Source organism: Heterodontus francisci, chromosome 15 (genome assembly GCF_036365525.1).
Source record: "Heterodontus francisci isolate sHetFra1 chromosome 15, sHetFra1.hap1, whole genome shotgun sequence".
In the NCBI taxonomy this organism is placed as follows: Eukaryota; Metazoa; Chordata; class Chondrichthyes; order Heterodontiformes; family Heterodontidae; genus Heterodontus; species Heterodontus francisci.
In genome coordinates, this window is record NC_090385.1 from 52,252,210 (window position 1) to 52,323,438 (window position 71,229).

Here is a 71,229-nt window from a genome sequence, read left to right on the forward strand (position 1 = left end):
GCCTCTCTTCCACCCCCCAATAACAATAAAATTAATTATTTGCCCTTTCCTCCCCCCCCAAAGCATTTACCTTGTCCATCTGACCTTCCCCACCCACCCCCAAATTGCATAAATTTTAACCTCTAACCCTTCCCACCATCCCCAACACCCATGACATTACTTTGACCCTGTGGGGACAGATCAAAAGTAAGCTAACAAACTAACTGTGCAGTTGTGGAGCCAATTTATAAAAAATAACAAGCAGAAGCTAACAGGACAGCTACAGATAGCTTAATAGTAGCCTATTGTTTAATAATCAGCCTAACAGTTCAAGGAGGGGGGATGTGAAACTACTGAAATAAAATGCAAATATAAAATGCTGGGACGAATGAACATTGGTTGCACTGATAACAGAGTCTGCAAACCACTCAGAAACAAGGGGGGGGGGGGTTACTAGTTTTGTCTGAATAACTATAAGAAAGGCTTTCTGTAGTGAGCACATGTTCTTCTTTTGTTTTGTTCTTTTGCATGTTCTTTTGTTCCTTTTGTATCCTTTCAATGTAACAACCATATACTGCAATAAAGTTTCTAAAAGTTACTGTTGGACTTCGTCTCTCTTTGTAACTGATGGGATCCAACAACCCCATTCCCCCCCCCACCTCCTCCATCCCCCGCCAATACTGATAAACGTACCTATTTCCCACTCCCCACCAGTGCAGTGCCTCATTTCCTTGGACAGGAATCCAAAGGCACAGGAGTGCCAGCCATCGACCCGAAGATTCCAGTGGGACATCAGACAGCGACGTGAGTATCATTTCTGCATTTATTTTAATTTATTTAAATATTCAAATGGTAGGCCCCATCGCTGACTGGCAGGGTGGGGTGGGGAGTGTGCCACGAGGCCTCGCTGCCACCATGATATCGGGCCAGGGCAGCCCTCTTCCAGAGGTATCTTCAGGCCCCCCCACCGCCCCCACAGACCCTGACGCCTGGGGGAGAACAAAATCTAGCCCATGGTGTTGAACAGGAATGAATTGCTTACTTTTGCCCAGTAAGTCCTTGACATGTGTAGGTACAAAAGTACAGAAACTATATAGAACTTTTTTTTTGCTATATATAAATGATTTGGGTCTTGGAATACAGTGTAGTATTTCAAAATTTGCTGATGCTACCAAATTTGGAAGAGTGACAAACAGTGAGGCTGATACAAACTGCAACAAGACATAGATAGACTAGCAGAATGGGCAGATAAATGGCAGATGGAATTTAATACAGACAAGTGTGAGGTGGTGCATTTTGGCAGAAGGGATAGCGCAAGGCAATATAGATTTAATGGTGCAGTTTTAAAGAGTGTGCAGGAACAAAGGGACCTGGGATGCATGTACATCAACCTTTGAAGGTGACAGGGCATATTGAGAGAGTGGTTAGCAAAGCATATGGAATCTTGGGTTTCATAAATAGAAGCATAGAGTACAAAAGCAGGAAAGTTATGGTGAAACCTCTATAAGGCTCCAACTAGAACATTGCATCCATTTCTTGTCACCACATTATGGGAAGGTTGTGAGAGTCCTCGAGAGGGTGCAGAGGTAATTTACCAGAATGGGTCCAGGGATGGTGGATTTTAGTTACAAGATTAGTTTGGAAAAGCTGGGGTTTATCTCCCTGGAGCAAAGGAGATTGAGTGGAGATTTGATAGAGGTGTACAAGATTATGACAGACTTAGATAAGTTAGACAAGGAAAAACTGTTCCTAGTAACTGATAGTACAAGGACTAGGGGACACAGATTGAAGGTTTTGGGCAAGAGATGCAGGGGGACTATGAGGAAGAACTTTTTACATGCAGCAAGTGGTAATGAGCTGGAACTCGCTGTCCACGCGAGTGGTGGAAGCAGAGATGATCAATAATTTCAAAAGGAAATTTGATGAACACTTGAAGAAAATAAACTTGCAGTGCTACAGGGATCGAGCAGGGGAGCAGGACAGGATTGCTCCATGGAGAGCTGACATGGACTCAGTGGGTTGAATGGCCTCTTTCAATGCCATAAATGACAATAAGCGGGACTTTCCCCACTACTTAGTGTATATTACACCTGTGCATGGGTGGGCACTGAGACAAGCATAAGCCTCACAATATTATATTTGTAATCATAATAATTGCAGGTCATTATGTATGCTCTCCAATTTAATTGTAGCCCTAATTAGACTTGCACATCTTTGTGCCTCAGGGCCAGCATTCCCAGACTAACAGCTGCAGGATGTTGACTAGCCCAGAGTTCAGTGTTTGCTCCTCATTGCTCGCTGTCTAGAAAAAGGTAAAGGAATGATATTAGAAGAATTGAAAGCCTTTAGGCAGCTAGACTAAAATAGAACTGCTTAATAAAACTACTGGTCCTATAGCTTTTATTTTTCTTTTGCTGCCTGTTGGGAAGTGCCTGGCCTGCCACTTGGCAACTAACCACAGTAGCATAGCTGAATTCAGGAGCTCATTGTGTGTGTGCACTTACAGACACAGATCTGTGTCCTATTACTTCATGCCACAGCATGTTCTAGCATTCCACAGAGTGGCCCTGAAGCAAGACATTGGTTGGGATTTTGACCCTTAACAAACAAACGATTAGCATTTATATCCCTTTGGTGATGTGATGAAATTGTTACATTTTACGTATTTTGTACTGTATGCTGAAAAGCATGTAAAGATCAAATCTTCTTGTATCCTCTTCTAGGTATCCCATGGGGTCAGATATGAGTTCAAGGGTTCAAAGCAGATTTTCAGCAGATATGGTGTGTTGTGACTTCAGATCAATTCCGTTTACTCTGAGTAAATGGGTAAGCTGAAAGGCCACTGACTATCAGTTACTCCAAACATCCGTCTATTGTATAATCATGTCTGTGACCACCAGAAGCAGCTGAGGCAAATTGTCTTTGTGTCATGACTGTAAAAAGTCAGTCACCATCACAGGCCACAATCTGAACAGCATTAACTCCAGCGGATCAGATTCAAGCACAAATTCCTGCCTTCAGAGGCTTTGACTGAGCTAGAGTCCGTGGATAATCAATAAACTAAATTCAAACACCTTTTTAAGCGAGCCTCCATGTATCACACCTTACCAAACTCAATTATGGCAGTAATGTGTTTGGCCAGTAATCAATGCAAAGATTTGCAACAGAGGCTTTACCTAAAGTAGATCAGGCTGGAATAAAAACAGATAATGCTGCTACTAAAAATAGGAATTGCTGGAAATTCACAGCAATTCAGTCAGCCTCTGAAAACAGGTAAGAGAAATCATGGTATTTCAGGTGTGTTGCCTTCATCAGTGTTCTGATAGCAATAATAGCAACTTGCATTTATATAGTGCCTTTAACTTAGTGAAACTTCTCAAGGCCTTCACAGGAGCATTATCAAACAAAATTTGACACCAAGCCACATAAGGAGCTCTAGGGTAGATGAAAGAGGCAAATTTTAAGGAGCGTCTTAAAGGAGGAGAGAGAGGAAGAGTAGTGGAGAGGTTGAGGGAGGGATTTCCAGAGCCTTGGGCCCAGGTAACTGAAGGCACAGCCACCAATGGTAGAGCAATTAAAATCAGGAATGTGCAAGGGGCCAGAATTGAAGGAGCACAGAGGTCTTGGATGGTTGGAGAGTTGGAGGAGGTTACAGAGATATAGAATCTATGGAGGGATTTTAAAGCAAGGATGAGAATTTCAAAATTGAGGCATTGGTGAACCACAAGCCAATGTAGGTCTGTGAGCAGAACGGTGATGGGTTGGGATGCAGGGTTTTGGATGAGTTCAAGTTTATTCAGGGCAGAAGATAAGAGGCCAGCTAGGAGAGCAATTGAATAGTCATATATGGAGGCATCAAAGGCATGGATGAGGGTTTCAGCAGCAGATGAACTGAGGCAGGGTGGAGACAGGCAATGTAACAGAGGCAGAAGTGAGCAGTCTCGGTGGTGCAGCGGTTCTGTGGTCAGAAGCTCATCTCAAGGTCAAATAGGATGGCAAGGTTGTGAACAGTCTGGCTTAGCCTCAGACCGTGAGCAGAGAAAGAGATGGGGCCAGTGGCTAAAGAATGGAGTTTGTGATGGGAAATGAAAACAATGGCTTTAGTCTTCCCAATATTTAGTTGACAGAAATTTCTGCTCATCCTGTACTGAATGTTGGACAAGTAACATGACAAATAAGGGTACAAACCCAAAATGTCAGAATCGGTGCTTACTCTTTTTAGAAACTGACTGACCTGTGTTTCCAACATTTTCAGTTCTTATTTCAGATTTCCACCATTTAGTTTAGTTTAGTTTAAATTTGTAATTTTTCCTTTTTTTGCTGATTATTTTAAATTGCTAAGTTCCAGGAAAATACTGCTTCTCTCCCTCATCCTGCCTAAATTTAAAAAAGAAAATTCTGCAAATGCACAGTATGTCAGCAGATGAATAAAAAAGACAGTCTAAAGATAATGGAAATTGTTATTTCATTTGGGGATTTGGGTTTGACTGTGGGGCAGTCAAATGATTTAAGTCTGAATTTACTGTCAGTGTTAAGGTTTTTAAACTAAATGAGCACAGTACAATGTAAAATAGAATTTGGCACAAGTTGGTAAAGGAGTCAAAGGAGGTTGGTGCAGGAAATGAATGTAGGGGGAACTTATCTGAGGGTGAGGGTTAAGGAACATTGTCCAACAATGCCAAAGGAACATGACAATATACTTAACCTGAGCACAATGTTGGCAAGATGTACAAAAAGAAGATCTTTTCATATAAAAGTCTTACTTTTTACCCAGATTACCATAAGGAAAATGGAAAATTAGCCTGTAGTGACTCGCAAAATCCACTTGATAGCCAAAGAAAACACTGAACAACATTCAAGAGAACCACTGACACCAATAGTAGCAAAGTGAACTTCAAGCAGGATAACAACTCAACAGAAACTAGAATGTCTGTAAAGAACTACATGCTGGAGCCATCATGTGTGCTGAGTTGATTGAACTCAGCTCAGTAAGGACAGAATCAGGTTCAGCTGCAATGCTCGCCATAGTCAAACAACCTGCTGACACTCACTGCCTAAGCTCACACATGAGGAATGGGTGTTACCAGATAACAAAGGTTATAGTTATGAAGAGAATGTAAGAAGTTGGGGCTTTTTGACAAGAGTTAAGAAGGTTAAGGTTCACCTGATAGAGACCATCAGAATTATGAAGGGTTATGATAAGGTACATGGATTGTTTTCAGTGGTCCACAACTTTTTTTAAAATTCTTTTCATGGGATATGAGCATCGCTGGCAAGGCCAACATACAGAGTCAGAATCACAGAATAATGCAGTGCAGAAGAGGCCCTTCGGCCCATCGAGTCTGCACCAATGCATTAAAGACACCTGACCTGTCTACCTAATCCCATTTGCCAGCACTTGGCCCATAGCCTTGAATGTTATGACGTGCCAAGTGCTCATCCAGGTACTTTTTAAAGGATGTGAGGCAACCCACCTCTACCACCCTCCCAGGCAGTGCATTCCAGACTGTCACCACCCTCTGGGTAAAAAAGTTCTTCCTCAAATCCCCCTTAAACCTCCTGCCCCTCACCTTAAACTTGTGACCCCTCGTAACTGACCCTTCAACTAAGGGGAACAGCTGCTCCCTATCCACCCTGTCCATGCCCCTCTTAATCTTGTACACCTCGATCGGGTCACCCCTCAGTCTTCTCTGATCCAGCGAAAACAACCCAAGCCTATCCAACCTCTCTTCATAGCTTAAATGTTCCATCCCAGGCAACATCCTGGTGAATCGCCTCTACACCCCCTCCAATGCAATCACATCCTTCCTATAATGTGGCGACCAGAACTACACACAGTACTCCAGCTGTGGCCTTACCAAAGTTCTATACAACTCCAACATGACCTCCCTGCTTTTGTAATCTATGCCTTGATTGATAAAGGCAAGTATCCCATATGCCTTTTTCACCACCCTATTAACCTGCCCTTCTGCCTTCAGAGAGCTATGGACAAACACGCCAAGGTCCCTTTGTTCCTCGGAACTTCCCAGTGTCAGGCCATTTATTGAATACTTCCGTGTCACATTACTCCTTCCAAAGTGTATCACCTCACACTTTTCAGCGTTAAATTCCATCTGCCACTTTTCTGCCCATTTGACCATCCCGTCTATATCTTCCTGTAACCCAAGACACTCAACCTCACTGTTATGCACTCGGCCAATCTTTGTGTCTTCCGCAAACTTACTGATCCTAAACCCCCCCCACATAGTCATCTATGTCGTTTATATAAATGACAAACAATAGGAGACCCAGCACAGATCCCTGTGGTACGCCACTGGACACTGGCTTCCAGTCACTAAAACAGCCGTCTGTCATACATTGCCCATTCCTAATTGCCCTTGAGAAGGTAATGGTGAGCCACATTCTTGAACCGCTGCAGTCCATCTGGTGTAGTTACACATACAGTGATGTTAGGAAAGGAATTCCAGGTTTTTCACGCAGTGACAGCAAAGGAACAACGGAACAACCAGTTCCAAGTAAGGATGGTGTGCAGCTTGGAGGGGAACTTGCATATGGTGGTATTCCCATGCATCTGCTGCTCTTGTTCTTATTGGTGGTTGAGGTCACAGGTTTGGAAGGTGCTGTTGAAGGAGGCTTGGCAAGGAGTGGTGTCTGGCGGGCCTACGAGGAAGCTGATCCGGAGCGGCAGCAGGTTCCCTGCGTCTCTCGGCGCGTGCTGAGACTCGAAAGAGGAAAAAAAGACGTAGTGACATCACGGGAAATCTGCAAGATGATTGGTTGGGTAAGTAGCAGCTGTTCGTCAATTTAAATAGCTTAAAAAAAGGGGAAAGTTTTTTTTTTGTTTGAAATAAGACCTCAAGTGATAAAGTGAGGTACTACTAGTGTGTTTTTTTTTAATTAATGTAATTTAGATTGTAGTGGGTAGTGTTTGGAGTAGAACAAGGCCCCTAGTGTAATTAGTATTTTTTAAAGGGAGTAACTAATTAATCTAAAGGAAAATCATGACAGGAGAGCTCGCACCTATGATGTGCTCCTCCTGCGCTATGTGGGAAATCAGGGACGCTTCCAGTGTCCCTGATGACCATGTATGCAGGAAGTGTATCCAGCTGCAGCTACTGGCTACCCACATTACGGAGCTGAAGCTGTGGGTGGACTCACTGTGGAGCATCCGCCATTCTGAGAATGTCGTGGATAGCACATTTAGCGAGGTGGTCACACCGCAGCTAATGGCTGCAAAGGCAGAAAAGGGATGGGTGACCACCAGGCGAAGTAGTAGCCGAAGGCAGGTAGCGCAGGAGTCCCCTGTGGCCATCCCCCTCTCAAATAGATATACTACTTTGGATACTGTTGGGAGGGATGGCCTCTCAGGGGAAAGCAGCAACAGCCAAATTCGTGGCACAACGGATGGCTCTGCTGCACAGCAGGGGACGAAAAGGAGTGGAAGGACTATAGTGATAGGGGATTCTATCGTAAGGGGTACAGATAGGCGTTTCTGTGGCCACAAACGTGACTCCAGGATGGTATGTTGCCTCCCTGGTGCTAGGGTCAAGGATGTCACGGAGTGGCTGCAGGACATTCTGAAGGGAGAGGGTGAACATTGGCACACATTGGTACCAACGACATAGGTAAAAAGAGGGATGAGGTCCTGAAACAAGAAGTTAGGGAGCTAAGTAGCAGATTAAAAAGCAGGACCTCAAAGGTTGTAATCTCTGGATTATTCCCATTGCCACATGCTAGTAAGTATAGGAATAGGATAGAGCAGATGAATGCGTGGCTGAAGAGATGGTGCAGGAGGGAGGGCTTTAGTTTCCTGGATCTCTGGGTCTGATTCTGGTGAAGGTGGGACCTGTACAAGTCGGACGGGTTACACCTGAACCGGAACAGGACCAACATCCTTGATGGGAGGTTTGCTAGTGCTGTTGGGGGGGCTTTAAACTAATTTGGCTAGGCAATGGGATACAGAGTGGAGGTACAGTAGTGATGCTCAGTCAAATAAAGAACAAAGAACAAAGAAAATTACAGCACAGGAACAGGCCCTTCGGCCCTCCAAGCCTACGCCGATCCAAATCCTCTATCTAAACCTGTCGCCTTTTTTTTTAGATTAGAGATACAGCACTGAAACAGGCCCTTCAGCCCACCGAGTCTGTGCCGAACATCAACCACCCATTTATACTAATCCTACACTAATCGCATATTCCTACCAAACATCCCCACCTGTCCCTACATTTCCCTACCACCTACCTATACTAGTGACAATTTATAATGGCCAATTTACCTATCAACCTGCAAGTCTTTTGGCTTGTGGGAGGAAACCGGAGCACCCGGAGAAAACCCACGCAGACACAGGGAGAACTTGCAAACTCCACACAGGCAGTACCCGGAATCGAACCCGGGTCCCTGGAGCTGAGAGGCTGCGGTGCTAACCACTGCGCCACTATGCCGCCTATTTTCTAAGGGTCTGTATCTCTTTACTTCCTGCCCATTCATGTATCTGTCTAGATACATCTTAAAAGACGCTATCGTGCCCGCGTCTACCACCTCCGCTGGCAAAGCGTTCCATGCACCCACCACCCTCTGCGTAAAGAAATTTCCACGCATGTCCCCCCTAAACTTTTCCCCTTTCACTTTGAACTCGTGTCCCCTTGTAATTGAATCCCCCACTCTGGGAAAATATAGAAGAGATGCTGAATCAGTCTGGAAGGCTGAGCAAATATAGACCTGTTGATGCACAAGTGAAAAATGAAAGGCTGGATTGCATCTATTTTAATGCAAAGAGTCTTACTAGTAAAACAGATGAATTAAGGCTGTTGATTAGCACATGGGATTATGATATTGTTGCTATCAGAGACATGGTTGAGGGAGGGGCAGGACTGGCATCTTAATATTCCAGGGTATAGAATCTTCAGGAATGACAGGGGAGGGGATAAAAGAGGAGGTGGCATTGCAATGAGTCAATTACTGCAGTAAGGAGAGATGATATCTTAGAAGGTTCTTCAAATGAGGCCATATGGGTAGAACTTAAAAACAAAAAGGGGGCAATCACTTGGCTGAGAGTGTACTATAGGCCTCCAAACGGTCAGGGAGAAATAGGGGAGCAGATATGTAGGCAAATCTCAGAGAGGTGTAACAATAATAGGGTAATAATAGTGGGGGATTTCAACTTACCTAATATCAACTGGGACTGTCTTAGTGTAAAAGGCTTAAAGGGGGCGAAATTCTTAAAATGCATACAGGAGAGCTTTTTGAGCCAGTAGAAAGTCCTACAAGAGAAGGGGCAGTACTGGACCTAATCCTAGGGAATGAAGCCGGACAAGTGGTAGAAGTGTCAGTGGGGGAGTATTTCGGGGATAGTGACCATAACTCTAAGATTTAAGATAGTTATGGAAAAGAACAAAGACGGGCCAGAAATAAAGGTACTGAATTGGGGGAAGGCCGATTTCAAAATGATAAAACAGGATCTGGCCAAAGTGGACTGGGAGCAGCTACTTGCAGGAAAGTCTACATCAGACCAGTGGGACTCATTCAAAGAGGAAATAGTGAGGGTTCAGAGACAACATATACCCGTTAAAAATTCTGAGGGACAGGATTAATTTCCACTTGGAGAGGCAGGGATTAATCAGGGATAGTCAGCATGGCTTTGTCAGGGGGAGATTGTGTCTAACTAACTTAATTGAATTTTTCAAGGCAGTGACTAGATGTGTAGATGAGGGTAAAGTAGTTGATGTAGTCTACATGGACTTCAGTAAGGCTTTTGATAAGGTCCCACATGGAAGATTGGTTAAGAAGGTAAGAGCCCATGGGATCCAGGGCAATTTGGCAAATTGGATCCAAAATTGGCTTAGTGGCAGGAGGCAGAGGGTGATGGTCAAGGGTTGTTTTTGCAAGTGGAAGCCTGTGACCAGTGGTGTACCACAGGGTCCCTTGCTGTTTGTAGTGTACATTAATGATTTAGATGTGAATATAGGAGGCGTGATAAGTAAGTTCGCAGATGACACGAAAATTGGTGGTGTCGTAAATAGTGAGGAGGAAAGCCTTAGATTACAGGACGATATAGATGGGCTGGTAAGATGGGCAGAGCAGTGGCAAATGGAATTTAATCCTGAGGTGTGAAGTGATGCATTTGGGAGGACTAACATGGCAAGGGAATATACAATGGATGGTAGGACCCTAGGAAGTACAGAAGGTCAGAGGGACCTTGGTATACTAGTCCATAGATCACAGAAGGCAGCAACACAGGTAGATGAGGTGGTTAGGAAGGCATATGAGATACTTGCCTTTATCAGCCGAGGCATAGAATATAAGAGCAGGGAGGTTATGATGGAGCTGTATAAAACGCTAGTTAGGCCACAACTGGAGTATGGTGTACAATTTTGGGCACCACACTATAGGAAGGATGTGATTGCACTGGAGAGGGTGCAGAGGAGATTCACCAGGATGTTGCCTGGGCTGAAGCATTTCAGCTATGAAGAGAGACTGGATAGACTAGGGTTGTTTTTCCTTAGAGCAGAGAAGGCTGAGAGGGGACATGATTGAGGTATACAAAATTATGAGGGACATTGATAGGTTAGATAGGAAGAAACTTTTCCCTTAGCGGAGGGGTCAATAACCAGGGGGCATAGATTTAAGGTAAGGGGCAGGAGGTTTGGAGAGGATTTGAGGAAAAATGTTTTCACCCAGAGGGTGGTTGGAATCTGGACCGTACTGCCTGAAGAGGTGGTAGAGGCAGGAACCCTCACAACATTTAAGAAGTATTTAAATGAGCATATAGCCATCGCATACAAGGCTACGGGCCAAGTGCTGGAAAATGAGATTAGAATAGTTAGGTGCTTAATGGCCGGCACAGACACGATGGGCCGAAGGGCCTGTTTCTGTGCTGTATAACTCTATGACTAAGTTGCTGCAATGCAGCTTGTATATGGTGGAGGGAGTGAATTTTTAGGGTCGTGGATGGGGTGCCGACCAAGTGGGCTGCTTTATCGTAGATTGTATTGAGCTTCTCGAGTGTTGTAAGAGCTGCACCCATCCAGACAAGTGGACATTATTCCATCACACTCCTTACTTGTGCCTTCCAGATAGTGGATAGGCTTTGGGTAATCAGGAGGTGGGTTACCTGCTGCAAAATTCCCAGCTTCTGACTGGCTCTTGTAGCCACAGTATTTATAGGGCTGGCGCAGTTAAGTTTCTGGTCAATGGTAAACCCAGGATGTTAATGGTGGGGGCATCAGCAATGGTATTGCCGTTGAGTGTTAAGAGGTGATGGTTATATTCCCTCTCGTTGGAAATAGTCATTGCCTGCCACGTGTGTGGCACAAATGTTACATAGTAAAATAGTAACAAGAGGACACAAATGTAAAATCATCATTAAAAGGGAGGTTAGAAAACAAGTCTTTACACAGGGTGATCAGAGTGTGCAATTCTCTACCATAAACTGTTGTTAAACAAGCAGCAATAATTCTTTAAATATAATTAAATAGTTCCTTGAAAAAGATTAATATTAAAGTATATGGGGACCAAGCAGAAGAGTGGAATCAGACTAGTTAGTTCATATGGGGAAAAACACCCATGCAAACTTGATGGACCAAATAGCCTCTTTCTGCCTGTAACATACTATAATTTTAATACTGTTGTATGTTGTCAGATATTTTCCAACTGACTATGTCCAATTAATGGGCATAAAGTGAACACAACTGCATACAAAATGGGCAGAGATCCCAATTATTTTAACAGATTTCTGCATATTTAGCTTACCATCCAATTTTCAAGTCAGGTTTGGTGCTCGAAGCAACAGCCAGTTAGCAATTAATGACCAGGGCTGCAAGGCTGTGCCATTTATGACAGCACATTTAAAGAGCTCTGTAGAAAGATCTGCAATGGCACTTTGAGGATTTTTCTGAACCTTTTTGATTCTTTTTTATTTTCTTTCTTATTTCTGCTTCATTGTTCCAGAGACTTTGTGCTGAGCATTCTAGCACAATCATAGAATGGATACAGCATAGAAGGAGGCCCTTCAGCTTGTCATGTCCGTGCCAGCTCTCTGCAAGAGCAACTCACCTAGTCCCACTCCCACACCTTTTCCCCATAGGCCTGCAATTTTTTTCCCTTCAGATAGTTATCCAGTTCTCTTTTGAAGGCCTCGATTCAATTTGCCTCCACCACACTCTCAGGCAGTGCATTCCTGATCCTAATCATTCACTGCATAACAAAGATTTTCCTCAAGTCGCTGTTGCCAATCACCTTAAATCAGTGTCCTCTGGTTCCTGATCCTTCCCAATGGGAACAGTTTCTCCCCATCTATTCCGTTTTGAACATGATTTTGAACACCTCTATCAAATCTCCTCTGAATCTTTCCTTCTCCAAGAAGACCAGACACAGTTTCTCCAATCTATTCACGTAGCTGAAGTTTCTCAACCCTAGAACCATTCTCATGAATCTTTTCTGCACCCTCTCTAGTGCCTTAACATCCTTCCGAAAGTGTGCTGCCCAGAACTGGATACAATATCATGTTGAGGCTGAACCAGTGTTTTAACTTCCTTGTTTTCGTACTTTATGCCCCAATTTATAAAGCCCAAGATCCCACATGCTTTATTAACCACTTTCTCAAACTGTCCTGCAACCTTCAATGATTTGCGCACATTCACTCAGAGGTCTCGCTGCTCCTTTGGAATTGTACCCTTTAATTTATATTGCCTCTCCTCTCCATTCTTCCTACCAAAATGAATCACATTATACTTTTCTGCAATAAATTTCATCTGCCACTGGTCCACCCATTCCACCAGCCTGTCTATGTTCTCTTGAAGTGTATCACTATCCTCCTCACAGTTCAGAATACTTCCAAGTTTTGTGTTATCTGCAAATTTTGCAATTGTGCCCTGTACACCCCAGTATAGGTCAATAATATTTACCAAGAAAAGCAGGGGTCCCAACACCGATCCCTGGGGAACACCACTGTATACCATTCTCATTTGTCAATCATATTATTTTGGAATGGCGACAATATTGGGGCAATGCCTTTCCAGTAGAAATCCCTCTTACATGTATTTGGAGGAAGGAGAAGCATCAATGAAGCAATGCCAGTTACCACCTCCCATCCAAATTAACCAGTAGACGTGTAGAAAACATTGAACACATGGAAAAATAGGAGCAGTAGGCCATTCAGCCTTTTGAGCCTGCTCCACCATTCAATACGGTCATGGCCATCATCCAAACTCAGTACCCTGTTCCCACTTTCTTCCTGTATCCCTTGATACCATTAGCCCTAAGAACTACATCTAACTCTTTCTTGAATATATTTAATGATTTAGTCTCAACTGCTTTCTGCGGTAGAGAATGCCACAGGTTCACCTCTCATTGGGTGAAGAAATCTCTCCTCATCTCAGTCCTAAATAGCTTACCCCTTATCCTTAGACTGTGACCCCTGGTCCTGGACTCCCCCGTCATTGGGAACATCCTTCCTGCATCTAGTCTGTCCAGTCCTGTTAGACTATTGTAGGTTTCTATGAGATCCCTTCTCATTCTTCTAAACTCTAGCGAATACAAGCCTAACCGACCCAATCTCTCTTCATACGTCAGTCCTGCCATCTCAGGAATCAGTTTGGTGAACCTTCGCTGCTCTCCCTCCATAGCGAGAACATACTTCCTCAGATAAGGAGACCAAAACTGCACACAATACTCCAGATGTGGTCTCACCAAGGCCTTGTATAATTGCTCCTGTACTCAAATCCTCTCGCTATGAAGGCCAACATACCATTTGCCTTCTTAACTGCCTGCTGCACCTGCATGCTTACTTTCAGCGACTGGTGCACAAGGACACTGAGGTCTCGCTCCACCTCCCCCTTTCCCAATCCATTGCCGTTCAGATAATAATCTGTCTTTCTGTTTTTGCCACCAAAGTGGATAACCTCACACTTATCCACACTATACTGCATCTGCCATGTATTTGCCCACTCACTCAAACTGTCCAAATCACACTGGAGCTTCTCTGCATCCTGCTCACAGCTCCCACTCCCACCCAGCTTTGTGTCGCCTGCAAACTTGGATATATTACATTTAATTCCCTCATCTATATCATTTTTTTTTAGTTTATAGAGATACAGCACTGAAACAGGCCCTTCGGCCCACCGAGTCTGTGCCGACCATCAACCACCCATTTATACTAATCCTACACTAATTCCATAGTCCTACCACATCCCCACCTGTCCCTATATTTCCCTACCACCTACCTATACTAGGGGCAATTTATAATGGCCAATTTACCTATCAACCTGCAAGTCTTTGGCATGTGGGAGGAAACCAGAACACCCAGAGGAAACCCAAGCAGACACAGGGAGAACTTGCCAACTCCACACAGGCAATACCCAGAATTGAACCCGGGTCGCTGGAGCTGAGAGGCTGCGGTGCTAACCACTGCGCCACTGTATATTAATATATATTGGGAATAGCTGGGGTCCTAACACTGACCCCTGTGGTACCTTGAAATGACCATACTAAACTGTTTGCACAGGTCAAGTCAGCTCGATACACTGCACTCTGCTTCAAGTACATCTGCAAGTATCAGCCTCCAGCGAGATCCCGTTACCTGGTCCAATATGAGTTACTAACAGTCAGGCAGATGTTAAAAAAAATTCATTCTATTACCTCTCAATTGGAAAATCTACCTCACTTTCTTATGCTTGACGCTGTTAAGTCTACATTTAAAAACAAAGTTTAACGTTTGATTATCCTCTCCTGCCACCTAGTGTAATAGACTGGTAACTGAAGCATCTGTGCGTTAACAGCATACAATATGTAGTAAGGCAATTATCTTGAGGAGTAGGAAGTTGTATGCAGTGTCATGCTAATAGACTGTTGTGAGAGGTGACTATATATGGTTGTTGAAAGTACAAGACGACTTGTGGAAATTGTAATAAGGAACAAATGTGTTAACTGTGTCTCAGTAGTAACACTCTCACCTCTGAGTCAGAAGATTGTGTGCTCAAATCCCACTTCAAAGATTTGAGCACAAAATCTAGGCTGGCACGCTAATGCAGCGCTGAAAGAATGCTACACTGTATGAGGTTGCTGTTTCTCAAATGAGCTGGTAACACCTGCCCCTCTCAAATGATCCTGTGGCACTATTTTGAAGTAAAGCAGAGGGCTTCTCCCTGGTGTCCTGTTCAATATTTATCCCTCAATCAAAGTTACTAAAAAAAAAATTGTTCACCATTGTCACATTGTTGATTGAGGGGCCTTGCTGTGTGCAAATTGGCTGCCACATTTCCGACATGACTGCACATCAGAAGTACTTCATTGGCTGTAAGGTGTTTTGGGACATCCTGAGGTCATGAAAGAAGCTATATAAATGCAAGTCTTTCTCTTTCTTTCAAATAGTCAGTCATAATTTTGCACAAAGTCTAATTCCTACTTCAATAGCCCAGGGTTAAAATGAGAAGTTAGTTCTAGTTTTGGACTGTTAAAGCATATTGGGGGAATGAGTTCTAGCCGTCTACAGTGATTGGCAGAAAGTTTCAATCAATAAAACTAATGGGGCCTTGTGCTGTTGAAATAGATAAAGAATACTAAAATTCATGAGGTAAAAATTCAGGTCTGGCTTAAGCACTGGCAAATAAGGTTGCATTTAAGCCATGATTGTAGGAAGTAAAGGGAGATTGCCTGATGATTGTAGGAAGTAAAGGGAGAGTGCCTGAGGGCAGGAAACAACTTGTCTCAGTAATGACAATTTATATATCTTTAACCTTTAACACAAAACATCCCAAAGTGCTCCACAGGAGCATTATAAAACAGAATATGACTCCAAGAGATTAAGGCAGTATTAGGTCAGATGACCAAAGGTTTGTTCAAAAAGGTAGCTTTTGAGGAGTGTTTTAAAGGAGGAAAGTGAAGTAGAGAGGCAGAGAGGTTTAGGGGGGGAATTCCAGAGCTTAGGGCCTAGGCAGCTGAAGGCATAGCTACCAATGGTGAAGCAATTAAAATCAGGGATGTTCAAATGGCCAGAATTGGAGGAACAGAGATATCTCAGAGGTTGTAGGGCTGGGGGAGATTACAGAATTAGGGAGGTGCCAGACCATGGAAGAACTTGAAAACAAGGATGAGAATTTTAAAAGCAAGGTGTTGTTTAACCACGAGCCAGTGTAAGTCAATGAGCACAGGGGCGATGGGTGTTTGGTTTGAGTTATGTCAAGGGCAGCAGAATTTTGGATAACCTCAAGTTCACGGAGGGTAGAATGTCAGAGGCTGACCAGCAGTGCATTAGAATATTCAAGTCCAGAAGTAACAAAGGCATGGATGAGGGTTTCAGTAGCAGAAGAGCTGAGACGGGGGCAGGGGCAGAGACAGGTGATGTTTGAAGTGGAAATAGGCAGTCTTAGTGACAGGGGATATGTTGTTGAAAGCTCATCTCGGGGTTAATTATGACACTGAGGTTACAAATGGTCTGGTCCAGCCTCAGACAGTTGCCAGGGAGAGGACTGGAATCGGCGGATTGGTACTCTCCCAATAACAGAAGAATTTCAAAGGGAGTTTGTAGCTCCTTCAGTGACCTTACTGGATAACATTTTGGTCTTACATGTTTGGTGCAGCAATATTCCAGGCACAGGAATGAAAATAAATACAATACAAACATTTTTTTTGGTTTCATTCACCAAAAAAGATAGAATAGAAATAACAAAAGAAGCTGTGCAAGTCTTCAACCAGCAGAAATCCCAGTGAATGATCAGAATGGCAAATAATGGAGGTTCTTCTGTATACAAGGATTGTCTAACTTTTAGAAATACTGGCACTTATGTGTTACAAATTAAAGTAGAACAGTTTTAGTTGCAAACTGTTGAAACCATTTCCAAAAGAAATAAGACAATATTCACTGAATAATTTATCATTTCTATTTCACCAATATGATTTCAAGGCTTAATGGCAGTGCATAAATCATTTTTCAATTCAAATATAGTAGCATATTATGCGCACTGAGTGTGCTATATTATTTAGTGCAGTATTTACAACAGAAATTGCTGACTAGCCACAAGTAGCTAATATGACAGCATTTTAGCTACATGAACTAATTTTAGTAGAAAAATGCATTTCATACAATCACACAATACAGCTAAATTTACTTCACACATGTATATTTACTTAACATTTACCATCATTCAGTAACCAAGGAAGTAAAGCACTCAATGCTCACTAAACATTCGCCAACTCTTGCTTTTTATCTGAACATATTTAGCATGTGCTGTGTGAATATGAGCATTGAAATCACATGCCCAACAACAGTATCTATTACTCATTATTATTATCATTAATTATTTACTAATTAGAAATACAATTAGCCACATCTGAGTTCCCAATTAGTCACACGTGGCTAGCGGCTAACATATTGAATAGCACTAATTTAGTGAGCAAAATAGTAATTAAATAGTCCTACAGTGCTTGAATCATAATATTCTTCCTCAGCGCCCATCTGTAGGGGGCCAAAGTCCATCTTACACAACCTCACCCCCAGCAAAAAAGGATATACTCTTCCACTGACTCTTTTTAAAGTATGGCTGGAGAATCTCTGAAGCCTTTCAATTGATACTATTATACAATCCACAACAACCTTTCAATCAGTCCTACCTAACAATTTTTAGGAACTAGGAAATAAAATTTGAAATTGTAAAATATATTTTTCTCTCCTCTCCAAGTTTTAAAATGTTTATAATCACTACTATGGTCATTACTATTATCTGCTGAATTTGTCCTTTTGCAATATATACATTTTCTAAACCTGATCAAATCTATCATATAATATTTACTATATCAGATGATAGATGCATTTATACTCTATTCAATAGCAGAATAGAGGCTGCCTCACATGATGCTTGATTGATCTAACTTACAGAGCTTATAAACTACCAGAGAATATCAAAGACTTACGTAAAAAAGCAAAATACAATCTCTACATGTCTGATGAAAAGAGAATGTTTAAAATGTCTTTGCTAGCCAGCTCAGGCTGTATATTAAAGTTATCAAATTATAAAATTCCCATATTGCAACTTGGTCTAAAATCAAACATTCGAAAATAATTTAACAGTACAAAGTGTCAAACACCATTACAGATATTCATCAGGAGTATTACTTTATTCATGATTAAATTTAAGGAACTAACTAAACCTGCACATTAAGTCAGCCTTCAAATATTCTTCAGAAAGGGAAGATAATTTCTGCCAGTCACTACAGCCCAGAATTTGCTGGAGCAGGGCATCTAGCCATGAGCACAGTGAATTGGATTGTTTTTCTCACCCTTCAGCTTCAATTAATTCTGCACTGCAAATTGCTGGAAATGCGAGTTGATAATGGCACTGAGAGGTCAGCAGGGCATCTGGGACCTTGGTGAATGGTGGGACCAATAGTCTATCTCCTTAACCAATGGAATTTAAGGATTTGAATGGTTAAATATCTGAAGTGGCAGCTTGGACTTCTGATTATTTAACTGAAGTTTATCACAGAATTACATGCAGAAAAATTAACCTGGCACATAAACCTCCAGCCCAGGGTTCAGATTATTATTCTTTTTTAAACTATGAAATTCAGGAATTGAATATAGCTGCTTCCTGCTTTTGAAAGTGAAAGCTATATTGTTTATAGCAATTCAAAGCATGATGTTACTTATGGAATCAGCATGGTGATTATTGGTTACTTACAAATTGGTGGACCCACATACTTTACAGGCAAGAGGGTGGGAGATAGAGGGAGCTCTAAATTCTGACAAGCTGAAATGAACTTAGCATCGACTTTATTCCCAGCCAGAATCCACAATAAACTGAGTTGCTAAATTGATTCAATTAGTTAAACAAATCAGTTTAACTAGCATCCTGGATATGTGGCATGTGTAAGATAATTATCATTTCATTGCTAACTGGTTCCAAAATGGAAGGCCAGGGTTGTTATGCTGCTAAATAGCAGCCCTAAATTTTTGTGATGAGCTTAATTCATTTTTACACTGCAATGCAGTATTTTCTTAACACTAATGGGGAGGTTGATGGCGAGCTCCAGATTTGCGAAGCTATTGGCAAAGCGGTGCAAATCACCCAGTAATTTGTGGGGATTCGCAACTCACAACATATCTCTTCCTCGCCATATATTGCTTTTTGTTTTACACGCTAATAATGACGTACACCTTCACTGCGCTGTTATTGTTCCAGCAAATTCTGGACATATGCGTAGCTATATATTCAAAACGAACATATTTATAATATATCAAAGGTAATCATTCATCATTTTGTTATGATGAAACTACACAAAGCAACTGGAGGAAATAATCCCCATGCGTTTTTTAAATAGCTACTTCATTATCCACTAACACTAAGACAAAAAGTTAATTAAACTACACCTTTTAACCTAAAGCCATTCTCTTCGAATGTTACATCTTCCTTTTTAACATGCTTCCCACTTGGAGTATCTTGGGATAGATATGAAACTGAATGTTGTACAGTCTTAATTCTCAACACATACAGAAGTGAAGGAAAATCATACCAAATGAAATTTTGGAGAAATAATGGGAGCCAGCAAGAGAAAAACTGCAGAAAATACAAAATGTAGTGCTTCCCTTAAATTTAGAACATTACAGAACACATCTGCCAGATGGCAACCAACTAACTGCAAAATAATGGGAAAGCCCATAACATCCCTGCTCAACAGATAAAGATGTTGTAGTGCTACTTTCTTCTGCATAGGGTCAAAAGAGTGTGGCAGATCACCAGAGACTTAAAAACAATATGTAAAGTGGAGTGTTCAATCAGTTTACCCTCACCCACCCAAATTTACCACTGGAAATGCAAAGTTTTCAAAATGTTCTATTTGAAACTGCTTAAATCCCAGCTACATGGGCCATCATCTGTTATATGGAGACTTTTCAGCCAGTGCTGAGAACATTTTTTAATTAAGATTCCTTGGACAGATATGTTTCAGTATTTTGGGATAGTTGTTCAGTGTGGCAGCCATCCCAAAATACTGAAACATATCAGTTTCAAATTAATTTAATGTGGGATATATAAAGTGTCAGAAGATTTATGTGCCAAAAGTCTGTGTTGAATTTGCACCCAAGTTCCAGAGATCAAGGATAATGTGTCAATGCAATGCACCACTATACAATGATGGGAGAAGAGCAGGGAGGGGGCAGGGCAGTATTTTCTGTTCAAAATATTTCATCTTTTTATTTAAAGTACTGTATGACTTTTAAGTTACTCTTACTATATATTTATCTGACTTTTTTAAAAGCCGACAATGAGAACTTCAAGCCCACTTGGCTGCTCCAGCGATATCAATTATGGGGTGGAACTTTGAACTGGCCAGTAAGCCACTCCAAACCACACCCTTGCCCCTCCTCCAACCATAAGAAACAACAATACAAGCTGGGAATATAAGTTTCCCAGACAGTATCACAATTTCATTGAATTGGGTGGCTCCAAAGCTGCCATCAGGCTCTTCCAAAATGGAATTCTTAGGAAATATGAACAGCCAAGCAGGGAAGGGATCCTACTAAAGTGTCTCCATGCTCGTAAAAAATGGTTATAGAAATATCTGGTAAAAGTATATTTTTTGCTACAAAAATAAGGAATACATGAAAAAATATCCCATCTACACTTTCCTTCACAAAATAGATTAGAATGAAGAAAACGTTCAGTCTATTTGATCTCATCCTTCCAGAGCACTAATTCTAACTTCTCTTCATTGCAATATCTCGTTGTTTTACAAATGAGCCCAGTATCATGTCCCCATAGCCCTGAACTGTCTGCAGGGTAAGCTTGCAGTCAAAACTGAACCACCGGTGTGTAGCTTTCTCACAGTGCGAAGGAAAAATGAAATTGGTGAAGCATCTGTAAAATTCCTAACATGCCAGCTTCATAGTGCTATATGCAAAAGTTATGGCACAAGTCATCTATCAACATTTAGGGGAAATATGCATACAAAAGTGAAGGAAAATCATACCAAATGAAATTTTGGAGAAATAATGGGAGCCATCAAGAGAAGAACTGGCGAAAATACAAAATATAGTGTTTTCCTTCAATTTAGAACATGACAGAACACATCAGCCAGATGGCAACCAACTAACTGCAAAATAATGGGAAAGCCCATAACATCCCTGCTCAACAGATAGTTGTAGTGCTACTTTCTTCTGCATAGGGGCAAAAGAGTGTGGCAGATCACCAGAGACTTAAAAACAATATGTACAGTGGAGTGCTCATCAATCAGTTGTACTTGCAGAAATCAATTCAAGTAGTACTGTTGTCTTTTGAACACAAAAAACAGCTACGATTCAGTTCATGCTTTGCAGTTGCACACTGAGTCAAGCATTTTCTTGATCCATGTTGAATATAATGTAGCAAGTCTCCAAGTGATCTGATCCCAACCGATGCTCAAACAGAGGTTGGAGATCTTCGGGGGTCAAACCTTTGAGAAATTGAGAAGCAACTTCATGGAAAAGGGTCTGACCAATGTCATCTGTAAACACAGAAAGATGTCAATAATTCAGTTTCAAACTGGGCTAATTGCTGGAAAAAGATAAATGCAATTGGATCAAATATCAATTTGAGAACAATCTCAAATATTCTAACTTCAACATTAAATGTATTAGTCCTAAAATAACTGAAGCCCACTTCACCAATGCAAGTGTGGCGGCTAAAGCCCCTACTGCCCATGACCAAAGATGTGGACATCATCATGAGGTCTGGGGATAGGATCATTTGCATGACTGCAGCAAGCACAACATAGTTGCAAGGACGCTTCAGTAGCATCTTCCCTGAAGCATCAGTCAGAATCTGTTAGTGGAGAGAAGGCCTGGAAAAGTACCAACAAAGACTTTGGGCTAAATATTACACCATCCCAACGAGTGGATGGTGGTGGGGGGCGGGACTGGTGGGAGTTGGCGTAAAATGGAGCGGGAGGCTCCGAGAGGCCTTCCCGACCCGCTCCCGCCTCCACCGCCACTTTACGTAGGGCGGCGGGGGCGTAAAATGGCCCGTCCGCCCCAGGCCAATCAAGGCCCTTAAGTGGCCACTTAACAGCTACTTCAGGGCCTTTGTCCGCCTCCACACAGATTTTGGAAAAAATTCTGAGGAACAGGATTAATCTCCACTTGGAGAGGCAGGGATTAATCAGGGATAGTCAGCATGGCTTTGTCAGGGGGAGATCATGTCTAACAAACTTGATTGAATTTTTCGAGGAGGTGACTAAATGTGTAGATGAGGGTAAAGCAGTTGGTGTAGTCTTCATGGACTTCAGTAAGGCTTTTGATAAGATCCCGCATGGGAGATTGGTTAAGAAGAGCCCATGGGATCCAGGGCAATTTGGCAAATTGGATCCAAAATTGGCTTAGTGGCAGGAGGCAGAGGGTGATGGTCAAGGGTTGTTTTTGCGAGTGGAAGCCTGTGACCAGTGGTGTACCGCAGGGACCCTTGCAGTTTGTAGTGTACATTTAGACGTGAATATAGGAAGTATGATCAGTAAGTTCGCAGATGACATGAAAATTGGTGGTGCCGTAAATAGTGAGGAGGAAAGCCTTAGATTACAGGACAATATAGATGGGCTATTAAGGTGGGCGGAGCAGTGGCAAATGGAATATAACCCTGAGAAGTGTGAGATGATGCATTTGGGAGGACGAACAAGGCAAGGGAATATACAATGGATGGTAGGACCCTAGGAAGTACAGATGGACCTTGGTGTATGTCCACAGATCACAGAAGGCAGCAGCACAGGTAGATAGGGTGGTTAGGAAGGCATATGGGATACTTGCCTTTATTAGACGAGGCATAGAATATAAGAGCAGGGAGGTTATGATGGAGCTGTATAAAACGCTAGTTAAGCCACAGCTGGAGTACTGTGTACTGTTCTGGGCACCACACTATAGGAAGGATGTGATTGCATTAGAGAGCAAATTGTGGGCGGCACAGTGGCGCAGTGGTTAGCACCGCAGCCTCACAGCTCCAGCGACCCGGGTTCAATTCTGAGTACTGCCTGTGTGGAGTTTGCAAGTTCTCCCTGTGTCCGCGTGGGTTTCCTCCGGGTGCTCCGGTTTCCTCCCACATGCCAAAGACTTGCTGGTTGATAGGTAAATTGGCCATTATAAATTGCCCCTAGTATAGGTAGGTGGTAGGGAAATATAGGGACAGGTGGGGGTGTGGTAGGAGTATGGAATTAGTGTAGGATTAGTATAAATGGGTGGTTGATGGTCGGCACAGACTTGGTGGGCTGAAGGGCCTGTTTCAGTGCTGTATCACTAAACTAAACTAAACTAAAGAGGCTGCAGAGGAGATTCACCAGGATGTTGCCTGGGCTGGAGTATTTCAGCTATGAAGAGTGACTGGATAGGCTAGGGTTGGTTTCCTTAGAGCAGAGAAGGTTGAGGGGGGACATGATTGAGGTATACAAAATTATGAGGGGCATCGATAGGTTAGATATGAAGAAACCTTTTCCCTTAGTGAAGGGGTCAATAACCAGGGGGCATAGATTTAAGGTAAGGGGCGAGAGGTTTAGAAGGGATTTGAGGGAAACAAATTTCACCCAGAGGGTGGCTGGAATCTGGAACAGACTACCTGAAGAGGTGGTAGAGGCAGGAACCCTCACAACATTTAAGAAGTATTTAGATGAGCACTTGAAACGCCATAGCATACAAGGCTACAGGCCAAGTGCTGGAAAATGGGATTAGAATAGATAGGTGCTTGATGGCTGGCACAGACACAATGGGCCAAAGGGCCTGTTTCTGTGCTGCATAACTGTATGACTCTATGAGCAGGCTTGATGGGCCATATGGTCTACTTCTGCTCCTATTTTTTGTGTTCTTGTGTTCTTGGCTCTGTCCCTGCACATTTTCCCTCAATAAAATTCTAGATCTATTTCAAAGTTCACACAAGGCAGAATGTGTTTTGTGGGCTCAGATTTCTGCATCAGGTGGTATTTATATAGCATTGGGAGAAAGCAAGAGATAACATTAGCTGTATTTTTGGAAAAATGAGCCACAGATTTTTACACATAAATTCCAATTAACTTATGTAACCAGCCAAACAAAACATTCTCAATACAGGATAAGAGGGTGAACCTTTTGACCAATAATTTTTACAAGTACATAAGTACAATAGTTTTGACTGATCAAAAACCATCATTAAACGAAAATCTAATCAAAGATCCTGATAGCAGATCCTCTATAACACAGTGCCCAAGTGCAAGTTTTTTGAGTGAATATAATTTTGAGGCAAAACACTAGAAGTTGATATTGTTCACCCGTTCAAGGTTTACTTAAAGCAGACTCCTCAAACAAGAGAATTATTACTCAACAGTAGCAGAAAAAGTCTACCTGTGCGGTCTGTCAAATCTTCTCTAACCCTACATGCAAGCAAGCATTCTCATTCGTCTAAATCCGATCTATTGTGCATTCTCTGCCCCAACCTCCTTTTTCTGCCCATTTAATCATTAGTGACAGAGTCTTCAGCACCCATACAGCAGCATTTTGGAATTGCCTAAATCTTTTCATCTTGTTATTGCTTACCCAATCTGCAAAATGGATCTCCTTGGCCTACTTTCACAGTCACCTCCCCTAACTTCTCCCCCATTTGCTTAGCATCCATTGTTCTTTCTTATAAATTACTTTGAAGCATTTTGTTAGTGAAAGGTGCTAGATAACTGTATGTCTTTTAAATATATTAATTAGATTAAAATCTCCTTTCCATGTGAAAGTATGAAGTATTCCTGGAAATATACCTCCCACAATCAAATAACTTTCTGCTCTCCTATATAAAAGTGCAGTGTAATTAGCACAACTTTCACAAGAATACTCTGTACCCAAAATATAGTTCAGGAAGTTTTGTAGCCTTTCACAAATAGTTTTGAGTACCTTGGACACAATTACATAAAGTATGTAGATTTGTCCCAATACAACTCTCAGAACCTATAAAGCAAAATGGTGTACAATTCAGGGCAGTAGACAGTGCTGCTAATTTAAACATATTTAGCAGACTTCTATTGCACTTTAGATAATCCTCCCATTCCAAAAGAATAATCACACTAAAACACAAGAAGTCAATGATCTCAAGTTCTAAATAGATTAAACATTTTTTTTAATTTTCTACCTTCTTATCCCGGCTTTTGTGGGATTACATATGCACAGCTGATAACGCTACTTCACCCAAGTGTCCATCTTACGTGCATAAGTCTAGTCAGGCTATTCAACTGTGGAATACATCCTGTCCTCACCCAATTTTCATATACTCATATTTAGCAGCGGGATTCACAGAGTAGCAATTAGGAGTGGAAATCCCTAGCGGCAGTGGGTAATTGTAGCCTTAACTGCTGGCTCAACTGAGATCAGCCAACTCAGTTCAGGCCGAGCACAGAATCTACGACCTTCTGGTTTGTATAGTTCAGTACCACATAATGCTGAGGAAATAAATAGTCTTAAATTGATTTGATTGCATAGTGAGTTGGACCATTAAAGTGCCACATCATGACATAATAAGATCCATCTTTTCAAACATGACTACTCAAACTGCAGGTCCCCAACTCAATTGTGCAATCACAAGAAGGACCAAGTATAGGCCAGGGAGAGAAGGTGAATTGGAGGGTCAGGCGCCTCCTGTTGCTCATTTACAACTTTTAGGACCAACGGGAGTATGGTAAGGTAGGTCTCCAGTCTGTCCTCTCAGCTGGTTAGTATATCACAAGGAGTCTCAAAGGAGAAAATAATTAGGGTGACTTTAAATAAGCTCACAAACTTTGAAGATTAATATTGACTGAATGTTGCTATAAAGTATTTGTTCTGTTTCTCAATCAACTTAACCCAGGAGAGAAAAAAATCAGAAGTTACTCTGGAATTCCCATTACATAAATGTGTATCTTTTAACTCTCAACATTCTAATGCAGTCTTATAAAGTAATGATATAACAGCCCATGTACTAATTGGTAGATAGGAGGACAATAAGCCAGAATCCATGCATTGTCTCTTCCATTGCAGAATATTTGAATGTTTCATATGCCTTCCTACCTATACACCTCTCTCGCAGAGTCTTAATGGTAGTGGACAGGTTGACAGCAGCTTCTTCTTGACTGTCTCTTTCCTCTCGAAATGCCTCATTATTCGCCTCAAGTTCCATGGCAGAGCGAGCGTTACATACTATCTCTGCAACATCGTCCTCCCCCTCCTCAAAATCATCAGGGTATTCTATAAAGTCCACCTCATCAGTGGCTACCAATCATAAACATAAACAAAGTTCAGAACAGGTAATATATACTTAGTTGCAAGTCATTCATACACTCTTGGGACTCACAACTCACACCTTCTATTATACTGTACAGTGTCATCTTAATGGTCAGTGGCTACAGAACTACTAAATAGTATATGTTTTAAAATGGTGCACCTATCTCACGTACCTCTATGCACACATACAGAAGGGGTTTGTATTTACATGGCACAAATGCTGTTTATAGAGTTTGCAGATGCTTAAAGATAGAACTAGCTGACCAGATTATTTTAGTACCCATATCGCTGTCCCCAGCCAAGGAGTGCATGATAACCTGTGAAGGGAACACTGAGAAGTTGTTGGGGAAAAACTGCTTCAATTTCAATTTACCTGAACAATGGATGAATAGTAGGATAGTGTCTTCCCTGCCAGTGTTCTTGTCCATTAGTGCCTATACATGCAATATGGTGCACTGAAGGAGCTTTTTCCCCAGAGGATACGAACATACGAATTAGGATCAGAAGTAGTCCATTCTGCCCCTTGAGCCTGCTTCACCATTCAATAAGCTCTTTTTCATTAATTACTCCTCCTGCTCCCAATAGATTGTTCCACTGATGTCACCATTGGTGAATCTCAGGCAAACCTGTTTGGCTGTTCAATCCAAGTGGAACCATTTATACAAAGAGAGGGAGTGACATTATTGTAGCAATGAAACATAAAGTAGAAAATTCTGATGAAGCAGAATGGTGACATAGTATGCTGGAAGTACAATGCATTGAACATGGAGTGGCTGCATGTGATAATGTACCTTCAATGCATGACCTCAACAGTTCAACCATTCAGAGGCCAAGTATTATCCCCACCACATGCTGAGACATCAGCTATAGAACAACATTTTTATCATTTGGGGAAAGTATGACAACTTCAAAGAAATAACTTGGGCTGAATGTTATTACCACGCCGCACATCATGGCAGCGTGCTTTGAACTTGAAGGCCTTCACACACGGAAGCGCCACCGCTGAGCCCCTGCGATATTTCACATGGGGGCTCATTTAAATGGAGAGGGCGGAGCAGCCACCCACGATCCCGATGACATAGAGGGGGCAGCCGCTGCGTCCCCGGCAACAGCATCTGGCGCCACTGTGCAGGAGCCATTTTTAAAGGGCTGCAAGCTCTTAGGAGAAATTTTAATATTTAAAGTTATATTGTGCAGCATTATGAATAAAAAATGCAATAAATACTGGAGACCTTCTCCCACCCCCACCCCCCCCAATGTTTGTTTAAGGGGCATTATCATCAAAGGGAACTTTATTCCCAGCCCACACATTCCCCCCCCACCGAACCTCTTAACATTTGCCCTTCAACCCCTTCTCACCATCCCCACAGCCAATAAGATGTGTCATTCCCACTCTCCCCCACTCCCTGTCCCGCCCTGATAATTTCAGTCCTCCCCCCTCCCCACCGGTGTCTTGCCTCAGAAGTCCAAATGGAGTTCTGAAGGCGCGCGAGTTGCAGCCGCGGCCTATAATATCAGCGTGGGAAGGCCACCGGGACCAGGTAGATTCATCTGCATATTTATTTATCTAATTTTAATATTTAATTGACAGCCCCGCTGCCAAGCAGCTGGCGGGGGGGGGGGCCGCACCAAGGCCTCGCCGCCACTTGAAAATGATGCGGGGCCTTCTTGGCGTCAGGCGTCATGGCAGGCCACTCCCGCAAGTATTTTACGGGCCCCCCCGCCACGACCCCCGATGTCGAGGGGATAGCAGAATTCAGCCCCTTGTGTCTTATCACATTGTTCATAAATGTCCCAAAGCTCTTCACATAAGAATTGTCCAGTTGCTGTCATGTGGATAAAAGCAGCAGCCATATTTCACTTAACAAGATCCCACAAATAGTAATGAGGTGAACCAACAATTTATATATTTATTTGATGCTGTTGGTTAAGGGATCAATATTAGCCAGAACACCAAGAGACTGTAAATAAAATTACAGAAGTGTAGATTCTTGATTTTTAACAAGACATTAGGTATTACAATGCAGACGATTTCAGTAGCATTGTCACTAGGATTTCAGTCAAGCATGATGGTGTGAAATGTTCAAATTAAGTGTGGACATAATATGAAATTATACAACAGTGTTTTTAAGAGTTTATCCTTCCAAACTTCGGTTGTGTCAGAGACAATATTTAATTATTTCTAACTGAGCAAGTGTTACATAGATGTGATTTGTTTTTATAACACAATGGCGAAGTATTGGTGAGATACAGATTTCTCACTAATGATTGGTGTGGTGAAAATGATCAGAGATGGTGAATTAAGAATATTACCAAGAAATATATTGGATCAATATTAAAAAGTACTGGTAATATTTGCTTTGGCATACTGGTAACAATATGCTAAAAATACCTAGCGACAACACTGGAAGTAAAGTTACATTGGGGATTAAACAAAAAGTATTAAAATTAATTCTAAATACTAAGCTACCTTCTGTCTCTTCAGAGGTTTCAACACTTGAAGGTGGTAATGATATTTCATCCTCTGCATGCTCCTCTACTGAGGACAAACTATCCTGATCAAAGTCGTCAGAGTAATTGCATTTATCTTCTTCATCACTGGGCCCCATATTTTCGCACACCTCTGAAATCATCTCCTCTACATTTTTATCAGCAAGGCAATGTGAAGCTGAGACTGCTTTGATGTTCCTAGCACACAACTCCTCTTCACAGAGATCCAGAGGCTCATGGAGGTCACCAGTAATCTCATCACTCTCCTTTGCCAAGTGCAGATGCTTCACAGAATGATATTTTGTAAGCTGCAATTCCTGATCTCTAATGAAGAGCTTGAGGTGTTCTTGGACATAAGGTATTTTGAGGATAGTGCTGGCACTAGGCCTTTCTTCAGGGCATTTGTTGAGAATGTTTTTGATCAAATCATGCAGGTTTTCAGAGTAGCTCTTGGGTACACAGGCATATTCTCCCTTTACAATTTTATAAAATAAGCTTAAGAGGTTCCTTGCATGAAAGGCAGGTTCCAAAGCACAAAGTTCAAATAAAAGGCAACCAATTGCCCAGATATCAGACTTGGAGCTGTAGGGGATATCTTGACAGAGTTCAGGGCTCAAATAGCATGGTGTGCCAACACAGGTATTTGCCATATCCAAAGTGTGTGCCATTACCTTCGAAATTCCAAAATCCCCAAGTTTAACTGTGCCTTTCTTTGTAAGAAAGACATTGGATGTTTTAATATCTCGATGAAGTATCCTCAGGGAGTGAATGTACTGAATGGCCATAACTAACTGAACAAACCACCGCATAATATCATCCTCAGCAAAGGACCCCTTCTCTTTTTTAGACTGGATTAAGTCATCCAAGGTGCCACCATCGCAATAATCTTGTACAATAAATACATACTCTTCTTGTTCAATGAAGTACTCATGACAAGTGACAATGTGAGGGTGCTTGAGTCCGGTCAAAATAGTTGCTTCCTGCATAACAGCTTCTTTGGTTCTAGTCTTGAGTGAGGAATCAATCTTTATTCTTTTGACAGCATACAACTTTTTTGTTTCTAAGTTATTCATTAAGTGGACGTCTGCACTTGCACCCCTTCCTATTGTCATGACTTTCTCATACTTCTCCATGTTACTTTGTTCAGTTACAACTGAGAGGTCTCAGGTTTGCGCTATATATGCACATAAAGACAGAGAACAAAATATGTCATTTCTGATCAATTTGCACAACCAGACAGTGAAGAAACAGTAATTTATATGACCCTTAATTAATAATTACTTGTCAGTTAGTTGGCAAGAATTATTTCGTGGCAGACCAACAGTGAAGTGGCATTGAACTGCTGGGCAGAGACTAAAATTTGTGATCCTCCACATGTAAGTTACTAATGTTTATTAAAAGTCTGATTGGTCAATACTCTTTTGTGGGTAGAGGAGAAGGAAAGCAATTTTCAATCTTTACATATTCATCATCTCAATAAGTACTACAAAATTATGAATAATTTCCTCTATTGAAAGCAAAAAAATATTTATACTAAGGAGCAAATTGCTTAGTATTCATCACAACATATCTCCCAATCAGATACAAGGGCAGAGGCAATGAAAGTTGCAAAATGGAAATAGGTAAGCTTAGTGATGGAAAGAATCTAAGGTCTGAAACTCAAGTTGGTGGAGCAGAACAATAAGGATGGCAATAGTCTGCTTCAGCCTGTGACAGTGGTCAGGGAAGAATGGCAATAGTCTGCTTCAGCCTGTGACAGTGGTCAGGGAAGAATGGCAATAGTTTGCTTCAGCCTGTGACTGGTCAGGGAAGGATGGCAATAGTCTGCTTCAGCCTGTGACTGGTCAGGGAAGGATGGCAATAGTCTGCTTCAGCCTGTGACTGGTCAGGGAAGGATGGCAATAGTCTGCTTCAGCCTGTGACTGGTCAGGAAAGAATGGAAATAGTCTACTTCAGCCTGACTGGTCAGGAAAGGATGGCAATAGTCTGGTTCAGCCTGTGACAGTGGTCAGGAAAGGGATGGCAATAGTCTGCTTCAGCCTGTGACAGTGGTCAGGAAAGGATGGCAATAGTCTGCTTCAGCAAATGACAGTGGTCAGGAAAGGGAAGGCAATAGTCTGCTTCAGCCTGTGACAGTGGTCAGGGAAGGATGGCAATAGTCTGTTTCAGCCTGTGACAGCGGTCAGGAAAGGATGGCAATAGTCTGCTTCAGCCTGTGATAGTGGTCAGGAAAGTATGGCAATAGTCTGCTTCAGTCTATGACAGTGGTCAGTGAAGGATGGCAACAGTTTGCTTCAGCCTGTGACAGTGGACAGGAAAAGTATGGCAATAGTCTGCTTCAGTCTGTGACAGTGGTCAGTGAAAGATGGCAACAGTCTGCTTCAGCCTGTGACAGTGGACAGGAAAGGATGGCAATAGTCTGCTTCAGCCTGAGACAGTGGTTACGAAAGGGATGGCAATAGTTTGCTTCAGCCTGTGACAGTGGACAGGAAAAGGATGGCAATAGTCTGCTTCAGCAAGTGACAGTGGTCAGGAAAGGATGGCAATAGTCTGCTTCAGCCTGTGGCAGTGGTCAGGAAAGGATGGCAATAGTCTGCTTCAGCCTGTGGCAGCGGTCAGGAAAGGATGGCAATAGTCTGCTTCAGCCTGAGACAGTGGTTACGAAAGGGATGGCAATAGTTTGCTTCAGCCTGTGACAGTGATCAGGAAAGGATGGCAATAGTCTGCTTCAGCCTGTGGCAGTGGTCAGGAAAGGATGGCAATAGTCTGCTTCAGCCTGAGACAGTGGTTACGAAAGGGATGGAAATAGTCTGCTTCAGCCTGTGACAGTGGACAGGAAAAGGATGGCAATAGTCTGCTTCAGCCTGTGGCAGTGGTCAGGAAAGGATGGCAATAGTCTGCTTCAGCCTGTGACAGTGGTCAGGGAAGGATGGTAATAGTCTGCTTCAGCCTGTGACAGTGGTCAGGAAAGGATGGCAATAGTCTGCTTCAGCAAGTGACAGTGGTCAGGAAAGGGATGGCAATAGTCTGCTTCAGTCTGACAGTGGTCAGGGAAGGATGGTAACAGTCTGCTTCAGTCTGTGACAGTGGTCAGGGAAGGATGGTAATAGACTGCTTCAGCAAGTGACAGTGGTCAGGGAAGGATGGCAATAGTCTGCTTCAGCCTGTGACAGTGGTCAGGGAAGGATGGTAATAGTCTGCTTCAGCCTGTGACAGTGGTCAGGGAAGGATGGCAATAGTCTGCTTCAGCAAGTGACAGTGGTCAGGAAAGGGATGGCAATAGTCTGCTTCAGCCTGTGACAGTGGTCAGGGAAGGATGGCAATAGTCTGCTTCAGCCTGTGACAGTCAGGAAAGGATGGCAATAGTCTGCTTCAGCAAGTGACAGTGATCAGGGAAGGATGGCAATAGTCTGTTTCAGCCTGTGACAGCGGTCAGGAAAGGATGGCAATAGTCTGCTTCAGCCTGTGACAGTGATCAGGGAAGGATGGTAATAGTCTGCTTCAGCCTGTGACAGTGGTCAGGGAAGGATGGCAATAGTCTGCTTCAGCCTGTGACAGTGGTCAGGTAAGGATGGTAATAGTCTGCTTCAGCCTGAGACAGTGGTTACGAAAGGGATGGCAATAGTTTGCTTCAGCCTGTGACAGTGGACAGGACAAGGATGGTAATAGTCTGCTTCAGCCTGTGACTGGTCAGGGAAGGATGGCAATAGTCTGCTTCAGCCTGAGACAGTGGTTACGAAAGGGATGGCAATAGTTTGCTTCAGCCTGTGACAGTGGACAGGACAAGGATGGTAATAGTCTGCTTCAGCCTGTGACTGGTCAGGGAAGGATGGAAATACTCTGCTTCAGCCTGTGACAGTGGTCAGGAAAGGATGGAAATAGTCTGCTTCAGCCTGTGAAATTGGACAGGAAAAGGATGGCAATAGTCTGCTTCAGCAAGTGACAGTGGTCAGGAAAGGGATGGCAATAGTCTGCTTCAGCAAGTGACAGTGGACAGGAAAGGGAAGGCAAGAGTCTGCTTCAGCCTGTGACAGTGGTCAGGGAAGGATGGCAATAGTCTGCTTCAGCCTGTGACAGTGGTCAGGGAAGGATGGCAATAGTCTGTTTCAGCCTGTGACAGTGGTCAGGGAAGGGTGGCAATAGTCTGCTTCAGTCTGTGACAGCGGTCAGGGAAGGATGGCAATAGTCTGCTTCAGCCTGTGACAGCAGTCAGGGAAGGATGGCAATAGTCTGCTTCAGCCTGTGACAGTGGTCAGGGAAGGATGGCAATAGTCTGCTTCAGCCTGTGACAGTGGTCAGGGAAGGATGGCAATAGTCTGCTTCAGCCTGTGACAGTGGTCAGGGAAGGATGGCAATAGCCTGCTTCAGCCTGTGACAGTGGTCAGGGAAGGATGGCAATAGTCTGTTTCAGCCTGTGACAGTGGTCAGGAAAGGGATGGCAATAGTCTGTTTCAGCCTGTGACAGTGATCATGAAAGGATGGCAATAGCCTGCTTCAGCCTGACAGTGGTCAGGGAAGGGATGGCAATAGTCCGTTTCAGCCTATGACAGTGTTCAGGAAAGGATGGCAATAGTCTGCTTCAGCCTGTGACAGTGATCAGGAAAGGATGGCAATAGTCTGCTTCAGCCTGTGACAGTGATCAGGAAAGGGATGGCAATAGTCTGCTTCAGCCTGTGACAGTCAGGAAAGGATGGCAATAGTCTGCTTCAGCAAGTGACAGTGATCAGGGAAGGATGGCAATAGTCTGTTTCAGCCTGTGACAGCGGTCAGGAAAGGATGGCAATAGTCTGCTTCAGCCTGTGACAGTGATCAGGGAAGGATGGTAATAGTCTGCTTCAGCCTGTGACAGTGGTCAGGGAAGGATGGCAATAGTCTGCTTCAGCCTGTGACAGTGGTCAGGGAAGGATGGTAATAGTCTGCTTCAGCCTGAGACAGTGGTTACGAAAGGGATGGCAATAGTTTGCTTCAGCCTGTGACAGTGGACAGGACAAGGATGGTAATAGTCTGCTTCAGCCTGAGACAGTGGTCAGGAAAGGATGGAAATATACTGCTTCAGCCTGTGACAGTGGTCAGGAAAGGATGGAAATAGTCTGCTTCAGCCTGAGACAGTGGTTACGAAAGGGATGGCAATAGTTTGCTTCAGCCTGTGACATTGGACAGGAAAAGGATGGCAATAGTCTGCTTCAGCAAGTGACCGTGGTCAGGAAAGGGATGGCAAGAGTCTGCTTCAGCCTGTGACAGTGGTCAGGAAAGGATGGCAATAGTCTGCTTCAGCCTGTGACAGCGGTCAGGGAAGGATGGCAATAGTCTGCTTCAGCCTGTGACAGCGGTCAGGGAAGGATGGCAATAGTCTGCTTCAGCCTGTGACAGTGGTCAGGGAAGGATGGCAATAGTCTGCTTCAGCCTGTGACAGTGGTCAGGGAAGGATGGCAATAGTCTGCTTCAGCCTGTGACAGTGGTCAGGGAAGGATGGCAATAGCCTGCTTCAGCCTGTGACAGTGGTCAGGGAAGGATGGCAATAGTCTGCTTCAGCCTGTGACAGTGGTCAGGGAAGGATGGCAATAGTCTGTTTCAGCCTGTGACAGTGGTCAGGAAAGGGATGGCAATAGTCTGCTTCAGCCTGTGACAGTAGTCAGGGAAGGGATGGCAATAGCCTGTTTCAGCCTATGACAGTGTTCAGGAAAGGATGGCAATAGTCTGCTTCAGCCTGTGACAGTGATCATGAAAGGATGGCAATAGCCTGCTTCAGCCTGACAGTGGTCAGGAAAGGATGGCAATAGTCTGCTTCAGCCTGTGACAGTGATCAGGAAAGGATGGCAATAGTCTGCTTCAGTCTGTGACGGTGATCAGGAAAAGATGGCAACAGTCTGGTTCAGCCTGTGACAGTGATCAGGAAAGGATGGCAATAGTCTGCTTCAGTCTGTGACAGTGATCAGGAAAGGATGGCAATAGTCTGCTTCAGCCTGTGACAGTGGTCAGGAAAGGATGGCAATAGTCTGGTTCAGCCGGTGACAGTGATCAGGAAAGGATGGCAATAGTCTGCTTCAGCAAGTGACAGTGGTCAGGAAATGGATGGCAATAGTCTGGTTCAGCCTGTGACAGTGATCAGGAAAGGATGGCAATAGTCTGGTTCAGCCTGTGACAGTGATCAGGAAAGGATGGCAATAGTCTGCTTCAGCCTGTGACAGTGGTCAGGAAAGGATGGCAATAGTCTGGTTCAGCCTGTGACAGTGATCAGGAAAGGATGGCAATAGTCTGCTTCAGTCTGTGACAGTGATCAGGAAAGGATGGCAATAGTCTGGTTCAGCCTGTGACAGTGGTCAGGAAAGGATGGCAATAGTCTGGTTCAGCCTGTGACAGTGATCAGGAAAGGATGGCAATAGTCTGCTTCAGCCTGTGACAGTGGTCAGGAAATGGATGGCAATAGTCTGCTTCAGCCTGTGACAGTGGTCAGGAAAGGATGGCAATAGTCTGGTTCAGCCTGTGACAGTGATCAGGAAAGGATGGCAATAGTCTGGTTCAGCCTGTGACAGTGATCAGGAAAGGATGGCAATAGTCTGCTTCAGTCTGTGACAGTGATCAGGAAAGGATGGCAATAGTCTGGTTCAGCCTGTGACAGTAGTCAGGAAAGGATGGCAATAGTCTGGTTCAGCCTGTGACAGTGATCAGGAAAGGATGGCAATAGTCTGCTTCAGCCTGTGACAGTGGTCAGGAAATGGATGGCAATAGTCTGCTTCAGCCTGTGACAGTGGTCAGGAAAGGATGGCAATAGTCTGGTTCAGCCTGTGACAGTGATCAGGAAAGGATGGCAATAGTCTGCTTCAGTCTGTGACAGTGATCAGGAAAGGATGGCAATAGTCTGCTTCAGCCTGTGACAGTGGTCAGGAAAGGATGGCAATAGTCTGCTTCAGTCTGTGACAGTGGTCAGGAAAGGATGGCAATAGTCTGCTTCAGTCTGTGACAGTGGTCAGGAAAGGATGGCAATAGTCTGCTTCAGCAAGTGACAGTGGTCAGGAAAGGGATGGCAATAGTCTGCTTCAGCCTGTGACAGTGGTCAGGGAAGGATGGTAATAGTCTGCTTCAGCCTGTGACAGTGGTCAGGAAATGGATGGCAATAGTCTGCTTCAGCCTGTGACAGTGGTCAGGAAAGGATGGCAATAGTCTGCTTCAGCCTGTGACAGTGGTCAGGAAATGGATGGCAATAGTCTGCTTCAGCCTGTGACAGTGGTCAGGAAAGGATGGCAATAGTCTGGTTCAGCCTGTGACAGTGGTCAGGAAAGGATGGCAATAGTCTGCTTCAGTCTGTGACAGTGGTCAGGAAAGGATGGCAATAGTCTGCTTCAGCAAGTGACAGTGGTCAGGAAAGGGATGGCAATAGTCTGCTTCAGTCTGTGACAGTGGTCAGGGAAGGATGGTAATAGTCTGCTTCAGCAAGTGACAGTGGTCAGGGAAGGATGGCAATAGTCTGCTTCAGCCTGTGACAGTGGTCAGGGAAGGATGGCAATAGTCTGCTTCAGCCTGTGACAGTGGTCAGGGAAGGATGGCAATAGTCTGCTTCAGCCTGTGACAGTCAGGAAAGGATGGCAATAGTCTGCTTCAGCAAGTGACAGTGGTCAGGAAAGAGATGGCAATAGTCTGCTTCAGCCTGTGACAGTGGTCAGGAAAGGGATGGCAATAGTCTGCTTCAGCCTGTGACAGTCAGGAAAGGATGGCAATAGTCTGCTTCAGCAAGTGACAGTGGTCAGGAAAGGGATGGCAATAGTCTGCTTCAGCCTGTGACAGTCACGAAATGATGGCAATAGTCTGCTTCAGTCTGTGACAGTGATCAGGAAAGGATGGCAATAGTCTGGTTCAGCCTGTGACAGTGGTCAGGAAAGGATGGCAACAGTCTGCTTCAGCCTGTGACAGTGGTCAGGAAATGGATGGCAATAGTCTGCTTCAGCCTGTGACAGTGGTCAGGAAAGGATGGCAATAGTCTGGTTCAGCCTGTGACAGTGATCAGGAAAGGATGGCAATAGTCTGCTTCAGTCTGTGACAGTGATCAGGAAAGGATGGCAATAGTCTGCTTCAGCCTGTGACAGTGATCAGGAAAGGATGGCAATAGTCTGCTTCAGCCTGTGACATTGGTCAGGAAATGGATGGCAATAGTCTGCTTCAGCCTGTGACAGTGGTCAGGAAAGGATGGCAATAGTCTGGTTCAGCCTGTGACAGTGATCAGGAAAGGATGGCAATAGTCTGCTTCAGTCTGTGACAGTGATCAGGAAAGGATGGCAATAGTCTGCTTCAGCCTGTGACAGTGATCAGGAAAGGATGGCAATAGTCTGCTTCAGCCTGTGACAGTGGTCAGGAAAGGATGGCAATAGTCTGCTTCAGTCTGTGACAGTGGTCAGGAAAGGATGGCAATAGTCTGCTTCAGCCTGTGACAGTGGTCAGGAAAGGATGGCAATACTCTGCTTCAGTCTGTGACAGTGGTCAGGAAAGGATGGCAATAGTCTGCTTCAGTCTGTGACAGTGGTCAGGAAAGGATGGCAATAGTCTGCTTCAGCAAGTGACAGTGGTCAGGAAAGGGATGGCAATAGTCTGCTTCAGCCTGTGACAGTGGTCAGGGAAGGATGGTAATAGTCTGCTTCAGCCTGTGACAGTGGTCAGGAAATGGATGGCAATAGTCTGCTTCAGCCTGTGACAGTGATCAGGAAAGGATGGCAATAGTCTGCTTCAGTCTGTGACAGTGGTCAGGAAAGGATGGCAATAGTCTGCTTCAGCAAGTGACAGTGGTCAGGAAAGGGATGGCAATAGTCTGCTTCAGTCTGTGACAGTGGTCAGGGAAGGATGGTAATAGTCTGCTTCAGTCTGTGACAGTGGTCAGGGAAGGATGGTAATAGTCTGCTTCAGTCTGTGACAGTGGTCAGGGAAGGATGGTAATAGTCTGCTTCAGCAAGTGACAGTGGTCAGGGAAGGATGGTAATAGTCTGCTTCAGCCTGTGACAGTGGTCAGGGAAGGATGGCAATAGTCTGCTTCAGCCTGTGACAGTGGTCAGGGAAGGATGGCAATAGTCTGCTTCAGCCTGTGACAGTCAGGAAAGGATGGCAATAGTCTGCTTCAGCAAGTGACAGTGGTCAGGAAAGGGATGGCAATAGTCTGCTTCAGCCTGTGACGTCAGGAAAGGATGGCAATAGACTGCTTCAGCAAGTGACAGTGGTCAGGAAAGGGATGGCAATAGTCTGCTTCAGCCTGTGACAGTCAGGAAAGGATGGCAATAGTCTGCTTCAGCAAGTGACAGTGATCAGGGAAGGATGGCAATAGTCTGTTTCAGCCTGTGACAGCGGTCAGGAAAGGATGGCAATAGTCTGCTTCAGCCTGTGACAGTGGTCAGGGAAGGATGGTAATAGTCTGCTTCAGCCTGTGACATTGGTCAGGGAAGGATGGCAATAGTCTGCTTCAGCCTGTGACAGTGGTCAGGGGAGGATGGTAATAGTCTGCTTCAGCCTGAGACAGTGGTTACGAAAGGGATGGCAATAGTTTGCTTCAGTCTGTGACAGTGGACAGGACAAGGATGGTAATAGTCTGCTTCAGCCTGAGACAGTGGTCAGGAAAGGATGGAAATAGTCTGCTTCAGCCTGAGACAGTGGTTACGAAAGGGATGGCAATAGTTTGCTTCAGCCTGTGACAGTGGACAGGAAAAGGATGGCAATAGTCTGCTTCAGCAAGTGACAGTGGTCAGGAAAGGGATGGCAAGAGTCTGCTTCAGCCTGTGACAGTGGTCAGGGAAGGATGGCAATAGTCTGCTTCAGCCTGTGACAGTGGTCAGGGAAGGATGGCAATAGTCTGCTTCAGTCTGTGACAGCGGTCAGGGAAGGATGGCAATAGTCTGCTTCAGCCTGTGACAGCAGTCAGGGAAGGATGGCAAGAGTCTGCTTCAGCCTGTGACAGTGGTCAGGGAAGGATGGCAATAGTCTGCTTCAGCCTGTGACAGCAGTCAGGGAAGGATGGCAATAGTCTGCTTCAGCCTGTGACAGTGGTCAGGGAACGATGGCAATAGCCTGCTTCAGCCTGTGACAGTGGTCAGGGAAGGATGGCAATAGTCTGCTTCAGCCTGTGACAGTGGTCAGGGAAGGATGGCAATAGTCTGTTTCAGCCTGTGACAGTGGTCAGGAAAGGGATGGCAATAGTCTGCTTCAGCCTGTGACAGTAGTCAGGGAAGGGATGGCAATAGCCTGTTTCAGCCTATGACAGTGTTCAGGAAAGGATGGCAATAGTCTGCTTCAGCCTGTGACAGTGATCATGAAAGGATGGCAATAGCCTGCTTCAGCCTGACAGTGGTCAGGGAAGGGATGGCAATAGTCCGTTTCAGCCTATGACAGTGTTCAGGAAAGGATGGCAATAGTCTGCTTCAGCCTGTGACAGTGATCAGGAAAGGATGGCAATAGTCTGCTTCAGCCTGTGACAGTGATCAGGAAAGGATGGCAACAGTCTGCTTCAGTCTGTGACAGTGATCAGGAAAAGATGGCAACAGTCTGCTTCAGCCTGTGACAGTGATCAGGAACGGATGGCAATAGTCTGCTTCAGTCTGCGACAGTGACCAGGAAAGGATGGCAATAGTCTGCTTCAGCCTGTGACAGTGGTCAGGAAAGGATGGCAATAGTCTGGTTCAGCCTGTGACAGTGATCAGGAAAGGATGGCAATAGTCTGCTTCAGCCTGTGACAGTGGTCAGGAAAGGATGGCAATAGTCTGCTTCAGTCTGTGACAGTGATCAGGAAAGGATGGCAATAGTCTGCTTCAGTCTGTGACAGTGATCAGGAAAAGATGGCAACAGTCTGGCTCAGCCTGTGACAGTGATCAGGAAAGGATGGCAATAGTCTGCTTCAGTCTGTGACAGTGATCAGGAAAGGATGGCAATAGTCTGCTTCAGCCTGTGACAGTGGTCAGGAAAGGATGGCAATAGTCTGGTTCAGCCTGTGACAGTGATCAGGAAAGGATGGCAATAGTCTGCTTCAGCCTGTGACAGTGGTCAGGAAAGGATGGCAATAGTCTGCTTCAGTCTGTGACAGTGATCAGGAAAGGATGGCAATAGTCTGCTTCAGTCTGTGACAGTGATCAGGAAAAGATGGCAACAGTCTGGTTCAGCCTGTGACAGTGATCAGGAAAGGATGGCAATAGTCTGCTTCAGTCTGTGACAGTGATCAGGAAAGGATGGCAATAGTCTGCTTCAGTCTGTGACAGTGGTTAGGAAAGGATGGCAATAGTCTGCTTCAGCCTGTGACAGTGGTCAGGAAAGGATGGCAATAGTCTGTTTCAGCCTGTGACAGTGGTCAGGGAAGGATGGCAATAGTCTGCTTCAGCCTGTGACAGTGGTCAGGGAAGGATGGCAATAGTCTGTTTCAGCCTGTGACAGTGGTCAGGAAAGGGATGGCAATAGTCTGCTTCAGCCTGTGACAGTAGTCAGGGAAGGGATGGCAATAGCCTGTTTCAGCCTATGACAGTGTTCAGGAAAGGATGGCAATAGTCTGCTTCAGCCTGTGACAGTGATCATGAAAGGATGGCAATAGCCTGCTTCAGCCTGACAGTGGTCAGGGAAGGGATGGCAATAGTCCGTTTCAGCCTATGACAGTGTTCAGGAAAGGATGGCAATAGTCTGCTTCAGCCTGTGACAGTGATCAGGAAAGGATGGCAATAGTCTGCTTCAGTCTGTGACAGTGATCAGGAAAGGATGGCAATAGTCTGCTTCAGTCTGTGACAGTGATCAGGAAAAGATGGCAACAGTCTGGTTCAGCCTGTGACAGTGATCAGGAAAGGATGGCAATAGTCTGCTTCAGTCTGTGACAGTGATCAGGAAAGGATGGCAATAGTCTGCTTCAGTCTGTGACAGTGGTTAGGAAAGGATGGCAATAGTCTGCTTCAGCCTGTGACAGTGGTCAGGAAAGGATGGCAATGGTCTGTTTCAGCCTGTGACAGTGGTCAGGGAAGGGTGGCAATAGTCTGCTTCAGTCTGTGACAGCGGTCAGGGAAGGATGGCAATAGTCTGCTTCAGCCTGTGACAGCGGTCAGGGAAGGATGGCAATAGTCTGCTTCAGCCTGTGACAGTGGTCAGGGAAGGATGGCAATAGTCTGCTTCAGCCTGTGACAGTGGTCAGGGAAGGATGGCAATAGCCTGCTTCAGCCTGTGACAGTGGTCAGGGAAGGATGGCAATAGTCTGCTTCAGCCTGTGACAGTGGTCAGGGAAGGATGGCAATAGTCTGTTTCAGCCTGTGACAGTGGTCAGGGAAGGGATGGCAATAGTCCGTTTCAGCCTATGACAGTGTTCAGGAAAGGATGGCAATAGTCTGCTTCAGCCTGTGACAGTGATCAGGAAAGGATGGCAATAGTCTGATTCAGCCTGTGACAGTGATCAGGAAAGGATGGCAATAGTCTGCTTCAGCAAGTGACAGTGGTCAGGAAATGGATGGCAATAGTCTGCTTCAGCCTGTGACAGTGGTCAGGAAAGGATGGCAATAGTCTGCTTCAGTCTGTGACAGTGATCAGGAAAAGATGGCAACAGTCTGGTTCAGCCTGTGACAGTGATCAGGAAAGGATGGCAATAGTCTGCTTCAGTCTGTGACAGTGATCAGGAAAGGATGGCAATAGTCTGCTTCAGTCTGTGACAGTGGTTAGGAAAGGATGGCAATAGTCTGCTTCAGCCTGTGACAGTGGTCAGGAAAGGATGGCAATAGTCTGTTTCAGCCTGTGACAGTGGTCAGGGAAGGGTGGCAATAGTCTGCTTCAGTCTGTGACAGCGGTCAGGGAAGGATGGCAATAGTCTGCTTCAGCCTGTGACAGCGGTCAGGGAAGGATGGCAATAGTCTGCTTCAGCCTGTGACAGTGGTCAGGGAAGGATGGCAATAGTCTGCTTCAGCCTGTGACAGTGGTCAGGGAAGGATGGCAATATCCTGCTTCAGCCTGTGACAGTGGTCAGGGAAGGATGGCAATAGTCTGCTTCAGCCTGTGACAGTGGTCAGGGAAGGATGGCAATAGTCTGTTTCAGCCTGTGACAGTGGTCAGGGAAGGGATGGCAATAGTCCGTTTCAGCCTATGACAGTGTTCAGGAAAGGATGGCAATAGTCTGCTTCAGCCTGTGACAGTGATCAGGAAAGGATGGCAATAGTCTGCTTCAGCCTGTGACAGTGATCAGGAAAGGATGGCAATAGTCTGCTTCAGCAAGTGACAGTGGTCAGGAAATGGATGGCAATAGTCTGCTTCAGCCTGTGACAGTGGTCAGGAAAGGATGGCAATAGTCTGGTTCAGCCTGTGACAGTGATCAGGAAAGGATGGCAATAGTCTGCTTCAGTCTGTGACAGTGGTCAGGAAAGGATGGCAATAGTCTGCGTCAGTTTGTGACAGTGGTCAGGAAAGAATGGCAGTAGTCTGCTTCAGCAAGTGACAGTGGTCAGGAAATGGATGGCAATAGTCTGCTTCAGCCTGTGACAGTGGTCAGGAAAGGATGGCAATAGTCTGGTTCAGCCTGTGACAGTGATCAGGAAAGGATGGCAATAGTCTGCTTCAGTCTGTGACAGTGATCAGGAAAGGATGGCAATAGTCTGCTTCAGTCTGTGACAGTGGTCAGGAAAGGATGGCAATAGTCTGCTTCAGTCTGTGACAGTGGTCAGGAAAGGATGGCAATAGTCTGCTTCAGTCTGTGACAGTGGTTAGGAAAGGATGGCAATAGTCTGCTTCAGCCTGTGACAGTGGTCAGGAAAGGATGGCAATAGTCTGTTTCAGCCTGTGACAGTGGTCAGGGAAGGGTGGCAATAGTCTGCTTCAGCCTGTGACAGCGGTCAGGGAAGGATGGCAATAGTCTGCTTCTGCCTGTGACAGTGGTCAGGGAAGGATGGCAATAGTCTGCTTCAGCCTGTGACAGTGGTCAGGGAAGGATGGCAATAGCCTGCTTCAGCCTGTGACAGTGGTCAGGGAAGGATGGCAATAGCCTCCTTCAGCCTGTGACAGTGGTCAGGGAAGGAACGCAATAGTCTGTTTCAGCCTGTGACAGTGGTCAGGGAAGGGATGGCAATAGTCCGTTTCAGCCTATGACAGTGTTCAGGAAAGGATGGCAATAGTCTGCTTCAGCCTGTGACAGTGATCAGGAAAGGATGGCAATAGTCTGGTTCAGCCTGTGACAGTGGTCAGGAAAGGATGGCAATAGTCTGCTTCAGCCTGTGACAGTGGTCAGGAAAGGATGGCAATAGTCTGCGTCAGTTTGTGACAGTGGTCAGGAAAGGATGGCAATAGTCTGCTTCAGCCTGTGACAGTGGTCAGGAAATGGATGGCAATAGTCTGCTTCAGCCTGTGACAGTGGTCAGGAAAGGATGGCAATAGTCTGCTTCAGTCTGTGACAGTGGTCAGGAAAGGATGGCAATAGTCTGCTTCAGTCTGTGACAGTGGTCAGGAAAGGATGGCAATAGTCTGCTTCAGCAAGTGACAGTGGTCAGGAAAGGGATGGCAATAGTCTGCTTCAGCCTGTGACAGTGGTCAGGAAAGGATGGCAATAGTCTGCTTCAGTCTGTGACAGTGATCAGGAAAGGATGGCAATAGTCTGCTTCAGCCTGTGACAGTGGTCAGGAAAGGATGGCAATAGTCTGCTTCAGTCTGTGACAGTGATCAGGAAAGGATGGCAATAGTCTGCTTCAGTCTGTGACAGTGGTCAGGAAAGGATGGCAATAGTCTGCTTCAGCAAGTGACAGTGGTCAGGAAAGGGATGGCAATAGTCTGCTTCAGCCTGTGACCGTGGTCAGGAAAGGATGGCAATAGTCTGCTTCAGTCTGTGACAGTGATCAGGAAAGGATGGCAATAGTCTGCTTCAGCCTGTGACAGTGGTCAGGAAAGGATGGCAATAGTCTGCTTCAGTCTGTGACAGTGATCAGGAAAGGATGGCAATAGTCTGCTTCAGCCTGTGACAGTGGTCAGGAAAGGATGGCAATAGTCTGCTTCAGTCTGTGACAGTGATCAGGAAAGGATGGCAATAGTCTGCTTCAGCCTGTGACAGTGGTCAGGAAAGGATGGCAATAGTCTGCTTCAGTCTGTGACAGTGGTCAGGAAAGGATGGCAATAGTCTGCTTCAGTCTGTGACAGTGGTCAGGAAAGGATGGCAATAGTCTGCTTCAGCAAGTGACAGTGGTCAGGAAAGGGATGGCAATAGTCTGCTTCAGCCTGTGACAGTGGTCAGGGAAGGATGGTAATAGTCTGCTTCAGCCTGTGACAGTGGTCAGGGAAGGATGGCAATAGCCTGCTTCAGCCTGTGACAGTGGTCAGGGAAGGGATGGCAATAGTCCGTTTCAGCCGATGACAGTGTTCAGGAAAGGATGGCAATAGTCTGCTTCAGCCTGTGACAGTGATCAGGAAAGGATGGCAATAGTCTGCTTCAGTCTGTGACAGTGGTCAGGAAAGGATGGCAATAGTCTGCGTCAGTCTGTGACAGTGGTCAGGAAAGGATGGCAATAGTCTGCTTCAGCAAGTGACAGTGGTCAGGAAAGGGATGGCAATAGTCTGCTTCAGTCTGTGACAGCAGTCAGGGAAGGATGGCAATAGTCTGCTTCAGCCTGTGACAGTGGTCAGGGAAGGATGGTAATAGTCTGCTTCAGCCTGTGACAGCGGTCAGGGAAGGATGGCAATAGTCTGCTTCAGCCTGTGACAGTGGTCAGGGAAGGATGGCAATAGTCTGCTTCAGCCTGTGACAGCGGTCAGGGAAGGATGGCAATAGTCTGCTTCAGCCTGTGACAGTGGTCAGGGAAGGATGGCAATAGCCTGCTTCAGCCTGTGACAGTGGTCAGGGAAGGATGGCAATAGTCTGCTTCAGCCTGTGACAGTGGTCAGGGAAGGATGGCAATAGTCTGTTTCAGCCTGTGACAGTGGTCAGGAAAGGGATGGCAATAGTCTGCTTCAGCCTGTGACAGTAGTCAGGGAAGGGATGGCAATAGCCTGTTTCAGCCTATGACAGTGTTCAGGAAAGGATGGCAATAGTCTGCTTCAGCCTGTGACAGTGATCATGAAAGGATGGCAATAGCCTGCTTCAGCCTGACAGTGGTCAGGGAAGGGATGGCAATAGTCCGTTTCAGCCTATGACAGTGTTCAGGAAAGGATGGCAATAGTCTGCTTCAGCCTGTGACAGTGATCAGGAAAGGATGGCAATAGTCTGCTTCAGCCTGTGACAGTGATCAGGAAAGGATGGCAACAGTCTGCTTCAGTCTGTGACAGTGATCAGGAAAAGATGGCAACAGTCTGCTTCAGCCTGTGACAGTGATCAGGAAAGGATGGCAATAGTCTGGTTCAGCCTGTGACAGTGATCAGGAAAGGATGGCAATAGTCTGCTTCAGCCTGTGACAGTGGTCAGGAAAGGATGGCGATAGTCTGCTTCAGTCTGTGACAGTGATCAGGAAAGGATGGCAATAGTCTGCTTCAGTCTGTGACAGTGATCAGGAAAGGATGGCAATAGTCTGCTTCAGCCTGTGACAGTGGTTAGGAAAGGATGGCAATAGTCTGCTTCAGCCTGTGACAGTGGTCAGGAAAGGATGGCAATAGTCTGTTTCAGCCTGTGACAGTGGTCAGGGAAGGGTGGCAATAGTCTGCTTCAGCCTGTGACAGTGGTCAGGGAAGGATGGCAATAGTCTGCTTCAGCCTGTGACAGTGGTCAGGGAAGGATGGCAATAGTCTGTTTCAGCCTGTGACAGTGGTCAGGGAAGGGTGGCAATAGTCTGCTTCAGCCTGTGACAGCGGTCAGGGAAGGATGGCAATAGTCTGCTTCAGCCTGTGACAGTGGTCAGGGAAGGATGGCAATAGTCTGCTTCAGCCTGTGACAGTGGTCAGGGAAGGATGGCAATAGCCTGCTTCAGCCTGTGACAGTGGTCAGGGAAGGATGGCAATAGTCTGCTTCAGCCTGTGACAGTGGTCAGGGAAGGATGGCAATAGTCTGTTTCAGCCTGTGACAGTGGTCAGGGAAGGGATGGCAATAGTCCGTTTCAGCCTATGACAGTGTTCAGGAAAGGATGGCAATAGTCTGCTTCAGCCTGTGACAGTGATCAGGAAAGGATGGCAATAGTCTGCTTCAGCCTGTGACAGTGGTCAGGAAAGGATGGCAATAGTCTGCTTCAGTCTGTGACAGTGATCAGGAAAGGATGGCAATAGTCTGCTTCAGCCTGTGACAGTGGTCAGGAAAGGATGGCAATAGTCTGCTTCAGTCTGTGACAGTGATCAGGAAAGGATGGCAATAGTCTGCTTCAGTCTGTGACAGTGATCAGGAAAGGATGGCAATAGTCTGCTTCAGCCTGTGACAGTGGTCAGGAAAGGATGGCAATAGTCTGCTTCAGTCTGTGACAGTGATCAGGAAAGGATGGCAATAGTCTGCTTCAGCCTGTGACAGTGGTCAGGAAAGGATGGCAATAGTCTGCTTCAGTCTGTGACAGTGATCAGGAAAGGATGGCAATAGTCTGCTTCAGTCTGTGACAGTGGTCAGGAAAGGATGGCAATAGTCTGCTTCAGCAAGTGACAGTGGTCAGGAAAGGGATGGCAATAGTCTGCTTCAGCCTGTGACCGTGGTCAGGAAAGGATGGCAATAGTCTGCTTCAGTCTGTGACAGTGATCAGGAAAGGATGGCAATAGTCTGCTTCAGCCTGTGACAGTGGTCAGGAAAGGATGGCAATAGTCTGCTTCAGTCTGTGACAGTGATCAGGAAAGGATGGCAATAGTCTGCTTCAGCCTGTGACAGTGGTCAGGAAAGGATGGCAATAGTCTGCTTCAGTCTGTGACAGTGATCAGGAAAGGATGGCAATAGTCTGCTTCAGCCTGTGACAGTGGTCAGGAAAGGATGGCAATAGTCTGCTTCAGTCTGTGACAGTGGTCAGGAAAGGATGGCAATAGTCTGCTTCAGTCTGTGACAGTGGTCAGGAAAGGATGGCAATAGTCTGCTTCAGCAAGTGACAGTGGTCAGGAAAGGGATGGCAATAGTCTGCTTCAGCCTGTGACAGTGGTCAGGGAAGGATGGTAATAGTCTGCTTCAGCCTGTGACAGTGGTCAGGGAAGGATGGCAATAGCCTGCTTCAGCCTGTGACAGTGGTCAGGGAAGGGATGGCAATAGTCCGTTTCAGCCGATGACAGTGTTCAGGAAAGGATGGCAATAGTCTGCTTCAGCCTGTGACAGTGATCAGGAAAGGATGGCAATAGTCTGCTTCAGTCTGTGACAGTGGTCAGGAAAGGATGGCAATAGTCTGCGTCAGTCTGTGACAGTGGTCAGGAAAGGATGGCAATAGTCTGCTTCAGCAAGTGACAGTGGTCAGGAAAGGGATGGCAATAGTCTGCTTCAGTCTGTGACAGCAGTCAGGGAAGGATGGCAATAGTCTGCTTCAGCCTGTGACAGTGGTCAGGGAAGGATGGTAATAGTCTGCTTCAGCCTGTGACAGCGGTCAGGGAAGGATGGCAATAGTCTGCTTCAGCCTGTGACAGTGGTCAGGGAAGGATGGCAATAGTCTGCTTCAGCCTGTGACAGCGGTCAGGGAAGGATGGCAATAGTCTGCTTCAGCCTGTGACAGTGGTCAGGGAAGGATGGCAATAGCCTGCTTCAGCCTGTGACAGTGGTCAGGGAAGGATGGCAATAGTCTGCTTCAGCCTGTGACAGTGGTCAGGGAAGGATGGCAATAGTCTGTTTCAGCCTGTGACAGTGGTCAGGAAAGGGATGGCAATAGTCTGCTTCAGCCTGTGACAGTAGTCAGGGAAGGGATGGCAATAGCCTGTTTCAGCCTATGACAGTGTTCAGGAAAGGATGGCAATAGTCTGCTTCAGCCTGTGACAGTGATCATGAAAGGATGGCAATAGCCTGCTTCAGCCTGACAGTGGTCAGGGAAGGGATGGCAATAGTCCGTTTCAGCCTATGACAGTGTTCAGGAAAGGATGGCAATAGTCTGCTTCAGCCTGTGACAGTGATCAGGAAAGGATGGCAATAGTCTGCTTCAGCCTGTGACAGTGATCAGGAAAGGATGGCAACAGTCTGCTTCAGTCTGTGACAGTGATCAGGAAAAGATGGCAACAGTCTGCTTCAGCCTGTGACAGTGATCAGGAAAGGATGGCAATAGTCTGGTTCAGCCTGTGACAGTGATCAGGAAAGGATGGCAATAGTCTGCTTCAGCCTGTGACAGTGGTCAGGAAAGGATGGCGATAGTCTGCTTCAGTCTGTGACAGTGATCAGGAAAGGATGGCAATAGTCTGCTTCAGTCTGTGACAGTGATCAGGAAAGGATGGCAATAGTCTGCTTCAGCCTGTGACAGTGGTTAGGAAAGGATGGCAATAGTCTGCTTCAGCCTGTGACAGTGGTCAGGAAAGGATGGCAATAGTCTGTTTCAGCCTGTGACAGTGGTCAGGGAAGGGTGGCAATAGTCTGCTTCAGCCTGTGACAGTGGTCAGGGAAGGATGGCAATAGTCTGCTTCAGCCTGTGACAGTGGTCAGGGAAGGATGGCAATAGTCTGTTTCAGCCTGTGACAGTGGTCAGGGAAGGGTGGCAATAGTCTGCTTCAGCCTGTGACAGCGGTCAGGGAAGGATGGCAATAGTCTGCTTCAGCCTGTGACAGTGGTCAGGGAAGGATGGCAATAGTCTGCTTCAGCCTGTGACAGTGGTCAGGGAAGGATGGCAATAGCCTGCTTCAGCCTGTGACAGTGGTCAGGGAAGGATGGCAATAGTCTGCTTCAGCCTGTGACAGTGGTCAGGGAAGGATGGCAATAGTCTGTTTCAGCCTGTGACAGTGGTCAGGGAAGGGATGGCAATAGTCCGTTTCAGCCTATGACAGTGTTCAGGAAAGGATGGCAATAGTCTGCTTCAGCCTGTGACAGTGATCAGGAAAGGATGGCAATAGTCTGCTTCAGCCTGTGACAGTGATCAGGAAAGGATGGCAATAGTCTGCTTCAGCAAGTGACAGTGGTCAGGAAATGGATGGCAATAGTCTGCTTCAGCCTGTGACAGTGGTCAGGAAAGGATGGCAATAGTCTGCTTCAGCCTGTGACAGTGGTCAGGAAAGGATGGCAATAGTCTGGTTCAGCCTGTGACAGTCAGGAAAGTATGGCAATAGTCTGCTTCAGCAAGTGACAGTGGTCAGGAAATGGATGGCAATAGTCTGCTTCAGTCTGTGACAGTGATCAGGAAAAGATGGCAACAGTTTGGTTCAGCCTGTGACAGTGATCAGGAAAGGATGGCAATAGTCTGCTTCAGTCTGTGACAGTGATCAGGAAAAGATGGCAATAGTCTGCTTCAGTCTGTGACAGTGATCAGGAAAGGATGGCAATAGTCTGCTTCAGTCTGTGACAGTGGTTAGGAAAGGATGGCAATAGTCTGCTTCAGCCTGTGACAGTGGTCAGGAAAGGATGGCAATAGTCTGTTTCAGCCTGTGACAGTGGTCAGGGAAGGGTGGCAATAGTCTGCTTCAGCCTGTGACAGCGGTCAGGGAAGGATGGCAATAGTCTGCTTCAGCCTGTGACAGTGGTCAGGGAAGGATGGCAATAGTCTGCTTCAGCCTGTGACAGTGGTCAGGGAAGGATGGCAATAGCCTGCTTCAGCCTGTGACAGTGGTCAGGGAAGGATGGCAATAGTCTGCTTCAGCCTGTGACAGTGGTCAGGGAAGGAACGCAATAGTCTGTTTCAGCCTGTGACAGTGGTCAGGGAAGGGATGGCAATAGTCCGTTTCAGCCTATGACAGTGTTCAGGAAAGGATGGCAATAGTCTGCTTCAGCCTGTGACAGTGGTCAGGAAAGGATGGCAATAGTCTGCGTCAGTTTGTGACAGTGGTCAGGAAAGGATGGCAATAGTCTGCTTCAGCAAGTGACAGTGGTCAGGAAATGGATGGCAATAGTCTGCTTCAGCCTGTGACAGTGGTCAGGAAAGGATGGCAATAGTCTGCTTCAGTCTGTGACAGTGATCAGGAAAGGATGGCAATAGTCTGCTTCAGTCTGTGACAGTGGTCAGGAAAGGATGGCAATAGTCTGCTTCAGTCTGTGACAGTGGTCAGGAAAGGATGGCAATAGTCTGCTTCAGCAAGTGACAGTGGTCAGGAAAGGGATGGCAATAGTCTGCTTCAGCCTGTGACAGTGGTCAGGAAAGGATGGCAATAGTCTGCTTCAGTCTGTGACAGTGATCAGGAAAGGATGGCAATAGTCTGCTTCAGCCTGTGACAGTGGTCAGGAAAGGATGGCAATAGTCTGCTTCAGTCTGTGACAGTGATCAGGAAAGGATGGCAATAGTCTGCTTCAGCCTGTGACAGTGGTCAGGAAAGGATGGCAATAGTCTGCTTCAGTCTGTGACAGTGGTCAGGAAAGGATGGCAATAGTCTGCTTCAGTCTGTGACAGTGGTCAGGAAAGGATGGCAATAGTCTGCTTCAGCAAGTGACAGTGGTCAGGAAAGGGATGGCAATAGTCTGCTTCAGCCTGTGACAGTGGTCAGGGAAGGATGGTAATAGTCTGCTTCAGCCTGTGACAGTGGTCAGGGAAGGATGGCAATAGCCTGCTTCAGCCTGTGACAGTGGTCAGGGAAGGGATGGCAATAGTCCGTTTCAGCCTATGACAGTGTTCAGGAAAGGATGGCAATAGTCTGCTTCAGCCTGTGACAGTGATCAGGAAAGGATGGCAATAGTCTGCTTCAGTCTGTGACAGTGGTCAGGAAAGGATGGCAATAGTCTGCGTCAGTCTGTGACAGTGGTCAGGAAAGGATGGCAATAGTCTGCGTCAGTTTGTGACAGTGGTCAGGAAAGGATGGCAATAGTCTGCTTCAGTCTGTGACAGTGGTCAGGAAAGGATGGCAATAGTCTGCTTCAGCAAGTGACAGTGGTCAGGAAAGGGATGGCAATAGTCTGCTTCAGTCTGTGACAGTGGTCAGGGAAGGATGGCAATAGTCTGCTTCAGCCTGTGACAGTGGTCAGGGAAGGATGGTAATAGTCTGCTTCAGCAAGTGACAGTGGTCAGGGAAGGATGGTAATAGTCTGCTTCAGCAAGTGACAGTGGTCAGGGAAGGATGGCAATAGTCTGCTTCAGCCTGTGACAGTGGTCAGGGAAGGATGGTAATAGTCTGCTTCAGCCTGTGACAGTGGTCAGGGAAGGATGGCAATAGTCTGCTTCAGCAAGTGACAGTGGTCAGGAAAGGGATGGCAATAGTCTGCTTCAGCCTGTGACAGTCAGGAAAGGATGGCAATAGTCTGCTTCAGCAAGTGACAGTGGTCAGGAAAGAGATGGCAATAGTCTGCTTCAGCCTGTGACAGTGGTCAGGAAAGGGATGGCAATAGTCTGCTTCAGCCTGTGACAGTCAGGAAAGAGATGGCAATAGTCTGCTTCAGCAAGTGACAGTGGTCAGGAAAGGGATGGCAATAGTCTGCTTCAGCCTGTGACAGTCAGGAAATGATGGCAATAGTCTGCTTCAGCAAGTGACAGTGGTCAGGAAAGGGATGGCAATAGTCTGCTTCAGCAAGTGACAGTGATCAGGGAAGGATGGCAATAGTCTGTTTCAGCCTGTGACAGCGGTCAGGAAAGGATGGCAATAGTCTGCTTCAGCCTGTGACAGTGGTCAGGGAAGGATGGTAATAGTCTGCTTCAGCCTGTGACATTGGTCAGGGAAGGATGGCAATAGTCTGCTTCAGCCTGTGACAGTGGTCAGGGAAGGATGGTAATAGTCTGCTTCAGCCTGAGACAGTGGTTACGAAAGGGATGGCAATAGTTTGCTTCAGCCTGTGACAGTGGACAGGACAAGGATGGTAATAGTCTGCTTCAGCCTGAGACAGTGGTCAGGAAAGGATGGAAATAGTCTGCTTCAGCCTGAGACAGTGGTTACGAAAGGGATGGCAATAGTTTGCTTCAGCCTGTGACAGTGGACAGGAAAAGGATGGCAATAGTCTGCTTCAGCAAGTGACAGTGGTCAGGAAAGGGATGGCAAGAGTCTGCTTCAGCCTGTGACAGTGGTCAGGAAAGGATGGCAATAGTCTGCTTCAGTCTGTGACAGTGATCAGGAAAGGATGGCAATAGTCTGCTTCAGTCTGTGACAGTGGTCAGGAAAGGATGGCAATAGTCTGCTTCAGTCTGTGACAGTGGTCAGGAAAGGATGGCAATAGTCTGCTTCAGCAAGTGACAGTGGTCAGGAAAGGGATGGCAATAGTCTGCTTCAGCCTGTGACAGTGGTCAGGAAAGGATGGCAATAGTCTGCTTCAGTCTGTGACAGTGATCAGGAAAGGATGGCAATAGTCTGCTTCAGCCTGTGACAGTGGTCAGGAAAGGATGGCAATAGTCTGCTTCAGTCTGTGACAGTGATCAGGAAAGGATGGCAATAGTCTGCTTCAGCCTGTGACAGTGGTCAGGAAGGGATGGCAATAGTCTGCTTCAGTCTGTGACAGTGGTCAGGAAAGGATGGCAATAGTCTGCTTCAGTCTGTGACAGTGGTCAGGAAAGGATGGCAATAGTCTGCTTCAGCAAGTGACAGTGGTCAGGAAAGGGATGGCAATAGTCTGCTTCAGCCTGTGACAGTGGTCAGGGAAGGATGGTAATAGTCTGCTTCAGCCTGTGACAGTGGTCAGGGAAGGATGGCAATAGCCTGCTTCAGCCTGTGACAGTGGTCAGGGAAGGGATGGCAATAGTCCGTTTCAGCCTATGACAGTGTTCAGGAAAGGATGGCAATAGTCTGCTTCAGCCTGTGACAGTGATCAGGAAAGGATGGCAATAGTCTGCTTCAGTCTGTGACAGTGGTCAGGAAAGGATGGCAATAGTCTGCGTCAGTTTGTGACAGTGGTCAGGAAAGGATGGCAATAGTCTGCGTCAGTTTGTGACAGTGGTCAGGAAAGGATGGCAATAGTCTGCTTCAGTCTGTGACAGTGGTCAGGAAAGGATGGCAATAGTCTGCTTCAGCAAGTGACAGTGGTCAGGAAAGGGATGGCAATAGTCTGCTTCAGTCTGTGACAGTGGTCAGGGAAGGATGGCAATAGTCTGCTTCAGCCTGTGACAGTGGTCAGGGAAGGATGGTAATAGTCTGCTTCAGCAAGTGACAGTGGTCAGGGAAGGATGGTAATAGTCTGCTTCAGCAAGTGACAGTGGTCAGGGAAGGATGGCAATAGTCTGCTTCAGCCTGTGACTGTGGTCAGGGAAGGATGGTAATAGTCTGCTTCAGCCTGTGACAGTGGTCAGGGAAGGATGGCAATAGTCTGCTTCAGCAAGTGACAGTGGTCAGGAAAGGGATGGCAATAGTCTGCTTCAGCCTGTGACAGTCAGGAAAGGATGGCAATAGTCTGCTTCAGCAAGTGACAGTGGTCAGGAAAGAGATGGCAATAGTCTGCTTCAGCCTGTGACAGTGGTCAGGAAAGGGATGGCAATAGTCTGCTTCAGCCTGTGACAGTCAGGAAAGAGATGGCAATAGTCTGCTTCAGCAAGTGACAGTGGTCAGGAAAGGGATGGCAATAGTCTGCTTCAGCAAGTGACAGTGATCAGGGAAGGATGGCAATAGTCTGTTTCAGCCTGTGACAGCGGTCAGGAAAGGATGGCAATAGTCTGCTTCAGCCTGTGACAGTGGTCAGGGAAGGATGGTAATAGTCTGCTTCAGCCTGTGACATTGGTCAGGGAAGGATGGCAATAGTCTGCTTCAGCCTGTGGCAGTGGTCAGGGAAGGATGGTAATAGTCTGCTTCAGCCTGAGACAGTGGTTACGAAAGGGATGGCAATAGTTTGCTTCAGCCTGTGACAGTGGACAGGACAAGGATGGTAATAGTCTGCTTCAGCCTGAGACAGTGGTCAGGAAAGGATGGAAATAGTCTGCTTCAGCCTGAGACAGTGGTTACGAAAGGGATGGCAATAGTTTGCTTCAGCCTGTGACAGTGGACAGGAAAAGGATGGCAATAGTCTGCTTCAGCAAGTGACAGTGGTCAGGAAAGGGATGGCAAGAGTCTGCTTCAGCCTGTGACAGTGGTCAGGAAAGGATGGCAATAGTCTGCTTCAGCCTGTGACAGTGGTCAGGGAAGGATGGCAATAGTCTGCTTCAGTCTGTGACAGCGGTCAGGGAAGGATGGCAATAGTCTGCTTCAGCCTGTGACAGCAGTCAGGGAAGGATGACAATAGTCTGCTTCAGCCTGTGACAGTGGTCAGGGAAGGATGGCAATAGTCTGCTTCAGCCTGTGACAGCGGTCAGGGAAGGATGGCAATAGTCTGCTTCAGCCTGTGACAGTGGTCAGGGAAGGATGGCAATAGCCTGCTTCAGCCTGTGACAGTGGTCAGGGAAGGATGGCAATAGTCTGCTTCAGCCTGTGACAGTGGTCAGGGAAGGATGGCAATAGTCTGTTTCAGCCTGTGACAGTGGTCAGGAAAGGGATGGCAATAGTCTGCTTCAGCCTGTGACAGTGGTCAGGGAAGGGATGGCAATAGCCTGTTTCAGCCTATGACAGTGTTCAGGAAAGGATGGCAATAGCCTGCTTCAGCCTGTGACAGTGATCATGAAAGGATGGCAATAGCCTGCTTCAGCCTGACAGTGGTCAGGGAAGGGATGGCAATATTCCGTTTCAGCCTATGACAGTGTTCAGGAAAGGATGGCAATAGTCTGCTTCAGCCTGTGACAGTGATCAGGAAAGGATGGCAATAGTCTGCTTCAGCCTGTGACAGTGATCAGGAAAGGATGGCAATAGTCTGCTTCAGTCTGTGACAGTGATCAGGAAAAGATGGCAACAGTCTGGTTCAGCCTGTGACAGTGATCAGGAAAGGATGGCAATAGTCTGGTTCAGCCTGTGACAGTGATCAGGAAAGGATGGCAATAGTCTGCTTCAGTCTGTGACAGTGACCAGGAAAGGATGGCAATAGTCTGCTTCAGCCTGTGACAGTGGTCAGGAAAGGATGGCAATAGTCTGGTTCAGCCTGTGACAGTGATCAGGAAAGGATGGCAATAGTCTGCTTCAGTCTGTGACAGTGGTCAGGAAATGGATGGCAATAGTCTGCTTCAGCCTGTGACAGTGGTCAGGAAAGGATGGCAATAGTCTGGTTCAGCCTGTGACAGTGATCAGGAAAGGATGGCAATAGTCTGCTTCAGCCTGTGACAGTGGTCAGGAAAGGATGGCAATAGTCTGCTTCAGTCTGTGACAGTGATCAGGAAAGGATGGCAATAGTCTGCTTCAGTCTGTGACAGTGATCAGGAAAAGATGGCAACAGTCTGGTTCAGCCTGTGACAGTGATCAGGAAAGGATGGCAATTGTCTGCTTCAGTCTGTGACAGTGGTTAGGAAAGGATGGCAATAGTCTGCTTCAGCCTGTGACAGTGGTCAGGAAAGGATGGCAATAGTCTGCTTCAGTCTGTGACAGTGGTTAGGAAAGGATGGCAATAGTCTGCTTCAGTCTGTGACAGTGATCAGGAAAGGATGGCAATAGTCTGCTTCAGTCTGTGACAGTGGTTAGGAAAGGATGGCAATAGTCTGCTTCAGCCTGTGACAGTGGTCAGGAAAGGATGGCAATAGTCTGCTTCAGCCTGTGACAGTGGTCAGGAAAGGATGGCAATAGTCTGCTTCAGTCTGTGACAGTGATCAGGAAAGGATGGCAATAGTCTGCTTCAGTCTGTGACAGTGGTTAGGCAAGGATGGCAATAGTCTGCTTCAGCCTGTGACAGTGGTCAGGAAAGGATGGCAATAGTCTGCTTCAGCCTGTGACAGTGGTCAGGAAAGGATGGCAATAGTCTGCTTCAGCCTGTGACAGTGGTCAGGAAAGGATGGCAATAGTCTGCTTCAGCCTGTGACAGTGGTCAGGAAAGGATGGCAATAGTCTGCTTCAGCCTGTGACAGTGGTCAGGGAAGGATGTGTAATCCATGGTGAAGTCACGGAGTTTGTGACAGGGGTTGAAATGCTGGCCTCGGTGTTAGCGAACTGGAGCGGAACTGACAGCCGAGCGCAGATGGAGCGGGAGAGTGCGGGTCGAGACAGGCTGGCCTCCTGATCCCATCCTCTCCTTCGAGCCGGCTCCAGCCTTCACTCGCTCGGTGCGGTATATTCCTGGATAGGTGCCCACCACCCCCCGCACTCTCTCCGGGCCTGCGGCCGCTCCCCTCTCTCTATCTCTGCCGCGAAGACGGCCTACATACTCCCCTCTCCCTCTTTCACTGGTGGACCGCACCTGTTCACCTCGTCCCAGCGTCGTCCTGTCTCTCGGGAAGTGACGTAGTCTCACCTGCAGAGGTAAAAGCCTCACAGCCAATCAGCAGTAGCGCTGAGAGCTACTTCCTGAATAAGAGGTCAGCAGGTAACCACCAGGTAAATGCACTGAAGCAATTCATTCTTCGAAACCTAATACTAATGCTGAATTTATACCCTCATTTTTGATTCATTAAATCGTTAAAATAGGCTGTAGGTTCTTCCAAAACTTCGAACACTTCTAGTTCTGCCTCTCGTGAAGAAAGACAACCTCCTGTCCATACATTTTATATTTTAAGTGAAACTATCTTGTACTTTTCCCCCAGAACTCCAATAACCTTTCTAGAACAGGATTTAAACTGCAACACCCATTAATTGTATTAAAATTCTGTATACTGGTCAATTTTTCCATTATATTGTTTTCTCCAATATTGTCAACATTTCTAATTAATACTTATATAAACTTGCTATTCTAATTACTCTCCATGAAGGCCTTGGTATACATTTCATGTAGAATACCATCAGGATCAAGAAGTTTGCAGATGACACCAAGATTGGCCGTGTGGTTGATAGCGAGGAGGGTAGCTGTGGGCTGCAGGAAAATATTGTTGGTTTGGTCAGATTGGGTAAAAAAGTGGCAAATGGAATTCAACCTGGAGAAGTGTGAGGTGATGTATTTGGGGAGATCAAACAAGGCAAAGGAATACTGAAGTGTAGAGGAAGTGAGGAACCTTGGAGTGAATGTTCAGAGATACCTGAAGGTAGCAGGACAGGTTGATAAGGTGGTTAAGGCGGCATATGAAATCTTTTCCTTTATTAGCTGAAGTATAGAATATAATAGGGAGGTTTTGCTGGAACTGTATAACTCATTGGTTAGACCACAACTTGAGTACTTTGTGCAGTTCTGGTCACCTCATTACAGAAAGAATGTAATTGCACCAGAGAGTACAGAGGAGATTTATGAGGATGTTGCCGGAACTGGAAAAATGCATCGATGAGGAAAGGTGGGATAGGCTGGGGCTGTTCTCCTTGCAACAGAGAAGGCTGAGAGGAGATCTGATTAAAATTTTGTACATTTCAAGGAGCCTGGATAGAGTGGAGGTGAAGGGCCTATTTACCTTAGCAGAGAGGTCAGTGACTAGGGGGCATATATTTAAAGTGATTGGTTGAAAGATTAGAGGGGAGATGAGGAAAAACCTTTTCACCCAGAGGGTGGTGAGGGTCTAGAACTCACTGCCTGAAAAGGGTAGTTGAGGCAGAAACCCTCAACTCATTCAAAATGAGTCTGGATATGCAGCTCAAGTGCTGTCATCTTCAGGGCTACGGACCAAATACTGGAAGGTGGGATTAGAATAATTGGATCATTTTTCAGCCAGCAGACACGATGGGTTAAGTGGCCTCTTTCTGTGCTGTAAACTTTCTATGATTCCATAGAAAAGATTTTACTATTTAGGATACATTTAGTCTTATTCCAAAAATGCACAAATATATATTGAATTGCATTTCTTTATCTGCCTAATCCGTTTGTGATTTTGTACTCTTCCATGCCCAATTTGGTACTATAAAATTTGTGACTGGTTTTCCCATGGCATTAAAGTAACCCAAGACTTAAGTTTCACATTTAGGCAACGGTAAATAATTTGTTTTAAAATATTGCTTCAATAAATTTGCTGTATCAGATTTATAGAATCATAGGCTGAATGGTTACAGCACAGAAGGCAGCCAGCCAGTCAGTCATTTTTCTGCTGGCTCCGTGAAGGAGCAATTCACCTCATGCCACTCACACTGCCTTCTCCCCATAGCCCTGCACATTCTTCCTTTTCAGATAATCATCTAAATACCTCAATGACTCCATTGAACCTGCCTCCACCACACACAGGCAGTGCATTCCAGATCCTAACCACTCTGCTTCTTTTACCAATTACTTTAAATCTGTGCCCTCTTGTTCTCAATCCTTCCGTCAATGAAAACAGTTTCTCCCTATCTACTCTACCCAGATCCCTCAGGATTTCATATACCTCTATCAAATTTCCTCTCCTCCAAACTATCTACATAACTGAAGTGACTCATCCCTGGAAACATTCTCGTGCATCTTTTCTGCATCCTCTCTAATGCCTCCACATCCTTCCTAAAGAGTGTGATGCCCAAAACTGGATGCAGTACTCCAATTGAGGTTGAATCAGTGTTTTATACAAGTTTAACACAACTTCCTTGCTTTTGTACTCTATGCCTCTATTAATAAAGCTTAGGACTCTACTTGCTTTAACTGCTCTCAACCTGTCCTGCCATAATGATTTATGCACATATACACCCAGGTCCCTCTGGGCCTAAAACCTCTAGAATTGTACCCTCTATTTTATATTGTCTCAGCATTCTACCAAAAATGAATCACTTCACACTTCTCTCCATTAGATTTAATCTGTCACTTATCCACCCATTCCAACCTTCATGTCCTTTTGAAGTTCTACACAATTCTCCACAGTTCACAATACTTTCAAGTTTTGTACTGTCTGCAAATTTTGAAATTGTACCCTGTACACCAAGGTCTAGGTCATTAATGAGCAGGGGTGCCCTAACACCAACCCCTCAAACTCCTTTAACCACTACGGCTTCCTGTCAGTCAGCCAATTTTCTATCCATGTTAGTACTGTTCCTTTTATTCCATTTAATGTTAACACCCATCTATTGGGATATACAGCTGATAGCATAACAAATCCTATGTACTTAGCATAGACTTAATTATGCAACTACTGCTTCTTTCCTCAATCTTTTATTGCCATTTACATTTCATTAGCAATGGTGTTCTACTGTGCAAATACTTTTATCTCAGTTTCTTCCTAGTTCCCTTCCCCTAGGAATGGAGAAACATTTTTCCTCCTTTTAATTTCCACTGTGAAATTGTAGGTTTCCATACTAAGTGGAATAGCCGCATAAAGTAGATTTGATAGTTCTTCCAAAATTCAGGGAGGGTATGAAGTACCTCTTGGAATCATGTCCTGAAAAGGTTGATAACAGACATTCGATAAGAAATCTACCAACCATAAATAAATGTGCAGGGTAATCTCTGATGTAATAAAAGCCAACAGGCACTAATCAATCTAGGAACAAGAGTTTTTCCATAGAATGCATTTCTGGAGATACTGCCAAAAAAAATTGATGAGGTTGTTCATTATTTCATTAAAAATGATCAAATCACAACTTGAGAAAATTTGCCTCATTTTTAAATGGGTTTAAGTCAGACTACAGCACTTTAAATCTGGCACATGTACCCTATAATTCACTGCCTTATGAGGCTCAAGGGTCAAAAGAAAATAATCCCTTAATTGGAAGCCATCATTGATGTAGGACAGCAAGGGCATTTATTGTTGGGCTGTAATGTACACATCAAGCAAACAGCTAATCTGACCCATCTCCAGGAATTAGAAGACCAATTACATAATTTATGAAATTTCAGATGGGAACAGCTGTGTGCTTGTTTAAAGACTAAAACAGGCATTAAAATTCTAAGTTTGTCATAATACAATTTCCAGGAAACTGGAAGAGGTGTTGACATGTGATTAAGCTTTCAAAAGGACATGAGCTGCAATGGGGTTTGAACACTCATTGGCTTTAAATGCAGTGATTTCCTCAAAGCAGGTTATGCTAGACACCCCCCACCTACCAAGAATGAGGCACATTGATTTTAAGCTGTTACTGGAGTGAAGAAAGGACTTTTACATATTAAGACAGGGATTGGAAGGACAAAGGACCATTCCCTGACATTCAACCCACAATGGACCTGAATCACCAGCTATTGCATGTGAGTGGAGAATTCCAGAGACTAAGGTGGTGCAAAGACATGGTCAGACTGGTTCATCTGATGACTAACCTGCTTGACAAGCTGGATTTTTCCTTGAATTGTACAAACAGTTTGGCTGTCTGTTTGATTCTGGACTGAAGTTCTGTCTTCTCTTATCTCAAGCCTCTGAATCATGAACCCCAAGAGAGAAAAGTCACCTAGTGAAGGTTTAAGAATACTGGGACCCCAACAAAAAGCAAGGTCTACCTACAAGCAAGGATGGTAGAGTGAGCTTGAGGAACCACAACTCTTCAAATATTGCATCAAACTTTTCCACTTTTTCTTCTGCTCTTTTCTGTCTCTATTTGCATGTGTATCCCATATGCATGGGAATGTGGGTATGTCATGTATCTGTAGGCAACAACCGAATTAGAGTTTAACTTCAATAAATTTCAACGCAAGACCATCTGTGCTGGTGTTTCTTTGCCTTGTAATTAGAAAGAAACAAAAAGGATTTGTCAAAGTGGGCGGGGGGGGAAGCTAAAAATTGTTTAAACTTAAACCCTGGTATGGTAAGACCAAGTGAGGGCTGAGAGAGAGCCCTAGACTTCTCACTAGGTCATAATTGGATTAAAATTTTCCTCACCCTTTGGTATGCACCAACCTTGAGTACTACCACTTCCCCAGTCAGGGGTGTACTCAACATGAAAATTACATGCCACAAGGATCTCTGCTTTTCCACTCAAAGGCAACCTAAAATGTTCTAAAAATATTGGTTACTATATTACTTTGATTCCTGGACATCTTTTGTCATTTAATCTCTCCTGCCCTATCAGACCTTCCCCTTGTTCTATTTTCCCCTACACTGCCCCTCCACACTTTCACTTGCTCAAAGTATTACATTTCTAACCTTTGTCAGCACAGCCTAGAAACATTAGCTGACAAACATCTGCCAAATGGTAATGTTAGTTTGGTCAGATGGAGTGCTACTCGAACCCTTTTACTCAGCATTGCACAAACTTTTTTTTTTATAAAAGGGTTGGACAGCTGAAATATGGCTACATATTTGCATTCTGAGACAGTTGGAGACAATGGGAGTGCTCACTAATTCAAGTAACAAGACTGGTCTGGGCAATTGTTATACTCAATATTCATGGTCTGAGCTCCACACTCCAGCGTGACTGGAGAACTTGGAGAATCAACCCTGGCAGGAGATGCGGTTTCAAAACAGCTGGTCACATGATTTACCTGCTGGCCAGACTGGGAACCTTTGGAATGGTGCCTCAGATTCAGGCAGAGTGCATTTGGAGACCAAAGAGAAGGAAGCCCCAGGGATCCACAGCTTCTGCCACAAAAGCATGAAAGTTGCATTGGGTACTAGTGAGAACTACAAGACCACAATTCCAACCAAAAGGACTTCACAGCAAAACTAAACAGAATTTCATTTACTACTCCAACCACCCCCCTCCCCCACCAAATGCTTAATTCTTTCTCCCTGTCTGTTTTTCTTGTATTCTAGCATGGTTGCTTTGTGTAGTTTAGTAATTAGAGCGATAAGGTTAATAAACTTACATCTTTAAGCCCAAGAAAAACTGATTGTAATTGCAAATGAAGCAATTAGAAATCAGTTGTCAAGGATGGTGTTAAGTGGTGTTAGCTTAAATGTTAAACCCTGTTACAGCCAAATCAGAAAAAGGGCCAAGAGGGGAGGCAGAGACCCCTTTCTCACCCAGTGAGAATACTCTTCAGATGCTGCCAGACCTGCTGTGTATTTCCAGCATCTGCAGTATGTTGCTTTCAGTAAATATTGGTAGTCACTTTGCATTTGTCAGTTGCTTGTTTATCCATGTCAATGGCTGGTGCACAAGTTAGCCCAAATCAGTGAATTAGTCAAGCATCCTAGTTATGGTTGAATCCTCCCTGCAATTCAATTACTTCCAAATTAGGATCATATTCCTTACATTAGAAAGTTGACAAGTCATATCTTCCATTTCAGATTGTTAAGAATTCATTGTATTAAACATTATATGAAAGTTCATTGTGGTACAAAGATATATCTAATCTCAGCTCCAGCAGTAGATGCTTGATTAGAATAATTTTTTTGCAAGTAAAGATCAATCCTGCTTTACACAAGATTCAAGCCATTTCTTTATTTAGTATGCAAGTTAGACAAGACAGTACAATGACCAGGTCTGCTCAGTAGAATCTTGTTAACTATATCACAGTAATTTTCCATGGTATAAACAAAAGCTGTTTAGATCCAAGATACTGATTGTATTGGCAGTTTACAAGTATATACAATATCTTGCTTCAATATAAAATTGAAACTGAGGACTGATACAAGAGTCAACAGCCTGCACAGGTCACTTCAGATGGTTATATCCTATTTAGAACTACAGGTTACACAGCCAATTTGTACACTATCCCATAGAGATCTCCTGCACATGGAAATTGGCAGCTGAGCATGTACTGCAAATACTTCAACTGTTGCTAAATAAAACAAATTGGTGACATTTGTAAGATATCAAAACTAACCTAGTGACCAGGAATTCAGAACATTAAGTGAACTAGAACCAATGGACACTTCAGACTATTGTAATATAGCATTTAATTCTACCTGCATACATTTCAGATTAAATTAACCCCTTGAGGACTGCAGGAACCAAGATTTATTCAGTTCCAATCTCTTGGCACTGGAAGTTAAAAGTTAAGATGCAAAAGTTTGGGGGTTAAAAACCAAAGTGCATTAGCTATTTAAAAATTGTTAAATTTTACTGTTCCATTTTTGGAGTTGTATATTACTAGTGAACTAATGAATTTGCTCACTGAGTGAGGTTCCCAGCCACCCCCACCCAATATGTTGTGCTTCCCTCTGCTCCCCCCTCCCCCCAGTTAACCCCCCACTCCCTGCATAATCTTGTGCATCAGATAGAAAGCTACCCACAAAGGTGCAAACATTCACTTGTGTAATTTAGATTAGGGCTTCCCAAATCACCTAATGGATTACCCTCAAGTGAAACTTCAGCTACCTAATAGCATTGTTTAAAAGGTTACTGCAGCTCAGGTTAAACAACTTTATTGGAGGAGTCCTAATTCTGGTTGAGTTAAAACTGGACTATATTTACATATGGCTTGAAAGGATTCCTATCTGGATGGGTCAAGAGTAACAGACTTGACAAGTTTAATAAAAGATGGACAATGTCTAGAGTTTCAGCATTAACATGACTGGAAAAATCAGATATATTACAAACAAATCACAATTATAAATACAATAAATTTCAGACTACAAAATTATGAATAGTTATATTATTCCTTACCACATCAAATTTGTCATTAGTTTCATTGTCTTTGAAAAATGTTCTGAGCCACCCATTTTGCCTTTCCCTGCTGCAAATTGTGGGGAAAAAACCACTACAGACACCATTGTCTTCTAAAACCCCCCTTACTAGTAAGGGGGATGTATTGATATTGTCAGGCTACAGCTGCACCATGAATTCAGGCAGGTTCCCCATAATAGTAGGAACACAAAGGAATAAGCCATTTTTGCAGCAATTAAATCCAAGAGCAAGTCATGGTATGACTCACTTTATAGATGTGGATAAGATACAGTATATCAGCTCAATTACTTCTGCATGATTTTATGACAACTCATGTAATCAGTTGCAGTGCACTTAATTTTCCTAAACTTGCTACCAAATTAATGCCAATTCTACATAAAGTATCTATTTGCATGTACAAGATGTTGCAATCATGTCCTTGTACTCCTTGTACACAATGTGATCATTTTGCTCCTTCATAAGAACGCTAATTGGGCTATATTCCAAGGGGACACAAGATGGACGAGGGACATTTTTATCAACAATCTCATTAATAAAATTCTGCACTATTGCATGATTTGGAGAGTGGTAACCATAGTGTAGAATTCTGGGACAGTCTCCCCTACAAAATTTTGGATTGTACCTGTGAGGAGCCACAATCCAATGATCCCATCCCAACTGCTCAAAGCTTACCCAGAATGAATGGAGCTTGCATTTGTTCCTTGGAGGGCTTTTCTTATAGAGATAGTTAGGAATGTCTGAGCCAATGTCACTCAATTGCCGTGGCTTCCTAGACAGCACTCGGGATTTGGGTGACCCCTCTGGAATTTGCTTTTCCTGTTTCTCACTTCTTTGATGGGCAGTCTCATCAGTATCATTTAAATACAGCAGCAATGATGGCACTTGCAGATGAACAGCATAATTCTTTTTGTCTGAAGTTCTTTGGTTAACTTTCCCAAGTTCAGCACACTTGTAACTGATGTGCAGATTGACTTTCTTCACAGAATTACCAGTTGGGAGGAAGACACAAGGAGTTACATCAGCTTCTGCCCATCGGTCATTCAGATTTAGCACAAACCTGATGGGTAGTTCTACATCAGTGGCATTCTGTATGAAGTTCAGGTCAACATAATTTGCAAGGAGACATTTGATCTCACAAGAAACCAGGAAGTGATTGGGAAGAGGACCGTGCAAATAAACAACAACAACTTTAATCAAGTGCTCCAGTTCTGGAAGGTAGTGCAGATTGTATTGAACATGATGTATGTGCCAATAACCTATAAAAAAAAATAGGTAGATTAGTATTTGAATGTTTGCATTTCACCATTTATAAATGCTTTTCTCCCAGCCATTTTGGCCAAGATATTAACACCTAATGCTGCTGCAAGCTTAAAAAGTCAAAACATTGTTAAACTAAAATTTCTGCATACCTTAGTGCATGTTTGAAGGGGCAGGATGGTTAGTTTTAAAATGCAAAAATAGGCTGCCTTAATATTCAAAATACAAGCTAATGATACTTCAAGTATGTAATCTATTTCAGTATAAGTTAGGTCTAATACACATTTGGGGGGACAAAACTCATGTTGGAGTAGTTCACATTTATGCCACTATAACCATTCCTACATCCTTCCCGATGGAAACTAGAAGGTAAAACATTTATTCTCTTCCCCAATCCTCTTATTTAGTGGCCAACATGATAGACACAGCAAGCTCTACAACAAAAGCCTTGCCGACTCTGATCCATAACCAGCCAACCATTCTCAAAATGCATTTAACAATGAAAGTTAAACAGCTATTTGATGAGATGCTCTGCAGCGCCGAGTTCGCGACATTCATAACTTCACAAGCACTCCCTTTCACTTCCATCCATTCAAAAGAAAAATGATCGTGGTACTGGAGGGGTAGAATACATGAGCAAGTTCTTAAGGAAAAGGAGAGGAGTGCCGTATCTTATTGAGGGTGCTTATCGGGAAAAAAAAGGGCCAATCTATATCATCTTACAAAACGAAAATTGGGAAGAAATTGCTCTTGGTTAATCAGATCAAGAAAGTGTTACATTAAAATGTTATTACTGCCTTGTAACAAGCCTGTAGGTATTAATTAGGTACTCGAATTTAAGAAAGTGAAGCCAACACTCTTAACAGGTCATTCTTCTAAAAAAAAGCAGTGAACTTGAATAAGCTGTAAAGAGAATGCGTTTGTACTTAAAAATAGAGTTTAAAACTAAAATTAAATAGTTCCGAGTCTGTAAAACTAGTTGATTAAAAAGCCTGCTACACTAGTAACCATGATGCACAAGCTACTATAATTTGCCGATGAAGTTTGAAAGGCGAAATTCAGGAATACAGAGCTTCCATTTAACTCGAAGGTAGGTTTCTATAAGGGGTTGATTTACCTGAACTGGCGAACAGGACACTCTCACTCGGTTTCACCAGTCGAATGGTGTTAGTCATAATGGTCCGGTTAACTTTGGGCTTCCCATCCTGATCTGCCGACTGTTTGTAGAGATTAGCCATGTATTCCATGTGTTGATCATCTATCCTCTGTTTCGAGAGCAGCGGAGGGCGGGTGCTGACCTTCCCAGCCAACATCTCGATTAAAGGACCCAAGTCCCTGACCTCCCTACCGCCAGGCTCTTCACTCGCCCCAGCACCTCCATGCAACGCTACAAGCTCCAGCAAACAGATCAAAACGCGGAATACGTTGCGAATCATCACCCAGCACATATTGGCTCCTAAAGGTATCACCGTACAGGTATCTGCAGACCAGGTAGGACCATAGCTCCAAAGCACTGCTAAACGCAAAAGCTTTCCTCTGAATGCTCTATAAAGCAGCTTGGGCAAATTATCTCCTAATTAAGGGTGTTCTCATGTGATGTCATCAAATCAATCAGTTGTGCGTGACGTACCTTAATCTCCATTTGATATAATTTAATGAACTATGTTGGATCAGAATGGCAGCACGATTACAGTTTGCTAAATCTGTGGCATCGTTTTTATTATGTTGAAGTATTTTATTTTATGCTTCACTGTGCTCGAATTTCGGAAAGTATAAAGTTAATAGCTAATTGGATTCTTAATTATCTTAAGTCATTTATAACAGTGCCTGGTGGTCCCACATACTGAAGCATCAACACACTGCATTAACAGCAATGTTATTAACTGAGAAATTAACGACCATTTGACTCCTAGTATCATCTGAGTCTGCACTTTACTAGTAGGTCCCTATGTATGTTTAAAGGAAGAAATTATCCTACCTTTTAATTGATAGTAAATATTAATAGTTAACTTTAATTATAAAACCATTTATAGTCCTGATAAAAGGATTGGAGAATCTTTGTGAGCTACAAGTGTGCTGTTCAGTTGATGTTAGGCTAATAATCTTTTTAATAAAGAATCAACTATTAGCAAAATTATGTAGGTTTTCATTGAAAAGATAAATTTTACATCTTACACTGATAAAGGAGATGTTGCACAATATTTTGTCAACAGCATTGTGTTTAATACCTACATTGTTCTGTTGGTTATTTTATAACTTATATTTCGCAATCATGATCAGCATGTTTCTTTCTTTGCTATCCTGGATTACTGCTGAACTTGAGAAGAAAACTATTATAAGGAAAACTTTCATAAATAAACATGTTTTATTAAGAAGGCTAGTGCTGGATGTCACTCAATGTAAACACTGACTACTTTTAATAACTATACATTTTATGTTACCAAACAGGAGTGATGCTTACTAGTTCCTGATGCAGAGCTCAAATTATAGTCCTTCTTGAACTGTACTAACATAGAAACATAGAAAATATGAGCAGGAGTAGGCCATTTAGCCCTTTGAGCCTGCTCCGCCATTCATTATGATCATAGCTGATCATCCAACTCAGTAGCCTGTTCTTGCTTTCGCCCCATACCCTTTGATCTCTTTAGACCCAAGAGCTATATCTAGCTCCTTTTTGAAAACATTCAATGTTTTGGCCTCAACTGCTTTCTGTGGTAGCGAATTCCACAGGCTCACCACTCTCTGGGTGAAGAAATTTCTCCTCATCTCAGTCCTGAAAGGTTTACCCCATATCCCTAGACTATGACCCCTGGTTCTGGACTCCCCCATCAGGAACATCCTTCCTGCATCAACCCTGTCAAGTCCTGTTAGAATTTTATAGGTTTCTATGCGATCCCCCTCTCTTCTGAACTCCAGCGAATATAATCCTAACCAACCCAATCTCTCCTCATATGTCAGTCCCGCCATCCCAGGAATCAGTCTGGTAAACCTTCGCTGCACTCCCTGTATAGCAAGAACATCCTTCCTCAGATAAGGAGACCAAAACTGCACACAATATTCCAGGTGTGGCCTCACCAAACCCTGTATAAGTGCAGCAAGACATCCCTGCTTCTGTACTCTCGCTATGAAGGCCCATATACCATTTGCCTTTTTCTATGCCTGTTGCACCTGCATGCTTACTCTCAGTGACTGGTGTACGAGAACACCCAGGTCTCCCTGTATCTTCATAATAAAAGCAAAATACTGCGGTTGCTGGAAATCTGAAACAAAAACAAGAAATGCTGGAATCACTCAGCAGGTCTGGCAGCATCTGTGGAAAGAGAAGCAGAGTTAACGTTTCGGGTCAGTGACCCTTCAAGGGTCTTAAGACTTAATGGGCTGAATTTTACGCTGCCCCAGCAGGTTGGATGGTAGTGTGGAGGTGGATGGGGACGGTTTAAAATTGAGCGGGAGGCTCCAGGAGGCCTTCCCACCCAGCTCCCGCCTCCGGCCAACTTTATGGCAGTTGAGCTGGCGGGGTGGGTGCGGTTGGGGGGGGTGTGGTGAGGGGGGGGTTAAATGGCCCGCCTGTCTGAGGCCAATCAAAACCCTTAAGTGGCCACTATTTCCAGGGCCACTTCCTTTAGTACTCTGGGATGTAGATTATCAGGCCCTGGAGATTTGTCAGCCTTGAACCCCATTAATTGATGGCACTATTTTTCTACTAATACTGATTTCCTTCAGTTCCTCCCTCTCATTGGACCCTTGGTTCCTTAACATTTCTGGGAGATTATTTGTGCGCTCCTTGTGAAGATAGAACCAAAGTATGTGTTTAATTGTTCTGCCATTTCTTTGTTTCCCATTATAATTTCCCCCATTCTGACTGTAAGGGACTTACATTTGTCTTCACTAATCTTTTTCTTTTCACATATTTATGGAAGTTGTTACAGTCAGTTTTTATGTTCCCCGCAAGTTTACGCTCATACTCTATTTTCCCCCACTTAATCAGCATCTTTGTTCTCCTTTGCTGAATTCTAAACTGCTACCAATCCTCAGACTTGCTACTTTTTCTGGCAATTTTATATGGCTCCTCTTTGGATCTAAAACTATTCCTAATTTCTTTTGTAAGCCACAGTTGATCCACCTTTCCGGTTTTATTTTTGCGCCAGACAGGAATGAATAGTTGTTGTAATTCATGCACACATTCTTTAAACATTATCCATTGCCTATCCACCATCAACCCTTTTAGTAAAGTTCCCCAATCTACCATAGCCAACTCGCGCCTCATACCTTTGTAGTTTCCTTTATTTAGATTCAGGACCCTAGTTTCGGATTCAACTACTTCATTCTCCATCTTAATGAAGAATACTATCATGTTATGGTCGCTCCTCCCCAAGGGACCCTGCACAACAAGATTGCAGTACCAGGTGGGCTGGGTCTCGGGTGCCAGTACCAGGTGAGCTGGGTCTTGGGTGCCAGTACCGGATGAGCTGGGTCTCGGGTGAGAGTACTGGGTTGGCTGGGTATCAAGTGGTCTGCAAGGGTGAGCTGGGTCTTGGGTAATCTGCAAGTGGGGGTGGGGGTGTTGGTGATTGGATTTGGGTGGCTGTATCGGGTGGTCAAACTGTTGGGTGAGAGGGTCAGCTATCAGAAAGAGTGGGCACTGAGGCCATCAGGGAGTCTGTCAGGAGAAATAGCAAAGTTGCCAAGTCAGGGTCGTCTTTGCAAGGACAGCACTCTGGAGGCCTACTGATCACCTGGCATGGGTCTCATATGCCCTGTCTTTGTGGATCCCAGTGGTGTGATACAGCACCTCTGATGGGGGGAGGGCCAGGACGAAGCTGCGCCTGCGCGTGACGGTCCATGACGAACGTAACAGCAACTGGCCATGCCAAGAAGGATCCATTGCGCCAGAGAGTGTACCGGACTCAAATCAGCTAACTCCAAATGTTCAAGCAGCATTGTCAGCGAAGACTCCAGGCAGGCCATCACCGACTTAGGCGCCCTGCTGCAGGACAAGTTACGACCTGTGGGATTAAGTGGTCACCCTATGCCTGTGGCCTTGAATATCACCGTGGCACTTAACTTTTATGCATCAGGATCATTCCAAGGATTCACCGGGGACTAGTGTGGGGTCTCCCAGGCAGCAGCCCACCGCTGCATCAAGGAGGTGACCAATGCCCTGTTCAAGAGGGCTGGTGACATGTGTCCTCCTGGACCAACCCTGACAGTCAGGCCAAGAGGGCCATCAGATTCGGGGCCATCGCCAGATTCCCCCAGGTGCAAGGTGTGATAGACTGCACATATGTGGCCATCAAGGCTCCAGCAGACCAGCCAGCTGCCTTCATCAACAGGATGGGCTTTCATTCCATCAACATTCAGCTGGTTTGCGACCACTGAAAGTGTTTCCTGCAGGTGTGTGCCACTTCCCGGGAAGCAGCCACAACACCTACATACTTTGACAGTCCCAGATGCCACAGCTTTTCAGGCTGCCCCCCCCCCCCCCACTCGCCTTCAGGGACGGATTCTTGAGGACAAGGGCTACCCATTGAAGACATGGCTACTGTCACCAGTGAGGAAACTTCACAATGCAGCAGAGGAGAGCTACCACACTTGCCATTGTTCCACTTGAGCGACCATTGAGCAGGCCATTGGGAGGCTGAAGATAAGATTCCATTTCCTAGATCGATCCGGTGGAGTTCTGCAGTATGCCCCTGCGAGGGTCATGCGAATCATGGTGGTCTGCTATGCTCTACACAATTTGACACTGCAGAGGGGACAGGCCTTGCGTGAAAAGGACATGATTCAACATCACTCCTCCACTGATGAGGAGAATGTTGAGGAGAGTGATGAGCAGGCAGCACTGGATGTTGAAGCCCTTGCACCGGAGGCCAGGCAGATTGAGCGATAGGCCAAGGGGGTAAGAGACAATCTCATACTTATCCACTTCTTATCCACTTGGCCACTAAGAGAAAAAACAATAAAGACTCACCTCAATGCACGCAGTCTGTCGTCTCCTTTCTATTTGTGTTACGTGCCTAGCACCCAGCTGAACCACACGCTGGTGCCCAAGGGGGACCTTATTCAAATAAGGGCTGTGCCTACATTGGCATCCACTAAGGGGGAAGGGTAAGTTCAGCAGCTCACAATTAAGGCATGATGCAATAATCATTTTCCACATTGAAAGTTAATTTCAAAACCACAAAATATTTACATGAGAAAACAAATGTCAAATCTCAAACACCCATGAAACCCCAAGTGTCTCTAGGTGGTTTTCTTTATACGTTTTCAAGTGCTTCTACGAGGGGTGACCCCAGCGCTAGCATGAGACAATACAAACATGTGTAGGTTAGGCAGTGCAGATCTTGTCATGCCAACCATGCTGAAAGAAGACAGAGGGTGGTGGTTGATGGCAAATGTTCATCCTGGAGTTTAGTTACTAGTGGTGTACCGCAAGGTTCTGTTTTGGGGCCACTGCTGTTTGTCATTTTTATAAATGACCTGGATGAGGGTGTAGAAGGGTGGGTTAGTAAATTTGCGGATGACACGAAGGTCGGTGGAGTTGTGGATAGTGTCGAAGGGTGTTGTAGGGTACAGAGGGACATAGATAGGCTGCAGAGCTGGGCTGTGAGATGGCAAATGGAGTTTAATGCGGAGAAGTGTGAGGTGCTTCACTTTGGAAGGAGTAACAGCAATGCAGAGTACTGGGCTAATGGGAAGATTCTTGGTAGTGTAGATGAGCAGAGAGATCTTGGTGTCCAGGTACATAAATCCCTGAAAGTTGCTACCCAGGTTAATAGGGCTGTTAAGAAGGCATATGGTGTGCTAGCTTTTATTAGTAGGGGAATCGAGTTTCGGAGCCACGAGGTCATGATGCAGCTGTACAAAACTCTGGTGAGGCCGCACCTTGAGTATTGCGTGCAGTTCTGGTCACCGCATTATAGGAAGGATGTGGAAGCTTTGGAAAGGGTGCAGAGGAGATTTACTAGGATGTTGCCTGGTATGGAAGGAAGGTCTTACGAGGAAAGGCTGAGGGACTTGGGGTTGTTTTCGTTAGAGAGAAG

General features: G+C 44.9%; 3 protein-coding genes across 3 annotated transcripts in view; 1 reads left to right on the forward strand and 2 right to left on the reverse strand.

The window, feature by feature from the left end:
* Window positions 1-16,863: 16,863 nt before the first annotated feature.
* Window positions 16,864-55,844, reverse strand: nek12 (NIMA-related kinase 12). Its single transcript, XM_068047534.1, has 4 exons — window positions 55,797-55,844; window positions 28,665-29,858; window positions 25,982-26,182; window positions 16,864-21,450 (listed from the first exon to the last, which is right to left on the reverse strand). The coding sequence occupies exons 2-4, from the start codon at window positions 29,815-29,817 to the stop codon at window positions 21,296-21,298; spliced, it is 1,509 nt and encodes a 502-aa protein (XP_067903635.1). The 5' UTR covers window positions 29,818-29,858; window positions 55,797-55,844; the 3' UTR covers window positions 16,864-21,295.
* A 7,469-nt stretch (window positions 55,845-63,313) lies between these two features.
* Window positions 63,314-65,649, reverse strand: bmp15 (bone morphogenetic protein 15). Its single transcript, XM_068047549.1, has 2 exons — window positions 65,304-65,649; window positions 63,314-64,185 (listed from the first exon to the last, which is right to left on the reverse strand). Exons 1-2 carry the CDS (start codon window positions 65,632-65,634, stop codon window positions 63,314-63,316), a joined length of 1,203 nt encoding a protein of 400 aa, XP_067903650.1. The 5' UTR covers window positions 65,635-65,649.
* LOC137377652 (protein Shroom4-like) overlaps window positions 63,919-71,229 on the forward strand; it is a 214,923-nt gene continuing 207,612 nt past the window's right edge. The window contains exons 1-2 of the mRNA XM_068047538.1: window positions 63,919-64,144; window positions 65,467-65,677. The gene's annotated coding sequence lies outside the window, so the exon portion shown is untranslated. The remainder of the gene's footprint in view (window positions 64,145-65,466; window positions 65,678-71,229) is intronic.

Excerpts from the sequence above, each read along its gene's own strand:
- bmp15 (XM_068047549.1), bottom strand. The coding sequence starts at position 65,634 with ATGTGCTGGGTGATGATTCGCAACGTATTCCGCGTTTTGATCTGTTTG. Across the intron at positions 64,186-65,303 it reads TGTCCTGTTCGCCAGTTCAG|GTTATTGGCACATACATCAT; the intron begins GTAAATCAACCC and ends TTTTTTTTATAG.
- nek12 (XM_068047534.1), bottom strand. The coding sequence starts at position 29,817 with ATGGAGAAGTATGAGAAAGTCATGACAATAGGAAGGGGTGCAAGTGCA. Across the intron at positions 26,183-28,664 it reads AACCTCTGAAGAGACAGAAG|CCACTGATGAGGTGGACTTT; the intron begins GTAGCTTAGTAT and ends TATGATTGGTAG. Across the intron at positions 21,451-25,981 it reads TCTGCGAGAGAGGTGTATAG|ATGACATTGGTCAGACCCTT; the intron begins GTAGGAAGGCAT and ends CTGTGTTTACAG.